At 40.5% G+C, this 71,611-nt stretch overlaps 3 protein-coding genes across 3 annotated transcripts in view; 2 read left to right on the top strand and 1 right to left on the bottom strand.

Annotated features, from left to right (window-relative positions):
- Positions 1 to 8,746, top strand: part of LOC139161700 (lysozyme C-like) — a 32,631-nt gene extending 23,885 nt beyond the window's left edge. The window contains exons 2-5 of the mRNA XM_070741179.1: positions 797 to 997; positions 5,432 to 5,590; positions 7,570 to 7,648; positions 8,547 to 8,746. Of these exons, the coding sequence (XP_070597280.1) occupies positions 856 to 997; positions 5,432 to 5,590; positions 7,570 to 7,648; positions 8,547 to 8,613 (447 nt within the window). The 5' untranslated portion in view covers positions 797 to 855 and the 3' untranslated portion in view covers positions 8,614 to 8,746. The remainder of the gene's footprint in view (positions 1 to 796; positions 998 to 5,431; positions 5,591 to 7,569; positions 7,649 to 8,546) is intronic.
- Positions 8,747 to 13,080: 4,334 nt separating this feature from the next.
- LOC139159490 (uncharacterized) lies at positions 13,081 to 63,509 on the top strand. The gene is made up of 10 exons (XM_070736806.1): positions 13,081 to 13,222; positions 15,417 to 15,575; positions 19,736 to 19,814; positions 29,079 to 29,186; positions 46,786 to 46,993; positions 50,514 to 50,629; positions 52,471 to 52,688; positions 57,043 to 57,201; positions 58,140 to 58,218; positions 63,299 to 63,509. Exons 1-10 carry the CDS (start codon positions 13,081 to 13,083, stop codon positions 63,363 to 63,365), a joined length of 1,335 nt encoding a protein of 444 aa, XP_070592907.1. The 3' UTR covers positions 63,366 to 63,509.
- Positions 24,351 to 32,350, bottom strand: LOC139161699 (immunoglobulin lambda-1 light chain-like). Its single transcript, XM_070741178.1, has 3 exons — positions 32,245 to 32,350; positions 27,750 to 28,112; positions 24,351 to 24,804 (listed from the first exon to the last, which is right to left on the bottom strand). The coding sequence occupies exons 1-3, from the start codon at positions 32,291 to 32,293 to the stop codon at positions 24,482 to 24,484; spliced, it is 735 nt and encodes a 244-aa protein (XP_070597279.1). The 5' UTR covers positions 32,294 to 32,350; the 3' UTR covers positions 24,351 to 24,481.
- Positions 63,510 to 71,611: the final 8,102 nt, after the last annotated feature.

Here is a 71,611-nt window from a genome sequence, read left to right as displayed (position 1 = left end):
GGACAAGCCGTTCGCTGGCGCTGCTCGCTCGTGCTTCCCAGCTGAGTCCTGAAGCCAATTCGCTTCAGGACTCAGCTGGGAAGCGGCGAGAATGAACGGTGTGGGCGGGCGATGCGCGAGCGGGTGGCGGACAAGCCGTTCGCTCGCGCTCGCTCTCGCCGCTTCCCAGCTGAGTCCTGAAGCGAATTCGCTTCAGGACTCAGCTGGGAAGCGGCGAGAATGAACGGCGTGGGCGGGCGAAGGGCGGGCGGCAGCGAGGAGTTTGCGTGGGCGGTGGGGAAACTCCTCGCTGATGCCCGCCGCTCGCCCTCCCGCCAGCAAGAGGGGGAAGACCTAGGGAAGCCGCCCAGCAGCTGATCTGCCCGGCGCCATCTACGCATGCGTGCCCATAGAAAAAAGGGCGTGCATGCGCAGATGGTGTTTTTACTTCCGGGTTGCAAAATCGCCATATAGCCATTTCGCAATGATCGGGGTCGCAATACCCGGGGGATCACTGTACTGTATGTATGTATACACACACATACATATCGGTCTCATCTCAGACGGGATCCGCTACCAGCTGCCTGGGCTGCTGGCGGGTCAAAACAACTTGAGCCTCTTCTCTATATATGTATCTCTTAAATAAATACTTTGAAGTGTTTTATGAGCTGACCAGTTTTGCCCTAATCCACAAGTCAACTCTGGACATTTGGCTATGCCATCTGAGGTTCCATCTTTTTTGCCTATGCACTGCACTCTTGCTCTCCATTGTACAAGAACAACTCTCCATATTAAAATGCAATTTTCTCATCAACAGATGTTTCTCTTCTCATTTTCGGGGTCCCCGAGATAGGAGAAGCACATCGTTGAGGAGCAATGAAAGGTCTCTGCCTTTGGTTAGCTCTGTTGACCTGCCTCGTGGTGAAAATCTATGGCAAGATCTTCAGCCGTTGTGAACTGGCATCGATACTGCGACGCTGGGGATTGGAGGGGCACGAGGGCTACAGTTTGGATGACTGTGAGTAGCCTCCACGGAGTGTGTTCCTGACTGTTCTTTTTAAAAATCCTGATCACAGCTTTCTATCTGAAAGGGTGACAAAAAAGAACATACTGGTTTTGCTGAACCTGCTCATAGCACTTGTTTTAGAACAGACTGTAGAAAGCCTGAGGCAAGAGGATACATGGCTCTGAATCCTGCATTCTTCCAGCTCTTTGCAAGTGCTGTGTTTGATTCTGGAACTTTTTCACGTGCCCACACTGTGCAGGAGTCAGCTAGTGCAACGCTCATTTATATAGAGCTGTCTCGATGAGATGGGTGATGGAAGTTTAATAATTTTATTTTTATTTTTATTTTATTTATTTTGTCCAATACAAATTGAAAGTTAAAGAGAATAAAAACATGTAGTCGTAAATATCAGGGAAAGGATAGAAGAAAAGATATGAGAATAGAATACAGTGGTACCTCGAGATACGAGTTTAATTCGTTCCGGACCTGGGCTCTTAAGTCGAGCAGCTCTTATCTCGAACGACTTTTCCCCATAGGAATTAAGGTAAATAATTTTAATTGGTTCCAGCCCTCAAAAAACTCACAAAGTTAGTCTAAATTATGCAGAAAGACATGTTTTTAATGAAGAAATGTACATGTACATATAAATGAATAATGAAGTTTCTTTCACTTAACTTGTAAACTTTCTTAAACTTTTAAATTTACATATGTTCAACTTCTCTGCCACCCAATCCTGTAGGACAGAGGTCCCCAACCCTTTTTGCACCAGGGACCGGCTTTAAGCGATCAAGAGAGGAATGGGTGAATGAATGGACGGAGGGTGGGAAGGAAGGAAGGAAAGAGGGAAGGGACAGGAACAGAGGAAGGAAGCAAGGAAACTTATGAAAGGGGAGAGTAAGAGAGGAATGAGTGAAGGGAGGGAGGGAGGGAGGGAAGAAGGTGGGAAGGAGAAAGAAAAGAAGAAATAGAGGAAGGGAAGGTAAAAGAGAAAGAAAAAGAGCAAGAAAGAAAGCAAGAAAGAAAGAAAGCAAGAAAGAAAGAAAGGGGGAAGGGACAGGAACAGAGGAAGGAAGCAAGGAAACTTATGAAAGGGGAGAGTAAGAGAGGAATGAGTGAAAGGAGGGAGGGAGGGAAGAAGGTGGGAAGGAGAAAGAAAAGAAGAAATAGAGGAAGGGAAGGTAAAAGAGAGAAAGAAAAAGAGCAAGAAAGAAAGCTGCAAGCACCCCCCCGAGCCACCCAGGCAGGCTGCAACCTTTTAAAACACGCGCGCCGCTTCGCAGCTGTCTCCTGAAGCCGAACGCGGAAGTTAGCGTTTGGCTTCAGGAGACAGCTCCTTGGCGCTTGTATCTCGAATTTGGGCTTGTAAGTAGAACAAAAATATCTCTCCCCTCCCAGCTCTTATCTCGAGTTGCTCTTAAGTAGAGCAGCTCTTATGTCGGGGTTCCACTGTACATCAATGAAGAGTAGAGGAAAGGATATACGTTCGGAAACTTCAGATCGTGCAGAATGCGGCCGCCAGAGCTATCGTGGGGCTTCCTAGATTCGCCCACGTTTCTACAACACTCCGTGGCTTGCACTGGCTGCCGATCGGTTTCCGGTCACAATTCAAAGTGTTGGTAATGACCTTTAAAGCCCTTCATGGCATTGGACCAGAATACCTCCGGAACTGCCTTCTACCGCACGAATCCCAGCAGCCGATAAGGTCCCATAGAGTTGGCCTTCTCCGGGTCCTGTCGACCAAACAATGTCGTTTGGTGGGGCTCAGGGGAAGAGCCTTCTCTGTGGCGGCCCCGGCCCTCTGGAATCAACTCCCCCCGGAGATTAGAACGGCCCCCACCCTCCTTGTCTTTTGCAAGTTACTCAAGACCCACCTATATCGCCAGGCATGGGGGAATTAAGACATCTGCCCCAGGCTTTCTTATATTTTATGTTTGGTATGTATGTGTTGTATGGTTTTTAAAATGTTGGTTTTTTTTAATGTAATTTTATTATTAGATTTGTCCCATTGTTATACTGTTTTTATTGTTGTTGTGAGCCGCCCCGAGTCTTTGGAGAGGGGCGACATACAAATCTAATAAATTGAATTGAATTGAATTGAATATATGAATGGGAGAAAAGATATATAAAATATAGGAGAGACAATTGGACAGGGGACAGAAGGCACACTAGTGCACTTATGCTCGCCCCTTACTGACCTCTAAGGAATCTGGAGAGGTCAACGGTGGAAAGTCTAAGGGAAAAATGTTGGGGGTTGACACCATAGAGTCTGGTAATGAGTTCCATGCTTCAACAACTCGATTGCTAAAGTCATATTTTTTACAGTCAAGTTTGGAGCGGTTGATATTAAGTTTGAACCTGTTACGTGCTCTTGTGTTATTGCGGTTGAAGCTGAAGTAGTCGTTGACAGGCAGGATGTTGCAGCATATGATCTTGTGGGCAATATTTAAATCATGTTTAAGACGTTGTAGTTCTAAGCTTTCTAGATCCAGGATTGTAAGTCTAGTTTCGTAGGGTATTCTGTTTCGAGTGGTGGAGTGAAGGGCTCTTCTGGTGAAGTATCGTTGGACATTTTCTAGGGTGTTGATGTCCAAAATGTGGCATGGGTTCCAGACAGGTGAGCTGTATTCGAGGATGGGTCTGGCGAAAGTTTTGTAAGCTCTGGTGAGTAGTGTGAGATTGCCGGAGCAGAAGCTACGTAGGATCAGGTTGACAATTTTAGAAGCCTTTTTGGCGATTTTTAATTTTTTTAAAAATAAAAATAGAATGTTATAAATAATTGGTTGGGGCACCTTAGGTACCTTTTGCCAATCCGCAGTAGAAGTGTGGGGCTTAGGTTATCACTTTATGGTGTTACATATTAACAATCCCTTCTTAAAATGTTCATATGGAATTCTTATACCTCAGTTGGCTTAGACATTCAGATGACAAACTATAGGTAATATGCTTTTATAGGTAATATGCTTTTCTCGCAAACAGCCCTGAGGTTAGTTGGGGGAAAGATTAGAAGTAATGTGAGAAAATATTATTTTACTGAAAGAGTAGTAGATGCTTGGAACAAACTTCCAGCAGACGTGGTCGGTAAATCCATAGTAACTGAATTTAAACATGCCTGGGATAAACATATATCCATACTAAGGTAAAATACAAGAAATAGTATAAGGGCAGACTAGATGGACCGTGAGGTCTTTTTCTGCCGTCAATCTTCTATGTTTCTATGTTTCTAACTAATTGCCAATGGTCTTTATATTTTAATAACAGTGGAAATAATCTACTGGGATTTGATGTAACTATGAACCAAATTGTTAGTGTTCTGGACCAGCCCTGGACATTTGGCAAGCCTCTTTCTAGCCTCAAGATTACATTATCTTTGCATCTGATAACACTTATTATGTCCCTAAGGAAAGTTGATTGGACCCATTCATAGGTGAAGGTAGATCCAATTGTATTCTATACATCATTTGTGCTATTGGTTTGGCTTGAAATAGTTTAATTGTTGCCAGATCAAATTTCCCTCCTTGTGTTCTATAGAAATTTACACTGGCTGTGGCCCTGCTGTTTGCCTTTGAGGCAGCAAAAATAATTTGAGCCTTTAATTAGAATAGCCTTACAACAAGATAGGCAGCAAATCAATTTAACACATAAACAAATATTAAAATCCATATTGTTTGAAAAATAACCTTTACATACTTATACTGATTTACCTCTCTGTGTATATATTTATTAATACACTGCCCCCCCAAAATAAAGGGAACACTTAAACAACACAATATAACTCCAAGTAAATCAAACTTCTGTGAAATCAAACTGTCCACTTAGGAAGCAACACTGATTGACAATCAATTTCACATGCTGTTGTGCACATTCAACTTTGTACAGAACAAAGTATTCAATGAGAATTTTTATTTTATTTTATTTATTTAATTTTAATTTAATTTAATTTAATTTAATTTAATTTAATTTTATTATTTTATTTTATTATTTTATTTTATTATTTTATTTTATTTTTATTTTATTTTATTTTATTTTATTTTATTATTTTATTTTATTTTATTTTATTTTACTTTACTTTACTTTACTTTACTTTACTTTACTTTACTTTACTTTATTTTATTTATTCATTCAGATTTAGGATGTGTTCTTTGAATGTTCCCTTTATTTATTTATTGATCAGAATACATCATTTGTGCATTAGTCTTCCAGAACTAATTTCTGTATTTTACTACAAGCATACAAGCAGGCACATATCTTCACATATATGCCACCAGCTACCCTGTGTGCCATTGTCATTCAAACCTGAGGAAAACTGGATTCATCATGTAATGCTTATAATCTGCCTGTAAATAATCTGCCGGTCTTATTTCTGGCATGATCTTATTTCTTATTTGCTGCTTTTCTCAGCAAAACATCCACACGGATGTCAATCTATATATTACTTTCTCCCTTCAGGGGTCTGCTTGGCATATTATGCAAGTGGTTTCAAGACTGGTAAGGTGACCAAGAACATTGATGGCACTTCAGAATATGGAATTTTCCAGATCAACAGTCGCTCCTGGTGTGTTGACCACCACACCACTTCAAGGAACCTCTGCAGCTTACCTTGTCGTGGTAAATATTACTTCTAAAATATTTGTGTTACAAGTCCAATTTATAAAGAGAGAACGTTGGATCCAGGTCTGGATTTCTTTTAATTTCTCATTTTTGTTAATTGGTCAAAGTTTTTCATTAAAGAGAATAGAGAATAGAATAGAGTAGAATAGAATAGAATTCTTTATTGGCCAACTGCGATTGGACACACAAGGAATTTGTCTTGGTGCATATGCTCTCAGTGTACATAAAAGAAAGTATACATTTGTCAAGAATCATGAGGTACAACACTTAATGATTGTCATAGGGTTCAAATAAGCAATTAGGAAACAATCAATATTAATATAAATCGTAAGGATACAAACAGTAAGTTACAGTCGTACAATCATAAGTGGGAGGAGATGGGTAATGGGATCCGTGGTGGTTTTCAAGTGGGATATCACTAGCCTTTCAAAGGTTTTCATAACTACAGATGTTAGAGCAACTGGTCTGTAGTCATTCAGTTCCTTTTTTTGAAAAAACGGTTTTTATTTTTATTCTCATATAGACTTTTTCACATATTTCTCATCTCTTTTCTCATTTCATTCTTTTACAAAATCTTTATACATGTATTCTATATTTATATTGTTGCTTTGTTAGTTCAAGGTTGCTTTTTTTAACCATCTTTCTTTCCCATCTCATTTTATCTTGTGATATTCTTGTAAATCTTCTTCCAATCTTTTATATTCTTCTTCCATCTCTTTTTGTTTTTGTATCTTTTGTTTCTTCTGTTTTCCTATGTACGGTATGTCATTACTAGTCCTCTAGCACAGTGTTTCCCAACCTTGGCAACTTGAAGATATTTGGACTTCAACTCCCAGAATTCCCCATCAGCAAATGCTTCTCCTTATCAACTTTTAAGAACATAAGAACATAAGACGAGCCATGTTGAATCAGGGCAAAGCCCATCGAGTCCAGCATTGTGTGTCACACAGTGGCCCACCAATTGTCCATGGGGATCTTGATCAGAAAGAGAAAGCAAAACCCTCCTTTCCCTTGACACCCAACAAATGGTACCCAAGGGAATCCTGTCTGCTTCAACCAACATAGAGGCGGCACATGGACATCCATGAATCTGTCTAATCCTGCCTTGAAGCTATCCAGGCTGACAGATGTCACAACCTCTTCTGGAAGTGAATTCCATAAACTAATGACCCTCTGGGTGAAGAAATATTTCCCTTTATTTCTCCTCATTTTCTTACCTATAAGCTTTAGGGAGTGCCCCCTCATCTAGTATTGTGTGATAGAGAAAATATTTTTTCTCTATCGACCTTTTCTATCCCATGCATGATTTTATACACCTCGATCAAGTCACCCCTTAAATGACGTCTTTCAAGGCTGAAGAGACCAAGGCATTGCAACCTGGTTTCGTAATGGAGATGCTCCATTTCCTTGATCATTCTTTTCCTTCAATCTTGTTGAGGAACTGCCCATGCAAAGCTTTATTGCGCCACCTGTCGGCTCTGGTTTGCATTGAAGTTTTCTTTATCTGCCGTGTGTCTTCTTCTTCTTCTTCTTCTTCTTCTTCTTCTTCTTCTTCTTCTTCTTCTTCTTCTTCTTCTTCTTTTTCCTCCTCCTCCTCTTCTTCCTCCTCCTCCTGTTGGTGTTGTTGTTGTTGTTGTTATTATTATTATTATTATTATTATTATTATTATTATTATTATTATTATTTCTAGACTGCCCTTCTCCAGGGGACTCAGGGCAGCTTACAGCATAATTAATCATCCAATTAAAGAAGGTGTGCATTTTAATTTTTTATTGCCATGCTAAAAGTCCCATCTTCAATCCAGGGCATCTCCAATTTAACAGCACCTCCCTTACTGGAGAAGTTTTGTATTCTAATCTCCTAAAAAGCAGCGGTTGACTAGCTCAGTATGAAGAATTGTTAGGTCCTTTGGCTGTTTTATTCGAATATGTCCCATTCTACTCCACGCCACAATTATTTCCTGTTGACTCACTAGATTTGGTGACCGATAATATCATTGATGATATAATGTGTGTCAAGAGAGCTGCAGCAGGTCCAGATGGTTTGGAAGCCTGGTAAGAAGTTACATTTATCTTCCATCGGTTTTGCCTATCTCCTTCACCCAGCCATTCAATCAAACAAACAAACATCGAGTACAATTTGAACATTTCCCCATTTACACCCAATGCCCCTGCAGCACCTTTTTCTGCTGAGACCTCATCATAATGCCTTCATCTTGTTCCCAGTCTGACGGGGTGGGAGGGAGAGGGAGAGAGAGAGAGGGAAAGAGAAGGATAGGCTATATCAGTGATGGCGAGCCTATGGCACGCTTGCCACAGGTGGCACACGGAGCCATATCTACTGGCACACAAGCTGTTGCCCTAGTTCAGCTTCAAAGTACATGTGCATGCCATCCAGCTAATTTTTGGCTCACCTGGAGGCTGTGGGAGGGCATTTTTAGCTTCCAGAGGGTCTCCAGGGAAGCCTCTCTAGCCTGGGGAATGTGAAAATAACAGGCCTACCGAGCCCACCAGAAGTTAGGAAACAGGCCATTTCCAGCCTCCAGAGGGCCTCCGCCTGTGGGCCGGGGAGGCCATTTTCACCTTCCCCAAGCATTGAATTATGGGTGGGGGCACTCGCACATGCACGATAGCACATGCACACATGCTTTCAGCACCCGAGGGGAAAAAGGTTTGCCATCACTGGGCTGTATTTCAAAGGAAAGTCAGGGGACAGGCTGTGATTTGAAACACAACCAGGAGAGGGATTCATAATGGAGACAGCATGTTTCATGGTGGAATATTCTCTGTTGATTCAGAGACGGGTAGGGAGCACTCTAAGTTTATACAGTATGGAAGAAAGACCATGGGTTACTTTACAGTTATCTACTTCTGTTGTCATTTCACTGCCTTTTGTTTTTAATTTCCACATAGCTGTATTTTCCTTTCCTTTTTCTTAATTTTGTCCTTCTAGGAATGGCTGGCGAAATCATTGCCGTGGAAAAAACCTGCATTACTGGACAGCTACTTGTAAACTATGAATTCATTGTACCACCAACCGGAATTTATCAACTGCTAATCAGCTTCTTTATCTGCTTGTGCTCTTCAGTTGCGATCACAGAGTACAATCTGATCAAAGGCATTTTGCAGAATAAATCCTTTTTGAGATAATAAGTTTCATGTGGTTGTTTGATCAAGAATGGCTGTGGCAAAAAGTGGGGGTGTGGATAATGGTGATTGTGTTGAACTGTTGGATCAAAACTTAGGATGCCAGACTTTTCAACTTTTTCTCTCCGAAACGTTTTGGAACATCAACATCTGTACCCCAACTTTGGATTAGTGACAGAGTTGCTGCCACTACCTGTATTCCAGTGGCACCTCATCTGGCACCCTTCTAATCCCAGTATGTGAGAGATATAAGATTCTCACTACCTATGCTGCCTTTTGTAACAATAAAAAGGTTTAAAATGGAGGAAAAGACAAAGAATTCACATAGAGTAAAGTAGAAATGAACAGAACAGAACAGAATTCTTTATTGGCCCAGTGTGATTGGACACACAAGGAATTTGTCTTTGGTGCATATGCTCTCAGTGTACATAAAAGAAAAGATATGTTGGTCAAGAATGACTACAACCTTGTAGCATAGATGCATAGAGGGGTAGATAAATTTAATAAGAGATCAACAAAATGAAATTTTATATCAAAAAAGATTGTGTGTGTATGTAGGATATACCTACCTGCATTTTAAAAGCAATTCGTGAAAATACATACAATGTTCCAGGCAGACCACAAGATGGTGCTGAGAGATAAGAAAGCACACCTAGATTATGCTTCAGCTCAAAAAAACCCCAAAACTACACTTCAGCCCAGTTTGTTATAGCAATAAGAAAGCTCAGGTTAGACAGAATAAGGAAGAATCATATTTATATCTTTCTTTTATTTTTTAAAAAAGTTTATACATACAAATACATTATACGAATAAATGATAAAACAGACCAACAGATAAACAAATAAACAAAACAGTAGATAGAACAAAACATGTAAGTGCAATATTTGGGAAAAGGTAATGGGAATGATGAGTAGACCAATAGTAATAGTAATTCAGCCTTAGTGAATAGTTTCACAGTAGTAAGGGAATTATTTGTTTAGCAGAGTGATTTCATTATTCTTTCACCATTGAGCATTCCTAAGGAAGCATTTTAGCAAAATGTTTAGCAGCACCCCAATTGTATCCTGCAGAATTTCACCTGTTCCCCTTTACAGGCTGCAGAGAACAAGCAGCCTGGTTCATATCAAGGCCTGATTTAAATGTACTCCCAGACAATTGCTGCAGTTCTAGAATCCCCCAGATGTTCTCAAGATGCCTGGTATCCCAGGGCAGCTATAGCTTCTAGGACAAAGCAAGGGTGCCTGTGTTTCCTCCCAGTTTCAGTGCCACCTATTGGCCTAAGGAGCCTTCTCTTCTTACAGATGGTGAGCTCGGTGGGTTGGTTGGGTGAGACCCTCAAGTACCTGAGGTTGGAGGGGGGGGGGGGTTTTGGGGGGGGTATAAAATTTTCTTTATTTTTCCTCGAACATACAATAAAACAACATGAGCAGTAAAAAAACACAGAGTCAATGCCTAAAATAATTAATGATATTTCTTGATACGTTAAACTTTCAGAGAAAAAAAATGCTAATAATGCTTTTAATATGCACTATTTATCCTCTTCTTTGCTAAGTTAATTAAAATTAACTACACATGTCTCAGGTACATGAGTTGCCTTATCCTGTGCTGCTTCATCATTGAAAGGAAAGAAGATAATAAAGAGGGTGGGGGGAGAATACACGCACCTGATATGCCTTAACATTTCATAACAGATGCTTTTATTTATTTATTTTTAATAAGTTTTATTGAATTTTATACATTAAAAAAACCCTCACAAACACAACATTTAAACAAACCTCAACCCAAATGCAAATCCAGCTATTTTTCAAGTAAGTTAACATCCAATTAATTTCTTTATATTCATATGCTATAAAATTATATGTCTACACCTATGCCTATATTCTAATATTGTACACGTTTTTTATTATATAACAGATGCTTTTAATATCCTTTCCTTATTTATTTGTCAAACAAGTATAGTATTATACTACATATTAACATAGCATAGCATAGCACAACACAACACAACACAACATAATATAGCATAGCATAACATAAGTAGAACATAACAGAAAGGATAATAAGACAGTAGGACAGGGACCTTAGGCACAAAAGTGCACTTATGCACACCCCTTACAGGCCTCTTAGAAAAGGAGAGAGGTCGATTGTAGATAACGTAAGGTTGAAGATTTGGGGGTTGGGGGGAAGCAACAACAGACTTTTTCACTGGCTTTAGGGATCAACTTCACACAGATGGTAACCAGTATTGGGTTGCTACCCGGTATGGGCCACACTGTGCACTGGTAACTAAAATGTGCATGTGTGCACCCCAGTGAGATTTTGCTTCTCCTTCTGCGCATGCACAGAAGCAAAACCCGTGAGAGGATGCATGTGCGCAACATGCATTTTGGCAATTTTTTGCTTCTGCACATGCATGGAAGCAAAGAAATCACCAAAATCTCATGCACACACGCATCCTCTCAAAATATTTTGCTTCCTGTGTATGTGCAGAAGCAAAATCTGGCTGGGATGCACACATGTGCATGCTGGCGACCCAAAGTTGCGCACGCATCGCAGCGGTAGCGGCGCTAAGTAGCAATCCCCACCTACATGAAATATGAACATTGTAGTACAAGTTCTGGGCTCTGTTTTTCTCCTGGAGCATTTTACAGGTTGCTGGAATGAAGGAATTCCCCAGCAAAGCAGCTTTGATGGCTATAGAAATTGGAAATTATTTCACACTTGATTTCCAACCATTTAAAAATCATTACATATTAAATAACTTCCTACATCTAAAAAAATTTGCTGTGTCTTTGGATCACTTGCCTTGTATTCTTGTGGCTAGTGCTTCTAATTTTGGGGAAAATATTTTTCTGCAAAATAATAATAATAATAATAATAATAATAATAATAATAATAATAATAATAATAGATTTGTATGCCCCCCCAGCCTTTAAAGGCAAGGGTGTCAAACTCAATTTCATCAGGGTTGCCTTTGACATCAAGGGGCCAGGGTGAGGATGGCCAGCTCAGCATCACTTGTGTCCAGGGGTGGACAGCAGGCAGGACGGGGTGGAACACAGTTCCACAAGTGGAAATGAAGCTGCATGCACAGCTGCAGCTGACCGGCAGCAGTAACTTTCTGGATTACCTGTCTCAGCTCGGCTCTCCTTTTTCCCCCTGCCGCTGCTGCTGTGCGCTCCTTGCTTTTCTCTTCTTTCCTCCTTCCTGGCCTCAGAAGAGCTTCCCTCTCTCCTGCCCGGCTCCCTTCCAGCCTCATGCGGCCACCTTCCAAGGCCAGGAGAGCCGTGCCGTGCCAAAGCAGTCTGGGCTGTGGCTTTTTCCCCTCATGAAGCCCTCACTCTACCCACAGCTGAGATGAAAAGGCATCGTGTGGCAATAACAGTTCACTTGAACGATGATGATCATTCAGGCCACTCCCACCTGGTCACATGACCGGCAAGCCACTCCCACCCAGTCACGACCATCAAACCACACCCACAAAATAAGCCACACCCATAGTGTGGCAGTAAAACTTTTGGCTGCCCATTACTGCTTGCGTCAGGGGCATCTGTGGTGGCCCAGCCAGAACTGGGGGATCCATTGTCTCTAGTGGAGGAAGGCGAGACCAGGGAGAGCTGTATTTTGGGGCCTTGTTTTCGACTGTGAGGGTTTCCTGCAGCCCTCTGCCAGTGAAAACAGAGCTCTCGAGCTCCATTTTCACTGGCAGTGGCACCGCAGGCCAGTGCTTCACTGATTCCAGGGTGGTCCTGTGGGCCAGATCTAAGCACCCGGTAGGCCGGATGTGGCCCACAGGCCTTGAGTTTGACACCTCTGCTTTAAGGCATTGTCACGCTTTCTCTTAAAAGTGTAGCTCTCAAATTCAATAAAAGACCGCCCAAATGAACCATTTGCTAAATGAAGATCACTTGTACTTTACAGCAATAGGTTTATCTCTACATATACTTTACATGAAGTTATCTGTTATTGAACATTCATCAACGTGGAACATACCCATCTGTACAATAGTTAGGAAATTTCTTCAGGAAATGACATTGATCCATAACTATTTATTAGTAATACCACTAATGATGGCTAGGGAGTACTTCTACAGTTCTTTGGTTCATACTTGTGTTGCAAAATATTTTCATATTCTAATCTAGAGAGAGAAAATATTCTATTTTTGGAGGGTAGGTAGAAAAGGTATTTTCTGTTCTGTTTGTTGCTTTTGAAATATTATTTCAATAAATCTATATACCCATTTTTCTGTCTCCTCTCCCCAAAGAATGATCTTCCAACACTGCAGAATTTGCTCTGATTTAAGGATCAGCTGCCTCCCATCATACATCCCAGGCTCAAGATGATGACATTCTTCCTACAGATGTTTCTTCTAGCTTGCTTCGTAGCTACTATACAGACCAAGATCTATAGACGCTGTGAGCTGGCTCATGTGTTCAAGAAGAATGGGCTGGATGGATATGAAGGTTACAGCCTAGCCAGTTGTGAGTGCAGTTCTTTACTGGATAACATATTGCTCAAGTACTGAAAGTTGAACTAATGGCCTACACTCATGATTGCAAACCTATGGCACATGTGCCACAGATGGCATGCAGAGACATATTAGGGGGCATGCAAGACGTTACCCTATCTCAGCTCCAGCATGCATGCGTGTGCTGGCTAGCTTATTTTCAGCTGTGAGAAAGGCCGTTTCGCCCTCCGGATGCTTCAGGGAATCTTCCCTGAAGCCTTGTAGTGCAAAAAGCAGCACCCAATGGACAAACTGGAAGTTCAGAAAAGGCACTTCCAGTTTGCTTGTTGTGCTATTTTTTGCATTCCGGAGGGTTCAGGGAAGCTTCCTGAATCTCCAGAGAACAAAAAACAGCCCAATGAACAAACCAGAAGTTTGTAAAAATGCACTTGCAGTGTGCTCATTGGGCTCTTTTTTGCACTCTGGAGGGTTCAGGAAGCTTCCCTGAACCTTTTGGAGTGTAAAAAACAGACCAACAGACAAACTGGAAGAGCATTTTTATAACCTTCCTGTTTGCCCGTTGGCCCGGTTTTTTTCATGTCCCAAGTTTCAGTGAGATCTCTGCACATATGCGGGGAAATTGTGCGCATAAACGGAGGCTGCATGGGGGGGAGGGAAGGGGTGTGGGCACATGCACATGGGCTCTACCATACCCACGCACCCCTTTTTGGTGCATGAACCAAAATGATTCGATTCGCCATCACTGGTATAGGGTTTCCTGTTTGAGCAGGAGGTTGAAGTAGTAGGCCTTCAAGATCTTATTCTATTCTATTCTATTCTATTCTACTCTACCCTACCCTATCCTACCCTATCCTATCCTATCCTACTCTACTCTACTCTATTTTATTCTATTCTATTCTATTCTAGCCAGCAGTCAGATCTGGCTAAACCAATTTGCAACTTCCTAGAGATTTTACGAGCATAACCGGAGATGGGTTATAACCTGTTAGCTTCAAGTTCAGATCCAGGAAAACAGAGACATTAATCATGTGAACTTGTGGGAAGAGATCTAATAAGAAACAAGCTGGAGCAAGTTCCAGTCCAAATAAAGCAGTACCTGCTTATGGAGAGAGAAAAAAGGAGGTGCTGCTTAATAAAAGTTACATTGGGAATATTTAGTGTAGGCCAGTCGAAAATAAGTCAGTAAGTGTTGTATTGCCTCTGTACAAGTCAATGGTGAGACCACACTTGGAGTACTGTGTAAGGTTCTGGTCACCACACCTCAAGAAGGATATAATGGAACTGGAAAAGGTGCAAAAAAGGGCAAATAAGTATGATCAAGGAAATGGAGCACCTCCCTTAGAAAACCAGGTTGCAACGCCTTGGTCTATTCAGCCTTGAAAGACTGTGTTTAAGGGGTGACTTGATCGAAGTGTATAAAATCATGCATGGGAGAGAAAACATGGATAGAGAAAAATTGTGGGATAGAAAAATTCTTTTCTCTATCCCACAATACTAGGACGAGGGGGCACTCCCTAAAGTTCATAGGTAAGAAAGTGAGGACGAATAAAGGGAAATATTTCTTCACCCAGAGGGTTGTTGGTTTATGGAATTCACTTCCAGAAGCGGTTGTGACAGCTGTCAGCCTTGATAGCTTCAAGGCAGGATTAGACAGATTCATGGATGCCAAGTGTATCGGTGGTTACTGAAACGGATGTCCCAGTGCCACCTCTATGTTGGTTGAGGCAGGCAGGATTCCCTTGGGTACCATTTGTTGGGGGTCAAAGGAAAGGGAGGGTTTTGCCTTTCTGCTCAAGATCCCCATGTACAATTGGTGAGCCACTGTGTGACACAGAATGCTGGACTCGATGGGCTTTGGCCTGATTCAGCATGGCTCTTCTTATGTTCTTATGTTGATGTTGCTTCCCATATAACCCTTTGATATTACACCTCTCTGCCCTTTGTTTTTAAATAACACACCTACAGTTTTTCAAAGGAGGGAAGAGCTGCTTGTCTCAGAATGTCTAGTGGGAAGATTAAAAATAAATTTAGAGTCAACATGGAAAGGAGGGTTTTCTTAAAAGCTTTTCCCACAAAGGGACCTTGTATATAGGCCTTAGGCTGGATCTTGCCTCTTGGTTACATTTTGGAATGTTGAAAAAGTCAAAATGATTGGAAGAATGTAAAATGAACTCCTGAGGAACTTCTCTGATTTCTCTTCTTTGTAGGGATCTGCATGGCATTTTATGAAACTGGTTTTGACACCAAGACCATTGATCGGCACAAAGGTGGTACCAAAGACTATGGCATCTTCCATATCAACAGTGGTTTGTGGTGTAAAGAGAACGACAGCTTATCAAAGGTCCTTTGTGATATAGCTTGCTCAGGTCAGTTTCCATTCCTCCCCATGCACACGGTGGATTTGTGCCCTAAGACTAGAAAAAATAAAATAATCAAAAAGAAAAAAGAAAAAGAAAAGGAAGATGGGTGGATTTTTTAACAATGTTCTGGAAAGTAAATAATCTTGATAATTGAATAGGATGTTAATGATTAAATGGCAACTTTTCAAATTTTCACATCAAAACAGTAAACATCTTCATATATTGACATACTTCAAGTTACTAAGAGCCATTATTAAGAACTATGGTAGCGCAGTGGTTAGAGTGCAGTATGTCTGCTGCCTGTCAACTGCCTGAAGTTTGGCAGTTCGAATCTCAGCAGGCTCAAGGTTGACTCAGCCTTCCATCCTTCCGAGGTGGGTAAAATGAGCACCCAGATTGTTGGGGCCAATATGCGGACTCTGAAAACCGTTTAGAGAAGGCTGTAAAACACTGTGAAGCGATATATAAGTCTAAGTTTATGAATGCATTTTTATATTGTATTGTTGGAAACTATTAGAGCCAATCATAACAAGGCTATGCAAAACCGAAGTTTAATTTAGATTTAGATCCAGAATGCCAGTAAAGAGACCTGAATCCATAGCAAAAAGAATCCTACAAATTACAATGCGAGTTCACGAGTACAATACGAGTTCACGGAGAGGGGCGGCATACAAATCCAATAAAAAACAAACAAACAAACAAACAAACAAACAAACAAATAAATATTTGGTTACTTGCATCCCCCCTCCGCAAGATCCTGGTTCATGATAAATCTTTATTTAACCCTAATATAGCAAGCAGGAAAAATATTGTTTGCTTGCTTTTCTTAATTTTTCTGCACATCACTATTTGTAATGGTAATTCCTAACCAACACCCTGCCCCTTCAAAACAATTGTACCACTGAAGAAGTATTGAAAGATCGCCACCTGCTGTCTATTCAAATTACAGATTGGAGTGTATGTGTGTGTCAAATATGAGAAAAAGATAACTAAAGGCACTCTGGGATTTGCTTGTTTTTTTAAGACCATCATTCTCGTCAGCCCATTCTAGTATGTTTAATGGGAAAGGAGTATGGGGACTCTCTAGTATGTATCTGTTGGCCTTCGCCTGATTTGTATTTGGTAGTGCTATCAGGCATACAAATCACTTCAGAGATGTAGAATAGAACAGAACAGAATTCTTTATTGGCCAAGTGTGATTGGACACACAAGGAATTTGACTTTGGTGCATATGCTCTCAGTGTACATAAAAGTGTACATTTGTCAAGAATCATGAGGTACAACACTTAACGATTGTCATAGCAATCAGGAAACAATCAATATCAATATAAATCTAGTTCTAATGTATTTAGGAAAGATAACCATAAATATTATCTTTGCCCTGTACAAACTGAATTACAGGTTCAGAGTAATTGGGTTGACTAACTGGGGTCTCTAATTTCAGATTGCAGGTGAGTTCTCTCCATTTAAAACTAACCTTCCTTTAACATAGTACATAAAATTGTTAAAATATCTTGGCTGGATTTAAAGCAGCCCAGCTTTGATTCTGCAAAAGTAGTTAGGCTTGGAACTAGTGCAGTGGCTTTCTAAAGTCTTTGGAGAGGGGCAGCATATAAATTTAATAAATAAATAAATAAATAAATAAATAAATAAATAAATAAATAAATAAATAATAAATAAATAAATAAATAAATAAACAAACAACAACAACAATAATAAAAAATATGGAGAATGATATGTCCTTTCCCTTTGGGAAATTACTTACAGAGGCATTCTAACTTCTGAAAATCTATAGCTCAACTTTACTGCATAACAATCTATGCATGTATATAGATCAGTGTTTCCCAACCTTGGCAACTTGAAGATATTTGGACTTCAACTTCCAGAATTCCCCAGCCAGCATTCGCTGGGTGGGCAATTCTGGGAGTTGAAGTCCAAATATCTTCAAGTTGCCAAGGTTGGGAAACACTGATATAGATTGCCTCTGTTTGTGGGCATGAAAACTTGAACTGAACATTTCCAGTTTCACTGACCTGCTCAGGAATTGTAGAAACATGTACAGATAGCTAGGCTTGTACCTATGGAGAAAAGCATAAATTAAAATTTGGGGACTGAGAGGAAGCAGTGCTGCTTAATTGGACTTATAATCATGTCTCATATAAATTGGTATAGTTTCAATAGATGGCTTCCTCTTTCAATTGGGAGGTTCTAGCCCTCATAAGTTTGAGCATCTCAAGGAGTATAAGGAATTCATTTTTAAATATTAATCTTCTAGTTCATCTTCTGGCAAGAACAGTTATTGGTCATCAGTGACAAATGGGACTCCAACTGATAAGCCAGCTTTTGGGCTCTCAATCTAAGATACTTAAATGTCTACTAAATGCTTGTTTGTTTGTTTGTTTGTTTGTTTATTTATTTATTTATCAAATTCATTTCTACACATCTTGTGGTTCAGGCAAAAGGATTGAGAGGCATATTGCAACCTAGATATATATCTACCTGTCTAATTCAATCGACCAAACCATACCCCCGAGCTTGAGATAAGGAGAGACAATTGGACAGGAGACGGAAGGCACACTGGTGCACTTATGCACACCCCTTACTGACCTCTAAGGAACCTGGAGAGGTCAATCGTGGATAGTCTAAGGAAAAAATGTTGGGGGTTAGGGGTTGACACTACTGAGTCAGGTAATGAGTTCCATGCTTCGACAACTCGGTTGCTGAAGTCATATTTTTTACAGTCAAGTTTGGGGCGGTTAATATTAAATTTGAATCTGTTGCGTGCTCTTGTGTTGTTGTGGTTGAAGCTGAAGTAGTCATTGACAGGTAGAACGTTGCAGCTTCAAAAGAAATGCTTTCATTATTCCTTATCCTGAAGTTGCCTTGAGAATCCATCTCCTCCTAGACACAATTCAGACTGCTGATTACAATTTATAGAGTCTTGAATAAGACTGAATTATTTGAAACCCTTGGGGATTCAAAGCTATAGGAGTGGGTGTCTTCTCAGGGTCATCACCATCATCATAAGCGTATTTAAAAAATGAAAGCTCTTCACCAAGGTTGCTGCTAGGATCACACCTTTGCCAGGAGAGATCACATTCAAGACCTGCTGCTGGCAACTTTTATGGGGTGGATAGAATCTGGTGCATGTCGGAACTGATGGTGAACTCAGTTGTTGATGGGCCTCCTGTGTGAGATTTGGGGAAGGGCACCAGGATAAAATCCTTGTCACTCTTCACTCCACTCCTATGGAATCATTTTCCTTTGGAGATCTGGAGCGTACCTTCCCTGATAGACTTTGGGAAGGCAAGCAAAGAGAGAACGGTTTTGCCAAACATTTCATATTTAATGAGATTGTACACTGAAGGAGGGTTGAGCTTTGTGTGGTGTAAATGAAGCTTGACTAGAGCTAGACTATTTTATAAACCCAACTGAAGTCTACATCAGGGGTGAAATCCAGCAGGTTCTGACTGGTAGCAGAAATTTTGAGTAGTTCCGAGAACCAGCAAATACCTCCTCTGGCTGGGCGCAGAGTGGAGAAGGAATGGGGATTTTGCGGTAGCCTTCCCCTGCCACGCCCACCAAGCCACACCCACCACACCATGCCACACCCACCACACCACGCCCAAGGAACTGGTAGTAAAAAAAATTAGATTTCGTGGAATCAGCATTTTTTTAAAATCCTGAAATAAATAAGTACAGGTAGTCCTTGACTTACAACCACAATTGAGCCCAAAATGCTAAACAAGACAGTAAGGTTTGCCCCACTTTGTGACCATTCTTGCCACAGTTGTTAAGTGAATCACTGCAGTGGTTGGTAACATAGTTGTTAAGTTTCCCCATTGAAAGTTGCAAAGGTGATCACATGACCCCCCACCCACCCTCATAGATATGAAACAGTTGCCAAGCATTTTAATTTCGATCATATGATCATGGAAATGCTGCAATGGTCATAAGGGGGGGGGGGAAGGGTCATAAATCACTTTTTCCAGTGCTGTTGTAACTTTGAAGAGTCACTAAATGAACTGTTGTAAATCGAGGACTGCCTGTAGTCTTTTTCTCTGCCTCAAAGAGCTTCTTCCAGCTTTGTGTCTGCTGACTTTGTTCACACATTTCTGTCCTCTTCCTCTGTTGCTTGTGCTCTCTCTCTCTCTCTCCCTCTTAAGATTTGCTGAATCCTGATCTTGAAGATGACATCACCTGTGCCAAAAAGATGGTGCAAGAATCTTCTACCATGGCTGTCTGGTAGGGGAACAAATGGCTGCTTCTGTCTAATGATAAGTAGACACCTCTCTATAATTTTTGTAGACTGTGACAATCTCACTTACTCACAAATGGGCAATCTGGCGCTGCCTGAACACATTAAATCAGTTTTTTAAAAAATCTGGGTTCATAAGCTTTGTTCTAGGTTGTGGGTTGCACTCCAAATACTGAAAAACATCTGGCTGTCTATCTCAACCTATATGTGACAGAACAGAACAGAATAGAATTCTTTATGGGCCAAGTGTGATTGGACACACAAGGAATTTGTCTTTCGTGCATATGATCTCAGTGTGCATAAAAGAAAAGATAAATTTGTCAAGAATCATGAGGTACAAGACTAAATGATTGTCATAGGGGTCAAATAAGCAATCAGGAAACAATATTAATATAAATTGTAAGGATACAATCAACAAGTTACAGTTGTGTAGTCATAAGTGGGAAGAGATGGGTGATAGCAATGATGAGAGGACTAATAGTAATGCAGTCTTACTGAATAGTTTGACAGTGGTGAGGGAATTATTTATTTAGCAGAGTGATGGTGTTCGAGGGGAAAAACTGTTCTTGTGTCTAGTTGTCTTGGTGTGCAGTGCTCTATAGCAGTGTTTCCCAACCTTGGCAACTTGAAGATATCTGGATTTCAACTCCCAGAATTCCCCAGCCAGCATTTGCTGGCTGGGGAATTCTGGGAGTTGAAGTCCAAATATCTTCAAGTTGCCAAGGTTGGGAAACACTGCTCTATAGTGTTGTTTTGAGGGTAGGAGTTGAAACAATTTATGTCCAGGATGCGAGGGGTCAGTAAATATTTTCCCCGCCCTCTTTTTGACTTGTGCAGTATACAGGTCCTCAATGGAAGGCAGGTTGGCAGCAATTGTTTTTTCTGCAGTTCTGATTATCTTCTGAAGTCTGTGTCGGTCTTGTTGGGTTGCAGAACCAGAACAGACAGTTATAGAGGTGCAGATGACAGACTCAATGATTCCTCTGTAGAACTGTATCAGCAGCTCCTTGGGCAGTTTGAGCTTCCTGAGTTGGCGCAGAAAGAACATTCTTTGTTGTGCTTTTTGATGATATTATAGCTTAAAAGTAAAATTATTGTTTAAAGGAATGTAGGATGATATAACAAAATGGAGTAAATATATCTCTAGAGCAGTGTTTCCCAACCTTGGCAACTTGAAGATATCTGGACTTCAACTCCCAGAATTCCCCAGCCAGCATTTGCTGGCTGGGGAATTCTGGGAATTGAAGTCCAAATATCTTCAAGTTGCCAAGGTTGGGAAACACTGCTCTAGAGCATCAATGGATGTAAGTCAATGTATATAATGTATGAAGGAATAGATAGATATAAGAATGTTTATATAAATGTTTATATAAGCCGCCCCGAGTCTGCAGAGAGGGGCGGCATACAAATCCAATAAATAATAATAATAATAATAATAATAATAACAACAACAACAATAATAATAATAATAAAACAATAGGCCTTAAGATGGAAAATGTGGAATTAAGTAAGAATGCCAATATCAGAAAGCTTGAATTAGTGGAATTATGTTTTTAATTGTAGAAATTTTTCAATAAAAAGTATTTTAAAAAACATTGCAGCTGAAGCCACTAACCAGTTTCGAAAACCCATCTGATACAATTGTTTTCATCATCCTGCAGAAGGCTAGTAGTAAAAGGTGTGGAAGGAATGAACTGGGAGAAAAGCATTGGCATTTTTTTTAATTGATGTTGTGCTTTGTGTGAAAATAGTACATGTGCATGTGCAGTTTATTACCTGATTCATTTTCTCTCCGTACAGGCACCAGTGGAAAAAGCACTGTGAAAACCATGATATGACAAAGTGGTTAAGGGGGTGTAAGCTTTGAAAAGGGAGCTCGTTGCAGTCTGTTTCATCTTTCGTGTATCAAAGAAATTTTTTTTTAAAAAAAATACCTCACCTTCTTTGTTCTTTCATTGGTTCATTCAGTTTCCGCTTACTGACAGAAAACACATTATTTCGTTTTGTCCAGTTGCGGCCCTATCTGGACCGGGAGTCACTGCTCACAGTCACTCATGCCTTCATCACCTCGAGGCTCGACTACTGTAATGCTCTCTACATGGGGCTACCTTTGAAAAGTGTTTGGAAACTTCAGATCGTGCAGAATGCAGCTGCGAGAGCAATCATGGGCTTCCCTAAATATGCCCATGTCACACCAACACTCTGCAGTCTGCATTGGTTGCCGATCAGTTTCCGGTCACAATTCAAAGTGTTGGTTATGACCTATAAAGCCCTTCATGGCATCGGACCAGACTATCTCCGGGACCGCCTTCTGCCGCACGAATCCCAGCGACCAGTTAGGTCCCACAGAGTGGGCCTTCTCTGGGTCCCGTCGACTAAACAATGTTGTTTGGCAGGACCCAGGGGAAGAGCCTTCTCTGTGGCGGCCCCGACCCTCTGGAACCAACTGCCCCCCCCAGAGGTCAGAATTGCCCCCACCCTCCTCGCCTTTCGTAAGCTCCTTAAAACCCACCTTTGTCATCAGGCATGGGGGAACTGAGATATTCCCTTCCCCCTAGCCCTATACAGTTTATGCATGGTATGCTTGTGTGTATGTTTGGTTTTTTTAAATAAGAGTTTTAAAAATTATTTTAAATATTAGATTTGTTACATGTTGTTTCATTGCTGTTGTTAGCTGCCCCGAGTCTACGGAGAGGGGCGGCATAAAAATCAAAGAAAGAAAGAAATAAAGAAATAAAGAAATAAAGAAATAAAGAAATAAAGAAAGAAAGAAAGAAAGAAAGAAAGAAAGTGCACCAAAGTTTGGGGTAGCAGACTCTACAGTGAAACTCCTTCTGTGTGGGACACACTGTGATGGAGAGATGTCTAACGAAGAGCTCTGGTGCAACATTGATTGCTTATAAGGTGGAGCAGAGGTCTCCAAACCTGGCAACTTTAAGACTTGTGGACTTCAACTCCCAGAATTCCCCAGCCAGCATAGCTCCTCTACTCTGAGGTAGAGCAACATGGCGGGCAAAAAACAAAAAGTCATTGCGAATGGGTTGAGAGCAAAATTTGGAAAGGGGTTGACAAAGGGAAAGCGTGGATCAGCAAAAAATGTTGTGGAAAGACTTTCAGAGAAGTGAGTCTTTCTCCCATCACACTTAACCAAATGAGAGACAGTGCTGCTGAATATACAGAGAACGCAACATGGATGTCTTCGTACAACAGGCTTATTAACTTAATAAGTTCCCATAAAGGGGGTGAGGAGGGGCAATGGAGGAAAAAAGGGCATTTTGACATCGTTACTCAAATCAGGAGACTTAACAACTTGCATGCAACATAAGGATGCATGGACATAACTTTTAAGGGGGGTTGAATGTTCAGTTAATAGTAATCGTGACTAATGGGGATGGGGCTTAGCAAGTAATATAGGTTCAGGCCAGTGGATGAATTTATGATGAAATGGCTTGTGCCAAACCCATAACCAGTGATGGGCTCCTACGGCTACGGTCAGGTACGCAGAAAAATTTGAATTTTTTTTTCTTTTTTTCCCTTTTGAGCTCTGGGTATATTTTTCCTATTGCAGGAAATTAGATTGAATGTGTATAATTTTAGAAGAGCTGTGCATGCGTGTGTGTGTAGATACACATACAGTTTATATAGTAGATATTGTATTTTTTTGTGTGCCTGTGTGTAATATGTATGTATAGTGATCCCTCGTTTTTCGCTGGGGATGCGTTCAAAGACCACCCGCAAAAAATAAATTTCCCTGAAGTAGGGGAAATATATTTTTTAATGTATTTAACAAGTTTGGACTTTTAAAACACACCCTTTCCATTAAACACTCATTCTATAATGTTTCTCAGCTGGAACTACATGTGATATCCTACCAGTTTATTTAATACAGTAGTACTGTAGAAGAATTTTATGAATTTTTAATGGATTTTAAATTTTTAATGGATTTAATGGATTTAAGCCCCCTTTGAAAACCCGTGAAGTAGCCAATCTGTGAAAGATGAACCGCGAAGTAGCGAGTGATTACTGTACACATATGGCATATATACATAGAATTAAATAATATATTTTGGATGTTCAGTAATAGTAAATAGATAGGAAAATTGTATCTCTTTGAGGCAAGGAGAGACCAGGCACCCTAACCCTTGAGCTGAGTGACGTCAAGTTGGCCACCTTTAAGCCAGTCACATGACCTTTAAGCTACCCCTGGTCACATGCTTGTCAAGCCACTCCCACCTGGTCACATGGCCGCCAAACCACACCTACAGAATAAGACAAGCCCATGGTGTGGTAGTAAATTTTTTTGCAGCCCTTCGCTGCTCATAACGTGTTTAAATGTGATGCCCATGTAAGCGCAATGGCTTCATCAGAGATAAGTCTTTCAACATGGAAGCTGCATGAATTCAAGGCAGTGCTGGAATTCAAAGGGAAGCAGCTACTAACCAAGCCTCATTCAAATCCCAAGAGGTTGCCCAACTTCCTTCCATGCGCGTCCTAAATAAATAAACAAACAAACCAGACAGCAGTAAGGAGTGTACATATTTTTACTGAGGGATGAAGCCAAAACATGGATCAGGGCACACTTTGCAGAGAGCTAAAGGGGAAAGAGAAGAGAAGCATAGAAAGAAGGGAAGTGTTGAGGTGGAACCATTCACTTCTACACGCACCATTCCAGGTTGCGTTCAGTCTTGGTCCCAGAAGATTCATGACTCACAGAGCACCGAATAGGGCTGACGGAGTTAAAGAAATCGCGCGATAGGTTCAGGATGCTGGAGGTGGTGTAGGTGCCTTTCTTATTCAAGATCACTTGTCCAGAGGTCACTCCCTCCGTTATATCCTTCCCAGCTGCACTCCACTTGATCTCTGCTAAGCCTGGGTAGAAGTCTTCAACTACACATAAGGCATGGACCTCGGAAGATCCTGGGTTGTGGGAAACGTCAGACAATACGATGACCGAAGATGGTCCTTTTGCTGATTGCCCTGGGGGAAAACAAGAATAGTTGAGTTTTGCCATCCTCCCAAACTGCCATAATAATGTTCTTTTGGAACCATACACCTACAATATAGAGACAGCCCTTGCTCTTGGAGATCTGGTCTAAAAGTCTGCTGGATTGGCTGATTAGCTGCAACAGCACCCACTCAACACTGTGATCTGTAAAGGTGTGGTTTGTGCAATGCACAGTGTGAAATCTTTAGATGCTGCCCGATGAATCTGAGCCTTTTCATTTACTCTACGGAGGATTTTTGCTATTTATTAGCCACCTTTCCACAACTTTATTCTGAATCAAGGAGAGGGTAATATATCATGAGATTCTTTTTTTAAAGGATTAACTTCAAACTGATCCAGTCAGTTGTAAGGTGGGAACATCAAAACCAGAGGTGAGCAGCAGGCAGGACAGAGTGGAATGCATTTCCACCGGCGGAAATGAAGACCCACGTGCAGCTCCAGCTGATCAGCGGCTATCCCTTCCTGGATTACTGGTCTCAGCTTGGCTCTCTTTCCCCCCCTGCTGTTGCTGCTGCACCTGCGTTCCTTGCTTTTTTCCTCTTTCCTTCTTTTTGGCCTCAGACGAGTTTCCCTCTCCCCTACAGCCTCACGCAGCCACCTTCCACCTGAGCTGGGTAGAAGCGGTGCTGACAGCAAAGAACCCTCTGCACATCGTAGAAGCTTCTGTTCATGCGCAGAGGGTCATCTGCATGATGTGATTGGGCATGTGCAGGAGTGAAGCATGCCTGTGCGTGTGCAAAATGCACACTTCTATTACGATACAAACCAGTAGGGAAGGTTAGCAGAACCCACCTCTAACCTGCAACCTTTTGGTAACCAGGGACCCATTCTATGGAGAGAGGGGTGTGTGTGATTTCATGTGCTGCTTTCATCCCTTGGATGGGGCTTCCCTTATTTGCACGGACAGGTTTGTGGCACGCCACGGATTGGTGCCAGTCCATGAACTGGGGGTGGAGGATCCCTGCACTAAAACCTCAAGGCAGCCCAGGTTTTCATAACATTTAAAATTGTTAGATTGTTTAGGGAAAAATATATCCACAAAACAACTTTGAGACAGAGTAAGGTGTGAGTAGTGACAGCAATGGACTGTTCAGGCAAACAAACCAGTACAGAATACAGTGATCCCCCGATCATTGCGAGGGTTCCGTTCCAGGACCCCTAGCAATGATCGGGTTTTCGCGAAGTAGCGCTGCGGAAGTAAAAACACCATCTGCGCATGCGCAGATGGTGTTTTTACTTCTGCAGCGCTAGCGAGGAGCCGAAGATTGGGGTTTCCCCGCCGCCCACGCAAACTCCTTGCTGCTGCCGCGCCCGCCGCTTGTCCGCCGCCTGCCCGCGCGCCCGCCCTTCGCCCAGCCACCCGCCGTTCGCTCGCTGCTCGCCCGGCCACCCGGGTTCGTTTGGCTTCGGGACATGCCGGCGGCGACGTTTTAAAACAGCCACGCGGCTTCCCAACTGAGTCCCGAAGTCAAAGGCGAACTTCCGCGTTTGGCTTCGGGACTCAGTTCGGAAGCCGCGCGGCTGTTTTAAAACATCGCCGCCGGCATGTCCCGAAGCCAAACGAACCCGGGTGGCCGGGCGAGCAGCGAGCGAACGGCGGGTGGCCGGGCGAAGGGCGGGCGAGCAGCGAGCGAAGGGCGGGTGGCCGGGCGAAGGGCGGGCGAGCAGCGAGCGAAGGGCGGGTGGCCGGGCGAAGGGCGGGCGAGCGGCGAAGGGCGGGTGAGCAGCGAGAGAACGGCGGGTGGCCGGGCGAAGGGCGGGCGAGCAGCGAGCGAAGGGCGGGTGGCCGGGCGAAGGGCGGGCGAGCGGCGAAGGGCGGGCGAGCCGGGCGAACGGCGGGCGAGCGGGTGCTGGGGGGGCTTCTCGCCCTCCCGCCAGCAAGAGGAGACCCAGGGAAGCCGCCCAGCAGCTGATCTGCCCGGCGCCATCTACACATGCGTGCCCATAGAAAAAAGGGCGCGCATGCGCAGATGGTGTTTTTACTTCCGGGTTGCAAAATCGCCATATAGCCGTTTCGCAATGATCGGGGTCGCAATACCCGGGGGATCACTGTATATCTATTATATACAGATACAAAGTAGAATAATCTCTAAACCCTTCACATCACAAATACAATCTCAATATCTAATACAAGCCAGAGAACATCAGCACACAGCTCTAACCATACAACCAGAAATTCTGAACTCTGTTAGCTCCCTCAGGCACACTTCTCTTAAAGATATATCCCATAAACATACTGTCAGGCCCAAAGTCATTATGTGAAGTTAGAGGTTTTGGCCTAACACAGTTAGCAGCGATAGGGAAACGGGAGGGATGAGAGGGAGAGAGAGAGAGAGAGAAATTAATACCACCACACATTCATCTGTCATCTGTTATGCGGCATACAAATCTAATAAATAATAATAATAATAATAACAACATTCCTCTACACAGAGTCCAAGGTCAACTAAATTAATGAAGAAGCCAGTGAATCCCTGCACAGGATTGGCCCACATGATTGCACTTGTGGGTGTGGGGATGTGAAATGAACTTTAACCTGAACTGAAGAGAAATTCAGTGTTGGAATGACAGCCACGAATCCAAAATGGCCATGTTAATAAATCGAACCTTGTGTGAGAGCACAGGAGTGGGATGTGATTTATTTCTCAGATGCTATTTGGTTCGCTGACACATACATTCATAGTTTATATGTATTGTAACCCAACATAGTAGCATACATGGTACTGACAAAAAATGCTAGAGACGGTCCTCATCTTTGACAGATGCAAAGCATTCAATTATTTTGCTCCAGGATTGAGACTGTTTCAGAGTGTCTGGCTCCAGAGAATATCTAATCACACCCCCCCCCCCCCGGTTCATATATCCTACCAGCTTTTGTAAAGACCCAGAGAAAGAAAGTGCCTTTACTCCGGCTTACCTCCTGTGATGCTGAGCCGTGTTCCACCCCCTGAGACCGCGATCTGGAAATAATTTGCCTCTGCTAGACAGAAGTAGGTGGCACTTTCCTCTGTTCGCACATTCTGGATCTGCAAGATGTAGGCATTGGCGTTGGCGTCCCGGATGGGCACGAAACGCGCATCGAAGGAAGAGGATTGTTCTATCTGCCCATTGATGGCATGCTTCAGGATGCCGACTGGGCTGTTGCTTGGCTTTTGCTGGAACCAGAAGACGTGGTAGTCCTGAATCTTGCCACTTTGCAAAGGGCACTGCAGGATGGCGGTAGAGCCCTCGGCATATAAGGCCTGAGGTGGCTGGATAGGCACAGGTTGCAAGGCACCTCCTGAAGAAGGAAGGAAAGGAGCGGAGGTTTACCCTGAGATTTACTAGAGGTGAAAGCTGGAAACGCCTTGATCCATTTTTCTTTCCAAAGAATCTGCTCATCCCTGCATGCTGAGATCAGTGTGGAGAACTTCCCTTTCCAGAGAAGGAAAATTGGTTGTGCCCATTAAATGAAGCATTTTTATTTGGTTTTGCAAATACATTAATTAAATTAGTTCAAGACAGAGCAACTGTAATTGGCAGAATATCCTAAACGTGGTCTAATAACAGCAACAACAATAATAACAGCAACAACAGAGTTGGAAGGGACCTTGGAGGTCTTCTAGTCCAACCCCCTGCTTAGGCAGGAAACCCTACAGCACTTCAGGCAGATGGCTATCCAACATCTGCTTAAACCCTTCCAATGTTGGGGCATTCCCAACTTCTGGAGGCAAGCTGTTCTATGGATTAACTGTTCTGACTGTCAGGAAATTTCTCCTTATTTTTTAAGTTACTTCTCTCCTTGTTTAGTTTCCACCGGTTGCTTCTTTTTCTACCCTTTCATTTTCTACCCTTTCAACCGCTTGCCTCCAGATGTTTGTTTTAGCTTTGGCTATTTAGTTGTCTGAATCTTGACCAATCAATTAGCTCAGGTTTTAATATACTCTGCAGTACCACTGGCATCCTCTCCTTCCCCCTGAAAAGGGAATTCATAGCCATACTGGGCTGTAGTGACGCAGTGGTTAGGATGCAGTATTGCAGGCTAACTCTGTATTCCCACTGCCAGCAGTTCAATCCTGATGGGGCTCAAGGTTGACTTAGTTTTTCATCTTTCCAAGGTTGGCCAAATGAGGATCCAGATAGTTGGGGACAGTATGCTGACTCTGTAAACCACTTAGAGAGGGCTGGAAAGCACCATGAAGAGATAGATAATCTAAGTGCTATTGCTAGTGCTAAATGATATCTTAAGTTTATTCTGTTTCTGCAGCTTTTCTATCATGGCCCAAAAGCTCTTGAATTTTTTCCCCAGATGCCTAGTGGTCTGCCAAAGTGAACAAAAGCTTATGCTTTTGAAAGGGATTTTCAAGATTCACAAGTGAGACTCATAGATAGTCTGTTTTAATAATATTACATAGCCCTTAATTAGCAGTAATTTGAGGCTGTGCCTTTTGGGTTTGGGGAAAGAATCTCTTTTGCTACTTTGCAAGCTACATTAAGATGACCCAAAAGACAGAGAAAAACATTGCAATAATATTGTTAAAACAACCTTTCATTGTAAACCTGCGGGGAAATGTTGTTTAGAACATTATTCAACAATGACAGATATCATGGACATGATAGCAGTATACAGGTCCTTGAGGGGTTGCCACATAGAGGAGGGAGTCACACTATTTTCCAGAGCACCAGTAGGCCAGACCAGGAGCAACGGATGGAAACTGACCAAGGAGAGATTCAATCTGGAAATAAGGAAGAACTTTCTGACGGTGAGGGTGATCAACCAGTGGAATGGCCTGCCAGCGGAGGTTGTGAACACCCCAACACTTGACATATTCAAGAAGAGATTGGACTGCCATCTGACTGGGGTGGTGTAGGGTCTCCTGCTTAGAAGGGGGTTGGACTAGATGACCTGCAAGGTCCCTTTCAACGTAAGTAAGTAAGTAAGTAAGTAAGTAAGTAAGTAAGTAAGCAAGTACATACGTACATACGTAAGTAAGTAAGTAAGTAAGTAAGTAAGCAAGTAAGTAAGTAAGTAAGTAAGTCCCGTCGACTAAACAATGTCGTCTGGCGGGCCCCAGGGGAAGAGCCTTCTCTGTGGCGGCCCTGGCCCTCTGGAACCAACTCCCCCCGGAGATTAGAATTGCTCCCACCCTCCTTGTCTTCCGTAAACTACTTAAGACCCACCTATACCGCCAGGCATGGGGGATTTGAGACACCTTTCCCCCAGGCTTATTATAATTTATGTTTGGTATCTATGTGCTGTTTGGTTTTTAATTATGATAGGGTTTTTAGTTTTTTTTAATATTAGATTTGTGCCAGTATAATATTGTTTTTATCGTTGTTGTGAGCTGCCCCGAGTCTTCGGAGAGGGGCGGCATACAAATCTAATAAATTATTATTATTATTATTATTATTATTATTAATAATAATAATAAATAAATAAATAAATAAATAAATATCCTCTCAGCCACTCACAGAAGCATAGGACAGTTGGTTGACTTCCATACTAAACCTAAGTGTGCCTAGTTAGACAGAGGTTTCGATGATAATTTGTCCCTTACATATGGATGCCCCAGAAAAGATAACAAAAAATCATTCTGTTGAGTGTATCATAAATGGTAACATCTTATGTTTGTCGGAATCACATTATACATTTAAACAGATCATAAGTTCAATACCCCACAACAGCCCCACTTCAGTATTTATGCATTCAATGTACGGTCTGATAACATAACTAAAAAAATATACTGTACTGCTAGGAGAATTTACATGCTGCTAGTTCAGTATTGGTTAAAGAATGGCCAGATCCTTGCTTGGTGGCAAAATCTAGCTAATCTTGGTTGAACAAAAATAATCTAATTATAGGAACTAATTAGCAGTTAGATGGAAGACAAAGGGAAAATTTAGAGCTGTAAGCTAAACTCCAAGAAGTCAAGCACCATTTGAAAGAGGTTTTAATGATTGGAAAGATGGAAGCTGGGTAATACAATGTTTTCTGTTCTTGTTTAGTTTCTATTCTATTCACTGTGCAAGAGTTTACGGAGAGGGGCGGCATACAAATCTAATAAATGAATGAATGAATGAATGAATGAATGAATGAATGAATGAATGAATAAATAAATAAATAAATGGTTAGAGTGCAGTACTACAGGCTACTTCTGCTGATCACCAGCAGATAGGAAATTTAACACTGGTTTTGTTCTCTCTCCTTTCTGGTGGTCTCCCAGATGCTACCGTTCTTTCTAAGGTCAAAAGATCTTATTCTGAAACATCTGCAAAGTTCTTGCAGTGGTGCATATTGGAAATAAGGCTAAGGAACCCAAGCTCTCTCTCCTTTGTCACATAGCCAAATGCCAGTTTTGAGATCTGCTTCTCACTCTGCGCTTTCCTTCTCACTGTGATTTTTTAAAAAAAATAGCAATAGCATTTAGACCACCATTTCACAATGTTTTACAGCCCCCTCTAAGCAGTTTACAGAGTCAGCATATTACTCCCAACAATCTGGGTCCTCATTTTACCCACCTCAGAAGGAGGGAAGGCTAAATCAACCTTGAGCCTGGTGAGATTCGTTCTTTGCAGTTTGAAAAAGAGGAGAGAAGGTGATATATTCTATGGCTCTTGAGGTGTTGCCCCACAGACCACTAGATGGCACTTTGAGCATTATTTGCTCATGGTACAGTATGGCAATAATAGAAACAATTATCTACTTGTTATTCAGATTCCTGCTTAGTCTATGCTCCTGAAAAAAATGGAAACTATCTATTATCCATCCATCTACCTACCTACATACCTATCATCTGCCTGCGTACCTGCCTGCCTGCCCCCACCTCTCTCTCTCTCTCCCTACCTACCTACTTACCTACCTACCTACCTATCTATCTATCATCCGTCCATCCGTCCGTCCGTCCGTCCTCCGTCTGTCTTCTGTCTGTCTGTCTGTCTATCTATCTATCTATCTATCTATCTATCTATCTATCTATCTATCTATCTATCTATCATCCGTCTATCTATCTATCTATCTATCTATCTCTATCTATCTACCATATCTATCTATCATCCATCCATCCATCCGTCTGTCTGTCTTCTGTCTATCTATCTATCTATCTATCTATCTATCTATCTATCTATCTATCTATCTATCTACCTACCTACCTACCTACCTACCTACCTACCTACCTATCTACCTACCAACTACCTACCTACCTATCTATAACTAGAAAGACATATTTATTGTACTCTTCAATTTCCTGGATGTGCATCAACATTTATATGACTTCATTATCTCTGCTGTGTTCCTTAATTAAATTCCCATGGAGGACTACAGATGTCTAGAGTTTACCAGCCCCTCATGCTTACTCTTTGTCTTAGCACAAGTCCTAGACTTCTCCTTTCTCACTGGAAGTACTTGGTCCCCTTTAGTTGGCATATGTACTCACCCTGGATGGAGAGAGCCAATGAGAGGCACAGCAAGATCTTAGAGCTCATCCTTCTCTGCTCAGGGTTAAGGCTCTGGAGTGAAGCCGATTTTCAGATCTTCACCGTAGAGAACATGGGTCGCACATGGTATTTTATGGATCTCAAACTCATTTGCAAGCATTTGCTTACAAAACTGGTTTCTTTCCATAGAGCTTAGTGACGAGCATAAGGCAACAGAGCATAAAACTGATTATAACTGTACTGGGGGATTTCCATGGGGGGTTTCTTCAATATTTGAATGTACGCATGTTCTATTTCTTCCAAAAGTTAGTCCTACTAAATTGGGATAAACTGAAGTGATCCTAACAATTTGATTTATTTCATTACAAAAAATTATTTACATCCGGGCAGAAAAGAGCAAACATTTATGAATAAGTCTTTTATCTAAAGCAGATTTTCAGAGCACAAGAACAAAAAAGCAGGGTGGTGCTCCTAATTGTTAGATCTTTAATGATTAAAACAAAAGTCTTGGAATTTTAAAAAATGTAATATTTCACCTAGTTAATTATACTCCATCCATTCTTACAATCTTCTGAGGATGACTTAGCTGGTCTCTACTGGAAATATTGAACTAGACTTCCCACCTTTTAACATTCCTTTAAAGTGTCCTTTAGCATTTATCTTGTTATGCAGGAGTCTGTATAACTGCAGAGAGTAATTATTTTCCCAGGATGGTTTAGATCTTAAATACTGAATGTTCTGATCGTTTTCTTAAAAGTGCCATCTGATTTAAAAGTGCTCTTTAAGTTTGATTTCTAACACACATTAAGATTTGGAAAGTTCTGTAACCTTACTCGGTAAATAATTTAAAATTTTGCATTGAAATTTAATGTTTAATTAATATTTAATAATTTTAATATTTATTTAAAATTTAATAAAGTTAATAATTAATATTTAATTTAATAAATTTTATTTAAAAGGGCCCTTTATGACTGAGATTTCTACCTCAGTTCTGAGCAGTACACAGAATCTAATCTGTAAAGGAAAAAAAAATAGTCTACAAATACACAAAAAATCGGCAACCGACAAAATGCCTAAATGTTTGTTAAATCCCTTTTCTACACAACACTCTTCTCTCAAAAGATGGGGAAACATCCTTATGATTAAGCATGCCTCTCTTCAATCCCTGAAAGTTCTATGAAAAAATAAATCTAACCACTTTTCAAAATGTTTTGGGGAATAGAGCCAACCTCACTCCAGGGACAAATTTCCCAAAGGAAGGGTGTCCTAACAGAGTCTTCTTATTTCCAGGGCCCTTCCTCTTATCCAGGGGTATTCCTACTGGAATAAAGACGGGGGAAATGGCAGGAATGGTGCCACAATTGAAGTCCTGTCTCTTTCCTTTTTCATGTGCATACAGACAGGCATGGCCTGGAATGGGATGTAGTGTCAGCTATCTAGCAGATTGTGTCGCCTGTTTGCACATATGCCTGTGCTGTCTTATTTCTCAATGAGTGAGACCTTGTAAAAAATGGAAACTATCTATTATCCAACCATCTACCTACCTACCTACCTATCATCTGCCTGCGTACCTGCCTGCCTGCCCCCACCTCTCTCTCTCTCTCTCCCTATCTACCTACCTACTTAATCTATCTATCTATCTATCTATCTATCTATCTATCTATCTATCTATCTATCTATCTATCTATCTATCTATCATTATTTATTTATTTATTTTATTTATTACTTGGATTTGTATGCCGCCCCTCTCCGAAGACTCGGGGCGGCTCACAACATGTAGAAACAAATCATAAGTATCTATCAACAAATCTATCTATCTATCTATCTATCTATCTATCTATCTATCTATCTATCTATCTATCTATCTATCTATCTATCTATCTATCTACCGTACCTTGTAATGGTCTGTGGCAATGACCTTGGGAGACAGGAGGAAGAGTCCCATCCTAGACAACCATCATGCAAATGGTATCTCAGGGCAGAGAAGGAAAAGAAGTGAACAAAGCATCTCACAAAGGATGCTTTTCTGCCTCACCCCTGTAGTTCTCTGAGAAGTAAAGTCAAGGCAGGGGGCAAGTGCAGTATTTGTACATTAAGATCCTGTTTGCTGTAAACTTGCAATGCACATAATGTTGGCACTCATGATTTGTACTTCCTGTTTGGACATGTCTTGCCTTGTTGAAAGGAAGGGTCTGGCATCTATTGACCTTCCTGGGAGCATCTGCTATTGGGCAGGCAGAGTCTACCTGGAACAGACCCTTGTGTACTTGGGAGGAGCAATCTATGTTTTTCCTCTGTGTGTTGTTTCTATTAGAGACCACACATAATAAATACAACAAAAGGAAATCCAGGAGTGAAATGCTCCTGGTTCACTCGTCCTGTCTGAAATAAATGAGCCTCAGACGCGCGAGGGTAACCAATTTATTCTTCAAGGTTAAGCAATAACAGTTAAAGCCCTGCATGGCATTGGACCAGAGTACCTCTGGAACCGCTTGCTACCGCACGAATCCCAGCGACCAATAAGGTCCCACAGAGTTGGCCTTCTCCGGGTCCCGTCGACCAAACAATGTCATTTGGCGGGCCCCATGGGAAGAGCCTTCTCTGTGGCGGCCCCGGCCCTCTGGAATCAACTCCCCCCGGAGATTAGAACTGCCCCCACACTCCTTGTCTTTCGTAAATTACTCAAGACCCATCTATACCGCCAGGCATGGGGGAGTTGAGACACCTTTCCCCCAGGCTTTTTTATATTTATGTTTGGGTATGTATATGTTGTTTGCTTTTTTAAATATGGTAAGGTTTTATGTGCTTTTTAATATTAGATTTGTTTTCGCTGGAATATTGTTTTTATTATTGTTGTGAGCCACTCCGAGTCTTCGGAGAGGGGCGGCATACAAATCTAATAAATTGAATTGAATTGAATTGTCTCCAAGCCGCTAATAAGTATTCAGGTGGGAACTGCCTGTATTTATACTCTTTTTCCCCCGCTCAAAACAAGGTTGACAGTTAAACAATTCTCCCGCCCAAACGGAGCAACCAATCAATTTCAAACATTCAAATTCAAACTATTCATATTCAACACTGTCAGTCATTGGAGAGCCACTCCACCCACCTGCTTGGATGTTGCCATTTGGGTTCTTTTACCCTCTGCACATGCGCAAAGCTTTCTGTGCATGCACAGAGAGTAAAAGAACCCAAATGGTAGCATCCGGGCAGATGGGTGGAGCCTTGCGCTCCCTTTGTGACCAGCTCTCCGACAACAGAGTTCGTCTCCTCCGGGTCCCGTCAACTAAACCATGTCGTTTGGCGGGACCCAGAGGAAGAGCCTTCTCTATGGTGGCTCCGACCCTCTGGAATCAGCTCTCTCCAGAGATTAGAACTGCCCCCACCCTCCTTGCCTTTCGTAAACTCCTTAAAACCCACCTCTGTCGTCAAGCGTGGGGGAACTGAAACATCTCCCCCTGCCTATGTAGTTTTTTGTGTATGATATGACTGTATGTATGTTTTTATATATTGGGGTTTCCTTTCTTTTTTTTTTAGACTTTTTAAATGTATTATTGTTATTTTAGATTCTAACTATTAGATTTATTATTATATATTGTTTTTATCATTGCTGTAATCCGCCCCAAGTCTACGGAGAGGGGCGGCATACAAATCTAATAATAAATAATAATAACCAACAGGCATGAGTGAACCAAGAGGAGTTCATCCCTGAGCAAATCCCTCTGTAATCTCTTCCCTTCATTTAGGCATCTCAAATAAGGACTATCTATTTTTCAGACTTGCAAAATCTTTCCTTTTGTTTCCATTATGTTATTTTTATGACCACCAACTAGATTCAGTTATAAAAATATACATTTTGGTGCCTTGTTGCTGATAAAATTTTAAGAATTGCATCATTTATTGATTGTACTTTGCAGCTGTCTTCAGTTTTTTAATTAATCTTTTCATGTCTGATTTCATTAAAGTTTGTACAAATCTATTCTTTATAATATATACGTGGAAGATCTAAATAATATTGTAAATCGATGGCTATTAAAACCATGATATATTTGTGCTTTAATACACTCTGAAACTACTAAGAAGATGACTGTGCACTACCGAAAAAGATGTTGCATTGAAACCATTTTCTTTCTTTAAAAAAAAATATTTTCATCATCAAAGGGGATTTTCACTAGAAACTTTTCCAGATAGGAAAATAATTTATATATAATTAGTAAAAAACAAGAACATTTGAAATGAGGTTTTTGAGAGAAAGCTTTAAAAATACTATATTTTGAATACATTCTCAAGATTCTCATGTTTCAATCTAAACTGATCGAAATATTCTCACCTAACATGCTGTATAATTACATTTATTTGAAATCATATTGCCAATATGGTAGAAAATAGCATTGAGCAAATTCCATGCAATATGTGTTTGTTCTTTTTGGCAATTGATGCTTGTGATTCTACCAAAGGTGAAACTACATAAGAAGCATACATTGAATGTGAGATCCATGTACAAACTAGAAACTATCAATTAAAGAGTGAATTGTTACATTTGAGTTGATTCTGAAACATATTAGCTTAATGGCACTGTCTTTCAAGGTAATTTAAAAAGTGCTAAGATGTGAACAAGACGCTTTTTAGAAAAACATGATGAATGTGCCAACTTCAAAATTGGAGATAATGACAGGAACAGGAGCGATATTTCATTAAATGGGGACCCCTGACCATTCCTAGCAGACATAGCATGCTATGATGGGATCTCTGAGGACCCAAGTATCAGCAGATACATCTGCTCCTAACAACTGACACGTCAGCATCTGATTGGTGAAGAAAGAGCAACCTGATGGACAAAGAGGCCTAGTCTTGCAAATTCAGCTATTTTTCAGTTCCATTAGTCAAATGAATTGAGATCAATCTGGAATACATCTGAGCTAATTATAGGCTAGGGATGGATGATTCTGGCACACCTGGTCATTGTTTTTCTCAACTTGTTTTCTTAAAAGGCTTAAAAATACTTTACCGCAAACCACTCGCGCGCTCCAGAGCGTGTCTGCAAGGCTTCCAAAAAACCAGCCAATAGAAATGTATGAAATAGTTTCCAATCATTAAATATGGGACTAGGTCTCCACCCAGAGGGACCATGCCCTTGTGACTCTGGACATGTTGCAAAATCAACAGCACATGTACTCTGTGTTTCAGAGACATTTGTACTTGCCTCATCTCACCATTATTGTGCATGGCACAATGCAGGCAGCCCCATGTAGAGGGCCCATGCTCTCTACATGGGGATGCCTTTGAAGAGTGTTCGGAGACTGCAAATTGTGCTAAATGCAGCCGCGCGAGCTATTGTGGGACTCCCAAGACCTGCCCACATCTCAACAACACTCCATGAGCTGCATTGGTTGCCAATTGGTCTCCGGGCACAATTCAAAGTGCTGGTTATGACCTGCAAAGCCTTATATGGCTTAGGACCAGACTACCTACGAGACCATCTTCTGCCTCATCGATCCCAGCGGCCGGTTAGGTCCCACAGAGTTGGTCTTTTCCAGGTCCCAACGGCCAGACAATGTCATTTGGTGGGGGTAGGGAAGAGTCTTCTCTGTGGTGGCCCCGTCCCTCTGGGATGAACTCCCTCTGGAGATATGTACCACCCCTCCCTCCAGTCTTTCATAAAGCTCTGAAGACCTACTTCTGCCGGCGGGCATGGGGGCCATGAGCGACAAGATTGTCTCCAGCCAATGTTGTGAATGATTGAATTGGATGAATATGGAGGACAGTACATGGGGTTTTTAGAATCTTTATTAATTTTGTATATGTCTTTTAAAAAAATAATTAGATTTCTTCACATATATTGTCTGCATTTACAATATTATATGCTGCCCTGAGTCACTTCGAGAAGGGCAGCATAGAAGTCAAACAAACAAATGATCATCCATCATGTTCAAAGAGGACCTTGACCTCTAATAGGTTGTAGGTTGTACGCCATGGGTTCGTAGGTGGCTAGTAAGGCCTATACGGGCACAAAATATTTTGCCACATGTTGGGTAGACATGTGTGGGCACCATTGTTTCATCACAATATTATTTATTTATTTATTTATCTATCTATCTATCTATCTATCTATCTATCTATCTATCTATCTATCTATCTACCTATTAGATTTGTATGCCGCCCCTCTCCGCAGACTCGGGACGGCTACATGTCTAATAGCGCTACAACATATAATATTGCTAGGTTCTGCACAACAGCACTTAAAAATCCATCAGATAATAGATGACTGGTGCCTCAAGCAGCTAAGAGAGCCTTACATTGTGTTAGACTTAATTAGCCATACACCAACTTTTCCCCTTTAGCCATTTAATATTTTTACACCTTCCTTTAAATTCTTGTACATTCCTTCCTTCCATGCATAATGCATACATGCATACATACATATATTAAATAAATTATAAATACATGTTAATAGATTTAAAATGTATTTTTGGGCTTCCTAACCTTGTGTATCTTTTAGATTTTTAAAAATTATTGTTTGTAACCCAGTCTGTTTACACTCTTCTCTGACCCTAATCAAGATTTGTTTGTTTCTTTGGCTAAGTGTCCAGCTGTTCTAGTATTTATTTCATTGGAGTGTATATGGTTGGATTCCTAGCTAGGATTTCAGATCAGATAACGTCCACAAAACTTTTTGATATCTTGAAATCTTCCTCTGACCTGACATCTGTGATCTGGATTACATCCACACTTCACCCCTCTTAATCCTCTCTCTGTCCATCAATGCTTGTGAGGGAGAGCAATGGAAAAATAAGAAACTAGATGGAAATAGGGAATGAGAAAGAGAACCCAGAGTTATATCCATTTCAATTCAGCAGCATTTTTATAAATTAATTAAAACTTCAGGTTGCAATCCGTTTAATTATAAAAACAGCTACATTCTACTTAAGTATGAACTTCAATGCTGCATAAAATAAAGTATAATGCTAATTTTTACCTAATGCATCACCAGAGCTTAATTATGAGGAACAGTATATTAAAATTTCAGATTAGAATACTTGTTCATTTAATTCTTGATGGGAAGACTGTATCACTTCACATAAGAGTAGCCTTTAATGCACTGATTTTTTAAAAAACCTGGTGTGATGGATTTCAAAATCTTTCATTGGCAACTCTAATGGTTTACTTAACATTTTTTTAAAAAGTGAAGTGACCAATGGACTAGTGAATAAAATGGGGGAATATAGGTTCAAATTTCATTTGGATTTAAAAAAAGAAAAAGAAAATATAATCTTTATTGAAGATAAATAGGGAGGGGATACATAAATCAAAAAGACTATGCAAATATTGGTACAAATGTATATGAATTTAGAGTATAAAGTTATAAATCAAAATACACACTTACATATATAGAAGAAAATAAGGCTAAAGAGAGAGAAAGAAAAAAAGAGGAAAGGGAGAAGAAAAGAGAAGAGGAAAAATTAAAAATTAAAAAGAAGAAGAAAGAAAGAAGAGATAAATTCATATCTATAAATTTATCAGATGTCGTAAATTGTGTCAACTTATCTGTTGACCCAATTACTATCAATATAGATGAAAGTTTTAGGTTTCTAAACTTGAGTTAGAGTTTAAGTTTTGTCATTTTGAATTTGTTCATACTTTTATCAATCATTCATAATGTTATTTTATAGGTTTGTGGGATAATTGTTTGGGTGAAGGGTAAAAGGATCATGATGGAGTTGTATGTTGTCTTTTATTCAGCCAGATGTACTATTTATTCCATGCTTTATAGAACTCTGATTCCTCTTTGTCCTGTAGTTCAAGGGTCATTTTCGTCAGCTCCGCAGATTTATGAGTTTTGTTAATGAAATTTAGGGTAGATGAGGTGTGATCCAATTTCCAAGATTGGGCGAATGTTATTCTTGCAGTAGTTAAAATGTTTACCAGTAGGTATCTATCGTCTTTGTTTTTGGGTTTTATATGGTGTAGAAATGTTACATTAAAAAGATAATGCAAACATTTGTTTTCTTAAGGGAAGACACATTCTCTACAAAAATGCACTGAATGTCATTTATTTTGTGAAATAAAATCTGTGTTTAAAAATGTAGTATCTAGTGTTATTGTTAGATTTAATGTAACATTGTTGTCCATGTTATTTGGTCATTTACTCTCACAGCTAAATAGGCTAATTCTTTCCTAACTCTCACTGAAGAATTGTTATCTAACTCTACACATGAATCTTACAGAAAGATGCAGAGTAGATTATTTATTCAATTTAAATTTACGTGCTTCACATTGAAAAAAAACCCCAAGCATCACAAGGTGCTTTATCCTTATTTTTGGAGGCTCTTGAGCTACTGAGTTACTTCAGGAACTGGGTTACTTGTTAGCTATTTATTTGTTTAAAATTCAGTTCAGAAATGACTAAAAAAGGATGCTTCATAAGATATTAGACCTTAAGGCCGGATATAAGCTCCTTAATCTCACAGTAACTCCAGTTTTATTTGGGACACTATAGACATCTTAGAGTAAGCCAGATCCAAAAGTAGAAGGGAATTTATAGATGCCCAGAATTCTGATGAATCAGTCAATAAAAGACACTTTGAGATAAGCTACATCTTCACACCATTCCAGAAAGGAAGCAAGATCAAGGAAAGTGGCAAACACCTACATGGATCTTTCTTTAGCACATCTATTTACCAACACCCAGATAAGCAGGTACCAGCTGGATAAGCAAGAGCAATCAAAGAACAAAGAATGCCCCCCTTCAAATTAAGAAGAAACAATACCCCAATCAAAGCTGGTAAGAGAAGCTACCACAAATAAACAGCCAGCAAACTAAGTTCTCTCTTGCATTAATAATGTTACCTTAACTTGTAAGGGAAGATCTGAAGTGAAAGATACAAGCTCAAAGATCCCCCAAAACTCAACAACTATACCCCTACCCACATATGGTTTCCTTTAAGGCAATTTCACGACACTAGAATTAAATGCAAGAGATATTGTAAAGAGCTTTATGCATTCCAGTAAATAATATTTAAGCTCTTATTCTGTTGTCATTCAATCTAAATATTTATTGCTGCCAGCTTTGTATATGCAAACTCTATACTGTATTTTTAAAAGGGAAAATACATCAAATTGTTACTCAGACTTTTTTAGGTAAAAGTCTGAATAAAGATGTTGGCTACTTATATTGCTGTTTGCACCCAGAAAAAAAAGTTATGGTTGGGATGGATTTAAAAACGTATCGAAATGCAAAAATGAGATGGACCTGAAAGTGGGGGATGAATTCAGTCCTTCCAGTTAAAGCCAAATTTCTTCTCCTGTTTGCTACCACCCTATAGTTAGATACTGAATTGCTGTCACTCTAACAGAAATGGGGGGAGAGAACTCTGAAGAACTCAAGACACAGGCATGATTTTCAATAATTGTACCAAGAGTTTTCATAGAGGAAAAAAAATTAAGGCAAAATATGAGTAGCAGCTCACCAAGGCATGCATAAGTGCACCAGAGTCCTTTTCGTCCCGTCCTAATTTTTCTCTTTTACTAGTATCATGTATATAAATATTGTTATATCTTTGTATACCACCAAAAGTACTTGACAAAACAAACAAATAAAAAAATAAAATAAATAAGTAAGAACAATTAGAAAAGGAGGAGGCTGGTGTGAATAAAGCAAAACTATGCTGTCCAGTTAGCCGCCACCTCCACCCCCCAAACGCTTTTATTCTGGAGAAATAAAAGAAGACTTAACACATGTGTACTTTGCACATCAGAGCGATCAACTCAGCTTCAAATTTAAATGTCAACTGACAGCACCATGGTTCACTAGGCACGATTTACATCAGTTAGTGGAGAGTGGAAATAAACAAACCGATAATAATCAAACCTCTTTTCCAATCCAGATTGGTCTAAGCACACATGATGTTAAAGTGTTTTGAGTTATTAAAAGAGCAAATTATAACAGTTTTTAAAACATAAATCATAAAGCTTTGATACTCACCGAGCCCTGAGGAAGACATTTTCTTCAGGTTTTTGTACTAACTGGTTGTTTATTTAATACTTTCCTTAGTTTCTGCTTTTCACTTTAAATGTCAAGGTTTTAAACCAAGATGTCAAGGTTTAAAATGTTAAAAATAAAAAAGAGAGAGAACTCCAAGATTGTAAGAATGTATGGATTTCCTTTTGTATCCAAACAAATCTGCCAAGTTGGGATTTGTTCTGTCGAGCTCTCTGGTAGAATCCTCCCAAAAATGCACAGATACAATTTTAGACACACACACGTTTGAAAATTCAAAACAATGTTCTTTATAATGAAAATTCACTTAAATCAAGCCCTCTTTTGGTATAGCAAAAAGCACCGGTCTCCAAACAAACTGGTAATTTGTACCAGTCCCTTATCAGTTCTGTGATACTTAGCTTGCAGGTGTGAGGCAATTCACAGTCCTTCTTTTTTCACAAAGTGAAACACACTTTGCTCTGGTTTAGTTTCAAAGCGGGGAAAAATCAGCACACAAAAGATCAAAGTCAGTAAAGCAGTCAGGAAACACAATGATCAGATAATCCTCCACAATGGCCAAACCCACAGGCTGCTATTTATAGCAGCCTCACTAATTACCACAGCCCCACCCAACCACAGGTGGCCTCATTTTCTTTGATAATAATCTCTCAGTTGTTTTTGCCTATGCATTGCTCTCCGCATGTGTGGCTGTATCATTAACTCTTGTTCTGAATCCAAGGAGGAGCTAGATAATTGATCTCCTTCTGAGCTGTCTGCCCCACTTTCCTCCTCCCTGTCACTCATGTCTTCTTGGTCAGAGGAGCCTTCATCAGCAGATTCCACCGGGGGCAAAACAGGCCTGCAGCATGTGGATGTCTCCCCCACATCTACAGTCCTTGGGGCAGGAGTTGGGCCAGAGTTAACCACAACAGGATTTCTTCTCCATGTTAGACTTTTTGCCAACAGGCAACCTGGCCTTTCTTTTCAGATATCCTTAGCATGTTTCTTTTATTATATTGAGATTTAGCATCCCAGTATTTCACAATTAAAACATTGGAATGACAATTATGAAATAAATGTAAGGTAAATCTTGAATGAAAACACTGAAACATGGTTAGGAACAAGCACGCTGAACTCAGCTACCTGGCAAGAGCTATTCAGCAGAGTTCACTTTCAATTAAGAATTTAGAAGACAAAGAAGATACTTTTTTAAATGATCGAGTAATTCTGCAGAGCAAATTTCATTAGGAATAGGGGTGGGTTCTAACTTACCTCGCTGCCGATTGCCAAAAAGTCACATTTTTTTTTTAAAAAGCTGGAAACAAGACTTCACACTGCATGCAGAGTGCCAGAAACATGTCTTCTGCACATGCACAGAAGAATTAAAAAAAAAAAAAAAAAACACCTCTCTCCCCCCTCCAAAATTAAAGAAAAATGATGGTGGAGGTTTGCTACTGGTTTGGGCAAACTACTCCAAACTGGGAGGAACCCACCTCTGATTAGGAACATTCTCAGTGTCAATAACAGTGGCATTTTGTTTTAAATGTAGCTGAGACTCCAGGAAGCTAATGTGATAGAAACATAGAAACATAGAAGACTGACGGCAGAAAAAGACCTCATGATCCATCTAGTTTGCCCTTATACTATTTTCTGTATTTTATCTTAGGATGGATATATGTTTATCCCAGGCATGTTTAAGTTCAGTTACTGTGGATTTACAAACCACGTCTGCTGGAAGTTTGTTCCAAGGATCTACTACTCTTTCAGTGAAATAATATTTTCTCATGTTGCTTTTGATCTTTCCCCCAACTAACTTCAGATTGTGTCCCCTTGTTCTTGTGTTCACTTTCTTATTAAAAACACTTCCCTCCTGAACCTTATTTAAGCCTTTGACATATTTAAATGTTTTGATCGTGTCCCCCCTTTTCCTTCTCCAGACTATACAGATTGAGTTCATGAAGTCTTTCCTGATACGTTTTATGCTTAATACCTTCCACCATTCTTGTAGCCCGTCTTTGGACCCATTCAATTTTGTCAATATCTTTTTGTAGGTGATAATTCAGTACAAAGTGTTTAGCACACATCACATCACTTGGTGCTCCCTGAATTCGCTTATTTTCTTGCCAATGTTTCATTGCCCTAACTATGTAACATGAGCCGTGCTAGTACTAGTACTGATGATGTTACCTAGTGGGGTAACGAAACGTTTGCAAGAAAACAACCAAACTCAGAGAGCACCAAGGACCCCTTCATTTCAATCCTGAGCTACAAATATTCTCCTTTATGGGTAACACATCACCATTTCTCAAGGTAAACTGCTGCCAACTCGATTGCAGAAAGTACAACTTCAAGTGGTCAGTGCCTGGAATGCACTACCTGACTCTGTCATTACATTCTCAAATCCCCATAGCTTTAACCTTAAACTGAATACCGTGGACTTCATCCCTTTCCTAAGAGGTCTGTAAGCAGGGGTGGGCAGTAGGCAGGACGGGGTGGAGTGCAGTTCCACTGGTGGAAATGAAGCTGCATGCACAGCTCCAGCTGACCGGCAGCAATAACTTCCTGGATTACCGGTCTCAGCTCGGCTCTCCTTTTCCCCCCTGCTGCTGCTGCTGCTGCTGCTGTTGCTGTGTGCTCCTCACTTTTCTCCTCTTTCCTCCTTCCTGGCCTCGGACAAGCTTCCCTCTCTCCTGCCTGGCTCCCCTCCAGCCTCATATGGCTACCTCCCAAAGCCAGGTGTGCCACGCCACACTGAAGCAGTCTGGGCTACGGTCTTTTTCCCCTCATGAAGCCCTCACTCTGTCCACAGCTGACAGGAAAAGGCATCATGCGGCAATAAGTTTACTTGAATGATGATGATCATTCAAGCCACTCCCACCTGGTCACATGGCCAGCAAGCCACTCCCAGCCAGTGAAAGTGGTCCCAGTGGTACTTGGCACGCTGGGCGCAGTGCCAAAGGATCTCAGCGGACATTTGAAAACCATTGGAATTGACAAAATCTCCATCTGTCAATTGCAAAAGGCCGCTTTACTGGGATCAGAAAACATAATTCGCCGCTACATCACGTAGTCCTAGGTGCTTGGGAAGTGCCCGACTGGTGATGAAATACGAAATACAACATAGTGATCTCGTTTGTTGAGTTGTATTGACATAATAATAATAATAATAATAATAATAATAATAATAATAATAATAATATCATTCAGAATTAAATCCCCAAATAAAAAAACTTACAAATAGAACAACCGTGGCAAAAGAAAGCAAAAACAGTACCCATATAGGAAATAGGCACCTTGGATGCAATTGCAAAACAACTGGAGCACCACTTGAACACTATCAGCATTGTCAAAATCACCATCGGTCAATTGCAAAGACAGTTTAATCTGAAACAATTTACATCCTATGATGTATCTTTAACACCATGAAACAACATCTGCCTATTTCAGATCCTGGAAAATGATTCAGTAGGTGGATAAATATACCAAATCCAGTCTAAACAGTTGGCTGACTGTGTGATAAACCATAATAATTTGTTATAATAAAGGATCTGGGACTGGTGTGGAGACCCCAAAAGACTGACCCTAATTTACTTTTTCATTATTTATCAATCACCTCTTGACTCCAAAATATTTACTGTCCAACCTCCCCCCCCATTTGCTCTCCAGCCATTTATCAATTCCATGGATAGATCCCTTGTTAGACCCTGGGGAGTCAAGATGGACCAGTGCTTTATATCATATACTGTACTTTATATTATATTTGTCTTATAAAATATTGGCAATTGAGTGATAGATATTTATGGTCCAATAGAATACTCTTAGCTAAATGTAGTCTTAATTAGAGTTGCCTTATCAAGACCTATAGCAGCTATAGAACTGAAACTACTGCACATAGAGAGATAGCCCATAACAAGGCATAACAAATTAGAACATGCAGAACTGGAACCACACAAAGTTCAGCAACAGAATGCTGCATTGACACCAAATTACTTTGCAATTTTAGCCCTTGTCCAAAAGATACTGGACTTGCCTCAAGCCAGAGTCTAGGTGGGTTTATCCTCCTGTTTTCTGCGCTGCAAGACACAGAATTTCCAGATTAGGTGTTATTATATCGAGTCTTCAGAGAGGGGTGGCATACAAATCTATTAAATTAAATTAAATTAAATTAAATTAAATTAAATTAAATTAAATTAAATTAAATTAAATTAAATTAAATTAAATTAAATTAAATTAAATTAAATTAAATTAAATTAAATTAAATTAAATTAAATTAAATTAAATTAAATTAAATTAAATTAAATTAAATTAAATTAAATTAAATTAAATTAAATTAAATTAAATTAAATTAAATTAAATTAAATTAAATTAAATTAAATTAAATTAAATTAAATTAAATTAAATTAAATTAAATTAAATTAAATTAAATTAAATTAAATTAAATTAAATTAAATTAAATTAAATTAAATTAAATTAAATTAAATTAAATTAAATTAAATTAAATTAAATTAAATTAAATTAAATTAAATTAAATTATTAAATATCAACAGTTGTGTCTAACCAGACTTGAAATTCTGGGCTTAGAAAACATAGAGCTACGTCACCTTCAATCTGATCTAAATGTAGTTCATAAAATCATCGACCACAATGTCGTACTAGTCAATGAATACATCAGCTTCAACCGCAACATCACACGGGCACAAAATAGATTCAATCTCAATGTAAGCTGCTTGAAACTCAACTGCAAAAAATTTAACCTTGGACCAGTGATGGTAAATCTGTGGCACAGGTGCCACAGGTGGCACAAGGAGCCATAAATGCTGGCACGTGAGCCTTTGCCCTAGCTCAGCTCCAATGTGCATGTGTGTCCTGCCCAGCTAATTTTTGGCTCACACAGAGGCTCTGGGAGGGCATTATGGCTTCCAGAGAGCCTCCAGGGGGATGAGGGAAGGCGTTTTTATCCTCCCCCAACTACAGGGAAACATCAAAACATAGAAGACTGATGGCAGAAAAAGACCTCATGGTCCATCTAGGTTAGGTTTAGGTTTAGGTTTATTGGATTTATATGCCGCCCCTCTCCGCAAACTCGGGGCGGCTCACAACAATAATAAAAAACAGTACAGTGAGTACACAATACCAAATCCAATGCCCACCCATCCAGTTCCAATTTAAATTAATAATCTCTAGTCTGCCCTTATACTATTTCCTGTATTTTATCTTAGGATGGATATATGTTTATCCCAAGCATGTTTAAATTCAGTTACTGTGGATTTACCAACCACGTCTGCTGGAAGTTTGTTCCAAGGATCTACTACTCTTTCAGTAAAATATTTTCTCACGTTGCTTTTGATCTTTCCCCCAACTAACTTCAGATTGTGTCCCCTTGTTCTTGTGTTCACTTTCCTATTAAAAACACTTCTCTCCTGAACCTTATTTAACTCTTTAATATGTTTAAATGTTTCGATCATGTCCCCCCTTTTCCTTCTGTCCTCCAGACTATACAGATTGAGATCATTAAGTCTTTCCTGATAACACCTTTAGAGCCTTTAGAGCCTTGAGAGGGCGAAACACGAGCCTACTGGGCCCACCAGAAGTTGGGAAACAGGCTATTTCCGGCCACCAGGGGGCCTCTGGAGCATAGGGGAAGGTGTTTTTACCCTCCACAGGCATTGAATTATGGGTGTGGGCACTCACACATGCGTGATAGCGCACAAGCATGCTCTTTTGGCACCCGAGGAAAAAAAGGTTCGCCATCACTACCTTAGACTATGCCTTCAGTTGACCTCACCTCATTCCTAAGAGGCCTGTGAGAGGCGTGCATAAGTGCACCATCGTGCCTACTGTCCCTATCCTACTGTCCTATTGGCCAAATTTACCTATACCTACTTGCTTTTGTTTATGTTTATACCATACCTATTATCTTGTATACATTTTGACAAATAAATAAACAAAATAACAAATAAATGAAATAAGGAAAGGCCAGAGGATGTGAGTTGCCGCAAGAATCCAGACAAAAGCAAAGGAATGTTGAAGTCAACTCAGAGCAATGTCACAGAAGTCTGGTGGGTTCTCTTCTAGAACCTGTCACTTAGAACCCCACCACCTCCAATTCCAGAGAGAATCAGACTGTTCTTCTAACTTATTCAATGATTGTTCAGTAAGTGGATCTCAGCAAGGGCAGGTTGGGTGTGAATTCTTTAGACGGACTCTTATCTGCTGCTCTGGGATGGACATGTGGTTTTCTGAGACAAACAGAAGGGCAGAGGGGCATGAAGCTAGATTCCTAAATTGCATCGTTTTCTGCAAAGAGAAACAGGGCTTAGGGCCTAGGCCTTTTGTATGTGTTTAATGTGCTATAGGATGATAAGGATCTGTCGTCAACTCTCTAAAGAAAATTGACTTGCGTATATTGTCCCCCCAAACTTCTGAAAGGTGAGGAACATTTGGGGGGGGAGGGAGGATGTCTATGGAGATCCTCAATCTGAGTATTGCATTGGCAGTTCTGTGTTAGCAAAAACTTCAGAAGAGAAGGATTTAGGGTAGTGATTTCTGACAGTCTCAAAATGGGTGAGCAGTGTGGTCGGGCAGTAGGAAAAGCAAGTAGGATGCTTGGCTGCATAGCTAGAGGTATAACAAGCAGGAAGAGGGAGGTTGTGATCCCCTTATGTAAAGTGCTGGTGAGACCACATTTGGAATACTGTGTTCAGTTCTGGAGACCTCACCCACAAAAAGATATTGACAAAATTGAACGGGTCCAAAGACGGGCTACAAGAATGGTGGAAGGTCTTAAGCATAAAACGTATCAGGAAAGACTTAATGACCTCAATCTGTATAATCTGTAGGACAGAAGGAAACGGGGGGACATGATTGAAACATTTAAATATGTTAAAGGGTTAAATAAGGTTCAGGAGGGAAGTGTTTTTAATAGGAAAGTGAACACAAGAACAAGGGGACACAATCTGAAGTTAGTTGGGGGAAAGATCAAAAGCAACGTGAGAAAATATTATTTCACTGAAAGAGTAGTAGATCCTTGGAACAAACTTCCAGCAGACGTGGTTGGTAAATCCACAGTAACTGAATTTAAACATGCCTGGGATAAACATATATCCATTGTAAGATAAAATACAGGAATTAGTATAAGGGCAGACTAGATGGACCATGAGGTCTTTTTCTGCCGTCAGACTTCTATGTTTCTATGTTTCTATTCTTAGTCCCCCAGGTTGTGTTTTCAAAAGGCAACTGGATATTGTTCTTCCTTGAAGACATTTTGCTTCTCATCATAGAGATGTGATTTGAAATTTTATTATGCAAAATGAAACTGTATTGGATCTGTAAAAACAGTTATATGAATTATCCTTGTTTTTTAACAATAAAAGTTTAAATAATTTTTTTTAGAAAAGAAACTTCTTCAGTTCTGAATTGGGAATGGATTTCTGCTTTCCTTTTTTGGGTGTTAAATTGGAGGCAAGCTTCATCTGATAGCACTTTGGAGATGGAGGCTGGAAGGGGCAGAACTGAAAAAGTGGGAGATTTTAGGAAGTTTTGGTTTTTTAATTTGCCTTTCAATGAATTGGTGCCATCGCTGACTTTGGGAGGGGGGGGAGGGGACGGGGGGGAACCTCTGACATAAATCTCTCCTTGTTTTGTAGCTTGAGGCTTCCTATAATCTTGCACCAGCAGTGGTGCAATTAGAGCTGCGCCATAGGTTGGCTTGAAGTCTTATAGCCTAGGATCCCCCCCCCCAATAACCAGTCTGAGAGGGAAGGGGATGAAAACAGCAACTACCATGGGAAATTAGTGCTCATGGGGACAGTGTATTTTGATTCCCTCCCTCTGTTTTAAATTTTTTACATTTAGGTGGGTTTTTTTTTACTTTTACAAATGCATACATATTTGTAATTGATAATGTTATTGTTTGCATGTTAAAGGCTACAACAGAAAAGTAAATGCATCAGGCAGCAGAAAGAAATGCCTGTTATTTCAGGGGTCAGGAAATAAAAATGATATAATGACTGAAGTTGTTTAAAATAAGAAACTGCATTTGAACTGACCCTCCTCCCTCCCTCCCTCCCTCCCTCCTTTCTTTCTTTCTTTCTTTCTATCTTTGTTTCTTTCTTTCTTTCTTTCTCTCTCTCTCTCTCTCTCTCTTTCTTTCTTTCTCTCTTTGTTTCTTTTTTCTTTGTTTGTTTGTTTGTTTGTTTGTTTTTTTCTTTCTTTCTTTCTTTCTCTCTTTCTCTCTCTCTGTTTTCCTCCCTCCCTCCCTTCCTTTTCTTCTTTTCTTTTTGCTGTAAGGCTGAGTTTTACAACCCCAACAGCTTTAAGATTTATGAACTTCAACTCCCAGAATACTCCAGAATGCTTGCTGGAGAATTCTGGGAGCTGTTACGGTTGGGATGCATTGCTCCAAGGTAACAGGAACATACTGTAGAAGTCATTACATGGAGGAACTCTGGCAGGGGAGAAGGGAAGCGTTAGTTTTATCATGGATTGCAACTGAAGTAATATGTGTAGCCAGCTAAAGAGGACCTCAATACTGGCAATTAAGGCCAGTAGTGACCAGTGTTCCCTCTAATTTTTTTGGGGGGTGGGTGGAAAAGTATAGGGTCTGAGCGGCAGTCCCTTCGGGACTGGGCAGCACAGAAATAATAAATAAATAAATAAATGAATGAACGAACGAACGAACGAACAAACAAACAAACAAACAAACAAACAAACAAAGAACCCACCCTGTTTTGCCTCAGAGAATTTCAAAATAAAGTACTGTACTGTGTGTCTATAACAGTGAGCTCATAATAGGGCAACTCTATCAATATCAAAATGCCACTTAAATAGTTGAGCTAGTTTCAAACTAGATTTTGATTTTCTTTCTCTCTTCCTTACTCCCATTCTTTTTCTTTCTCTTTTCCTTCCTCTCTTTTTTCTATCCGTTTCTCTCTCTTCCTCTCTTCCTCTCTCTCTCCTTCCCTCTCACTCTTTCCCTCTCGGCTTCTGGGCAGGTTTGGAAAAATCTGAGTTGATGATGATTTTTAAGTGAGCGATTGCTCACTGCTCAGCTTAGAGGGAACTATGGTAGTGACCTATCTGCACCACTAGAGAGTGCTGGAGCTAGGTTTCTTTTGGACATAAGATTAATACAGTACATTGGGTAGGCTATCTGTGACCTGTAGATGTACTTGAACACGCCCCACTGTAATAGCAAGCCCTAAGGGAAAAATGCTAAGAATTACAGTTCAATAAAATATTGGGGCGAAAGGGTGTCCTCAAAGGTCAAAGGTATGGGGGGGAATAGATTTCCATCTGTGAACCACAGCAGTGTTTCTCTACCTTGGTGACCTGAATATTTATCTATCTATCTATCTATCTATCTATCTATCTATCTATCTATCTATCTATCTATCTATCATTTATTTATTTATTTATTTATTTATTCGATTTTTATGCCGCCCATCTCCTTAGACTCAGGGCGGCTTACAACATGTTAGCAATAGCACTTTCTAACAGAGCCAAGCATATTGCCCCCACAATCCGGGTCCTCATTTTACCCACCTCGGAAGGATGGAAGGCTGAGTCAACCTTGAGCCGGTGATGAGATTTGAACCGCTGACCTTCAGATCTACAAGTCAGCTTCAGTGGCCTGCGGTACAGCACTCTACCTGCTGCGCCACCCCTGCTCATGTTGGACTTCAACTCCCAGAATTCCCCAGCCAGCAAATGGGAATTCTGGGAGTTGGCGTCCAGATATCTTCAAGTTGCCAAGGTTGGGAAACACTGAAATAGAGAAATAAAATGCTATTCATTGAGATTTTGGTTTTCCAGACATTTTTTGTCATGTTTGATGTCTTACATATGCCATGGTTGAGCAATTATGGGTAGAGTGACAATGTTCATTAAATTCTGTCCAAAATTAGACCTGCGGGAGTTTAGGAGAATGTGATCCTGTAGAATGAGCAATTGTATGGAAAACTGCACATTTTCTACAGCTACCTGCCCTTTCCAAAGAAAAATAAATTAAAAGGTGAAAACAGTCAAATTGAAGCATGAACACAGGGGTTTTTTTTTTTTTTTTTAAATTCTGACTATAACATTTCAAATGTTCAGTGCCAGGAAAGCAGTGCCAGGAGTTTGAGAGGAAGAAGGGAAAGATGAATGAATGAATGAATGAATGAATGGGTGGATAGAATGAGTGGTCTGGCTGCTTGAATCTCTAACTGTTTGTGAAACTCCTCAATGCATTTTTCTTTCCCGATAGGTCACCCTGGAATCTCCTGCCTTCACCTTACCAGCCCTTCACTTGGGATAGTGTTTCTTCTACTCAATGTTTTTTAGGGATGAAGTATCTTTTGCTTCTCTCTCTCCTCATATGCCTTTCATTTAGTGTTGGGGGAAAGATCTTTGGACGCTGTGAATTGGCCCAAGTGTTGAAGAAAGCTGGCTTGGAGGGATATCGTGGATACACTCTGGGTGATTGTGAGTCCTTCATCCTCTCTTTGCCATCCCCCCCCCCCCCCAGGTGTGAGCGATCCTTGTGTCCAGAGCCGAACCCATTATTTAGAAATGTACTGTAATTCTGTTGGCTAGACTGATACATTTTGACATTAACATTTGAGCAGAAAAAAAGTCACAGTCCAAACTATTATGAGCTAATCTTCCAAAGAAAAGGACAAAAAACAGATTCTCTTTTTAAAAAAAATATTTTTATTAATTTTCTACTTCTAAAAAGAAAACACAATAGTAAGTACAGAAGGAAATCAAAGAAAATTAAATTAATAATAGTATATAGAGATATTAGCATTATATTAGCACTAAAGTCACTATATTTATATTACATTAATTATACACTAGACCAGCGTTTCCCAACCGGTGTGCCGCGGCACACTAGTGTGCTGCGAGACACGGTCAGATGTGCCGCGAAGCTCCTAAGGAAGCTCCAGCTGGGCGGGGTGCTGCTGGTGCCTCCGACCTGGAGCTCCCACTCGCAGCTGTCCCCCGGCTCCTGCCCGATGGGGCTCAGCACGTTTTTTTAACCCTGCCCAGGAGCCAATCGCCTACCTTTTGCAAAAGCCTACCTTTGGCGATTGGCTCCTGGGCAGGGTTTAAAAACTGAAAGACGCAGCTAAGTGTGCCATGGCTAAGTGCGCGTGGGGGGAATTTCCCTGGCGGCGGCAGCAGTGGCACCAGGAATAGCCGCCTCACAGCTGACCACCTTACCCCTGCTACCGCCGGCAACCCTCCCTCCCTCCGGGCCCCAAAGCTCACACCCTGCCGCCGCCAGGGAAGCTGCAGCCGGGCGGAGCGCACCGTATAAAACATGAAGAAAAGGTCCCCCGGAAAGGCGGGGTGGGGGGGGGGTGCCGCCTCACAGCTGACCTTTTCTTCTTGTTTTACGGTGCACTCTGCCTGGCTGGAGCTTCCCTGGCGGCGGCAGGGTGTGAGAAAACGGCTCCGGCAGCAGGTAAAAGTCGGCCTGGCTACCGGGAGGCAGAGCGTGGCCGGGTGCCGCCTGGGAGGGCGAGGGGGTTGATGGCTGCTGCCTCTTAGCTGCAGAGCCGGGCGGAGGCGAAGACAACGGCGCTCTCCGGCTTGAGCTCTCTTTTTCTCTCTGTTGCCGGCAAGTCATCTCCCACCTCGAAGGGGGAGGCGGCTGCAGTCCCACGATGCCCTCCCACAGGAGCAACAATAAATACCTGGGTGGGCTATGTTTCAAGCCCCCCTTTTGCCCCTTGCCAGCTCCTCTGCAATTCTGCCCCTTCTTGGCTGAATCCCCAGCATTTGCTCCGATGGTTTTAAACACTGAGTCCGTGCTTAGGGCTGGTTGGTTCCCCTCTGAAGAAGCCCCGGTTAGGTTGCAGATCTTCCTGCTGCGTTTCGTTCTTGGAGAGCCGCTGGAATGAAGTTGTGATGTGTTTCAACGGCGTGGTGAAAGAAAGAGAGAGAGAGAAAAAGGAGGGGGAGAGAGAATGAGAGAGAAAGAAAGCAAGAGAAAAAGAGAGGGAAAGAAAGCAAAAGAGAGAGAAAGAGGGCGGAAGGAGGGACAGGGAAAGACATAGAGGGAGGGAAGGAGGGAGAGAGAAAGAGAGCAAAAAAGAGAGGAAGAAAGAAAGAAAGAGGGATGGAGAGAAAGAAGGGAAGGAAGGGAGAGAGAGAAAGAGGGAGGGAGAAATAGAGCGAAATGGAGGAATAGATTTTTTTTGTCCAAACTTTTCTTTAGCGCCCCCCCCCCCCGTTCAGTGTTCCCCAGGATTTTGAAAATATGAATAATGTGCCGCGGCTCAAAAAAGGTTGGGAAACACTGCACTAGACTATAATTTGTCTCAAGTATATAAATTAGTACATGCTTTTTCTACTAACAAAATTATTTCATATATACTTCAATGATTTATATTCCCCCCTCCCAAATTATAAAGTCTAGATTTTAATTATTACATACTTTGAAATATTTAAGAAAGTAAAAATAATAAACAAATTAACAAAAACCAGATTCTCATGTCACCCTTCAACTATTGGGATCCAGCTTCCATCAGCTCCAGGCAATACGACCAACAAACAAGATGATGGAAGTCATAGTTTAAGAACAGCTGGTGACTTCTCTCCATGAAAAGTTGAGCCAAAACCATTACAATTAGCAAGAGTCTATGTTCAGAAATGCTTAATAAATAAGTGTACCTCTTCCAAGTGCCAATGTCAAGCTTTTCCTAGATCAGTGATGGTGAACCTTTTTCTCCTCTGGTGCCGAAAGAACATGCATGCATGCTATCGCACATGTGTGAGTGCCCACACCCATAATTCAATGCCTGGGGAGGGTGAAAAGAAGCTTCCCCCACCCCCTGGAGGCCCTCTGTGGGCCAGAAATGACCTGCTTCCCAACTTCTGGTGGGCCAATTAGGCTCATGTTTCGCCCTCCCCAGGCTCCAAAGGCTTCTCTGGAGCTGGGGGAGGGAAAAAATGCCCTCCCACATCCCCCTGGAGGCTCTCTGGAAGCCAAAAACACCCTCCCAGACCCCAAAATCAGCTGGCAGGCACACACATGTATGTCAGAGCTGATTTAGGACAGTGGCTCACATGCCAGCAGATATGGCTCTGTGTGCCATCTGTGGCACCCGTGCCATAGGTTTGCCATCACTGCCCTAGATCCAATAGTGGTATTCAGCTGCTTCACACCGGTTTGTGTGAACCGTTGGTGGAAATTTGGCCAAGATCACAGAACCGGTAGCGATGGTTGGCTGGCCATGCCCCCAAATCAGTCTCCTAGTCAACGCTCATTTGCCCCACCCACTATATTGATCACCGCCATGTTCTTTCTGCAATAATAATAATAATAATAATAATAATAATAATTTATTAGATTTGTATGCCGCCCCTCTCCGAAGACTCGGGGCCGCTCACAAAAATAGTAAAACAATATTACAATGAAACAATGGAACAAATCTAATATTAAAAATATACAAAACACATCCCATTCCTTGCAAGTCCAATGGGTTGCACATACGCGAAGAACATGGAAACAATGGTATGGCAGCTGCTTTTTCCATGATCTCTGGTATTTTTTGGTGACTGGCGGTCAGAGGCTAGTCACTTCAGCCACAAAGCTTCTTTGCCAGATGCTTTCCAGCAGTGGCAGCTGGCTGGGGGCCGCTAAAAACACTGGCCAGCTTGCCTTCTGGATTCTGGACCAGTCGCAACGGAAGTTAAGGAACCCAAACAAAGAGATGGTGGAGGAGGAAGCAGGGCTTGGACTGGGGCCACTAAAGGAGGGGAAATGGGGGCGACTGGTAAAGGGAGGGCGGGCATAGATAGGTGGACATTCCCAAATTTTTCCTAACTTTTCCTGTTGTCATGGCTAGGTGGGAGGGTCATGTGACTGAGTGGATGTGGGTGAAAGTGATGTCATGTTGTCCACGCCCACTCAGTCAAATGCCACTCCTAGTCACACCCTCCAAAGCGTTAACAAAAATTGTTTGAAATCCACCACTGATCCAAGGTTGGTAAAATGAGGACCCAGATTGTTGGGGGCAATATGTTTATTCTCTGTAAACTGTTTAGAGAGGGCTGTGAAGCACAGTAAAGTGGTATATAAGTCAACCTGTGTTGTCTGGTTTTAATATGATAGGGTTTTAGTTATTTCTTTTAATATTAGATTTGTGCCACTATAATATTGTTTTTATCATTGTTGTGAGCCGCCCCGAGTCTTCGGAGAGGGGTGGCATACAATAAATAATAATAATAATAATAATAATAATAATAATAATAATAATAATAATTATTATTATTATTACCTACAGGACCGCCTCTTGCCACATACCTCCCAGAGACCAATTAGAGCATACAGAGTTGGCCTCCTCCAGGTCCCGTCATCCAAGCAATGTAGATTGGTGGGACCTCGGGGGAGGGCCTTCTCTGTTGCTGCCCCGGCTCTTTGGAATCAACTCTCCCCCAATGTCCATACTGCTCCCACCCTGCTGGCTTTTCGTAAGGCCATGAAGACCTGGCTATGCCGGCAGGCCTGGGGGCCTTAAATCAACAACTAGTTTGACCACCTGTATGAATCTGATTCTGTATGACGTGTGTTGTTGAGTTATTCTACTACGAGTTTTAATTAGGGTTTTAGAATTTTGATTGTTTTTTTTCTTGACTTCTGTTTGTAATTTTATATCATAATTTTATATTGTTATAAGCCACCCTGAATCATTCGGGATTGGGCAGCATAGAAGTCAAATTAACTAACTGAATGAATGAATTAATTAATAAATTAATAAATAAGTCCTATTGCTATTTGTTGGGAAAGAGAGTCCAATATTACCCATTTTTCTTCTCCATATTACAGGGGTCTGCTTAGCCTTCTATGAGAGCCACTTTGACTCGGCGCTTGAGGACCATGAAGCTGATGGTAGCACCAGTAATGGCATCTTTCAGATTAACAGTCACATTTGGTGCGAAGATTACAAACACAGGAAACCAAACATCTGCCAAATGCATTGCAGCGGTGAGCTCCCAAGTGGGTTGGCTTCAGTTCTATACAGTGACATTTAACTGGGCTGCCTAGCAGCCATATAACAAAAGGTCACTCCCATCTAACTCTAACTCTTACTGTAAGTATTAAGTATAAGGATTACCACTCGGTAGGTAATTCTGCCCTTATTTATTGCTATGAAACCACTGATCTGTGCATACCGGTCAGTGGGAAGACTTGAATGGCTCAAGTATATGACATGAAAAGACCTAATAGAATTATTATCTCCCATTATTAGATAAAAGTGACACTAGTAGATTGTAGAGAACTCATAAGCAATCTTTACACTTATTTTTTTTCTTGCATGCTGGTACTCTTTGCCAGAGAGGCAGGGACAGGGGTGGTGAACTCAAGGCTAAAAGACTGGATCTGACTCACAGGATGCTTAGATCTGGCCCATGGGACCACCCTGGACTGGAAACAGTGCCTCTGCCAGTGAAGGAACAGCCCACAGTGCCTCTGCCAGCAAAAATGGAGCTTGGGCAGAGCTGCAGGAGGCTGTCATGGCCAAAAAGGGGCCCACAGGGCTACACATGGCACAACCGAGCTCCATTTTTGCTGGCAGGGGGCTGCAGGAGGCCATTGTGGCCAAAGCAGAGCTCAGGTGCCTGTTTTCACTGGCAGATGCCCAGGCCACCACAGGTGCTCCGACATGAATGACCTCAAGCTGGCCACGCCCTCCCAACGTCAAACACAACCCTGATGTGGCCCTCAATGAAATCGAGTTTGACACCCCTGCTCTAGGAACTGCTGTAAGGATGATATGTGCTGGACTTTAGATTAAGCTAGAAGGTCTCCCTAAAATAGTGTCCTAAGCTGGTGCTTGAGGAAGACCACCCAGGAACTCTATATCTCTGAGGGAACAGGAGTCTAGAGTTCCGTGCCTGATACTATCTTCTCTGTTATTACAGATCTGCTGACAAGTAATATCAATGATGATATCGTCTGTGCCATGCGGATTGCACAAGGACCCAGAGGCCTGGGATCTTGGTAAAAATCATTTAGGGCGGGGCAATGATCCCTTTTAAGACAGGCAAGCAGTTGCACAAAACATGATATCTCCTAAGCAGCAATTGGGCTGGTCTGAGCATTCCTGGTTCAGGAGGCAGTGATATTTTTTTTGTGGGGTGGGGTGCACCCCATCCCCAAAATCTCTCTAAATTATTATTTTTAAAAAAATGAGAATATTTTTATTCAACTGTTTATATAATTATGCACAAATTACGTTACATCTGTGAATCATAACAATTTTAAAAAGTAACTTAAATAGGAATGCTTGAATTTAATATTGTTTTTAAATCAAATTTATCCATGATTATTTTTATTATTAGCATGACCAGCTGTTGATTCTTCTTATTAAGATGGATAGATATTTTAATAGATATAAAGAATCAAGGTCAACTTTGAATCTAAATTTTATATGTATTGGTATATGGGCAGTAAAGGGCTGCAAAAAGTTTTACTACCACACTGTGGGCGTGGCTTGCTAGCCATGTGACCAGATGGGGTGGCTTGATGATCATGTGACCAGAGGGTGGCTTAAAGTTCATGTGACTGGCTTAATGGTGGCCAATTTGACATCACTCATGTCAAAGGTTTGGATTAGGATGCCTGGCCTCTTCTCACTTCAAAGAGATACAATTTACCTCTCTTTTTATTATTACTGAACATCCAAAATATACTCTTTAATTCTATGTATATATGCCATATGTGTACTACACAAAGACACACAAAAATATACATTATCTACTACATAAACTATATGTGTATGTATACACACACATGCACGAACAGCTTTTCTAAAATTATACACATTCAACCTCATTTACTGTGATGGGAAAAACATGCCCAGAGCCCAGAAGGGAAAAAGAGGGGGGAAAAAATCAAAAATTTTCTACCGATTCTGCATACCTGACCTTACCTGTACGAGCCCATAACTGTATATGGGGAACCTGCATCTAATAATTGGAAAAGAAATATGAATTTTACATCTTTTATGGTATAGGTCACATTTAAGCAATGTTTTCAGAATGTCAATTTTCATCTTTTCCAGTATAACAAATGTGCTTTGGAAAAAATGGACTTTTTCAATATATGTATTCACACTTTAGATACAACTTTTTTGTTTGCAAAAATGTGATAATGAGCCTGACTCATAGCTGACAAATTCAGAATCTTTGCATACTTGCACACCAGATTTTGAATTTCTTCATTCACAAAAAAGGAATCTTGCTCTTAGAACATTATAAGGCATTTTAAATGCAACTCACTCATTCAGTTCACCATCCAGATAGTTACATACTTATGGTACTTAGAAATCACAGAATCACTACTCTACTGCTAGTAATGATGTTTTCGCTTTGCGGCTGACTTCCTATCCTGGCCGTAGCAAATTCCAAAGTCTCAGCTGGTGTAATGCAGCATTTCTGTCAATTCATCCAAAACAACATTTTCAACTGCAGAAGTAATGTAGGGTTTTTTTGCGGGTGTGTGTGCGTGCATGAGTGGGTTCTGTAGTAATTGGCTATTCTATATCCTTCATTGGAGACACATTTTCCCATGCATCTTTTTTTGCTTAGGATGTTGTTCTGTGAGATGTTGAATTTCATTCTTCTAACCCTCTGTATTTTCCTTACGTGACTCTTGCACCATGTTAAATGGACATTATCATCTTTTCCAGATTAGAATTAGAGAGCCAGTTTGGTGTAGGACACAAGGATATAAATAATGATATAAACAGCACTAAATAACACACGGTAACTTGAAGAAGAAGATAACCTTTAAAAAAAAATCTACGAATATCAGATTTACAGTATCTTCTTAATTAAGTACATCTCTGAATAACAGATGTGGAATTTCATACTAATGAAAACATAATAATTGCTGAAAATCACTAGATTTTTTTTTTTGGGGGGGAGGGTGTTGTTTTAAAATTTTCTCCAATCTACATAGATTAATGCTCCATATACTTGATTGACACTTATTAGTTTTCAGTCCTGGTAATAGCACTAAATACCTCTCCTAGAAAATATCTAAAAACTATAAATGGCTTACCTGTATAGAGTTGTCACCTGTTGTCAGAACTTGGGAGAGGAAAGAGTGAAGGAGCAATAAAAGTGAAAAAATGTTCCTATCTCTTGACTGCCGTCTAATGGTCTTATGGATTTTTTGCAGGTTAGATATGGAAGCCCCATACTATTGTTTTAAGAACACCAATACAATAATGGAGGAAGAGAATGTTTCCTCTGCAATATTTGAATACTATAACTTGATGTAACAACTTCGCATTTCATAACACTTGTAAAAATGTCATAGATGGTGTTTTCAACTTATGAAAATGATCTTGTCCCATTACATTACATATCTCTGCCCCCCCCCAGGTGATTTACTTTGTGTTAATTAATTAGTTATCACACAATAAGTACAGTATATACAGTACACTGTACTGTATATCCATAGTGACTACTGTATGGGCTGCCATCTAGTGGCTACTCTGAAAATGTGGAGTCATCAAATTTGCATTTCAGCACCTGAATTTGGCAACGTTTTGGCTGCTGTTATTATCCATAGGTCAGTGGTTCTCACCCTTTTCTTCACCACAGATCCCCTTTAAATATCTTTTGTGGCCATGGACCACCAAGACGTAACTCGAGATTTAAATCATAAACATTCCTTCAAGCCTTTGTGGACCCCGTTACGACAGCACAGTCTCTGCCTAGTCACTGTCATAGGCTACTTAACCATTTTATTTTATACATGCAAAGAGATTGGGATAGTAAGCATCTTCCCTTCCTGTTGTATCCTTCCAAATACCATATCTATCCTCTTAGAAAGCTGAAATACAGCTTTGATTACTGAGCACATAGCACAACCACCATAAGTAGGGATTCAAAATCAGGACTAATCCTATGTTGGAGCTACTTAACACCCTTGAAAATGTCCAAAGATACTTCACCAGAAGAGCCCTTCACTCCTCCACTTGAAACAGAATGCCCTATGAGACTAGACTTTCAATCCTGGGCCTAGAAAGCTTAGAACTAAGACGCCTTAAACAAGATCTAAGTATTGGCCACAAGATCATATCCTGCAATGTTCTGCCTGTCGGCGACTACTTCAACTTCAACCACAACAACACAAGAGCACACAACAGATTTAAACTTAATATTAACTGCTCCAAACTTGACTGTAAAAAATATTACTTCAGTAACTGAGTTGTCGAAGCGTGGAACTCATTACCTGACTCCATAGTGTCATCCCCAAACCCCCAACACTTTACCCTTAGATTATCTACGGTTGACCTATCCAGATTCCTAAGAGGTCAGTAAGGGGCGAGTACAAGTACACTAGAGTGCCTTCCCTCCCTTGTCCTATTGCTCTCCTATATCTCCTATACCTTTCTTCTATTCCTATACCTCTTCTTCTATTATTTCATTGATATATTCTATTACTATATCTTCTTTTCTATTATTTCTTAGATATATTTTACTATGAGTATCTCCTCTATAACCTTCATCATGTATTTTTCTATGTGTATGTATGTGTGTGTATATATGTATATATATATATATATATATATATATATATATATATATATATATATATACACACATACATACATACATACATACACATAGAAATATATATATATATATATATATACCCACTAAAACCTTCATTATGCATTGAACAAAATAAATAAATATAAATAAATAAAAAATACTTGCATAATTGCAACCTCACGAAGAATAGGCACTGCCAATTAGCCCCACCACATTTCACTGTGCATGGAAAGATGCCTTCCAAGGAGTTTCTTTTGTTTGTTTTTGCTTTCCAGGCCCGAAAAAGGTAAAAAATGTGAGGATTTATCACAAAATTAAATTTTCATTACTCTTGTAACAAAGTCACTAAACGGGGCAGTTGCCCCCTGAGAATGCGATTAGCTTGGGATGTAGAATGGAAATATCAAGCTAGAAATGCTGCAAATATAGAAATAAAATGTTTTATGATTCTTTAAACGAAAGGACACACATGATTACCAGAACTAACCCAAAATACCAAATTTCTTTGAGGTTTATTCTGGTAACTACTCGTGTTCTTTCATTTAATTAATCATAAAATGGTTCATCATAAACATTTTATTTCTGATGCAATCTCATTTCCAGCTTGGCATTTCCACCATCATGTATTCTCAGCAAACATTGTTGCTTGAGATAAGAAATAGCATGGAGTATTGCCACAAATGGGGATAGATACCTCAGAATATAATCATTGGACTGTGATCCAATATATGCCTACCAATATAGTTTAAGTTGAGAAATGCAGTACTGCAATGTTAGATTTGACTTTTCCTTGGTTGAGGAATGGAAGAAGCCTGTGTGGAAGTAGGTCTTATGTGTGGTCTTATCCCAAATAGTCAATTATACTGTCTTGAGTATTCCATTCACAATCCAGTGGTAAGGGCTAGTCTCTGCCATCACTCCTGTTTGCCCTGTTGGAGAAGTCCTTATAATGTGCATCCTAATTACCCCTCGGAGTCTCCATATAAAGAGAGGTTTGTTAGAAAAGTTGTGGTTTCACGTAATGGCTGCTTTGCTTAATCACCAAATTGCTGGTTCAACTTGTGTTGTTAAAGGACTACTTAATGATTAGTCTTCTTTCCTGTCTACTTAAAATTGCTTCTTACAGCAGGAATCCTGTGATCTATTTAAACAAGCTTGTGGTGAAAAGATTCATTTACAGTATTCCTTATTCTTTCCAATGTTGCTGCTAGACTGAGGGGGGTTGAATAATGTCAAACATGAGTGTGTGCTACATGTAAGGCATGGATAACTGCATGTTTTAAGCATGAATGCACATGCAGTTTCTTTTGCCTGGCCCAGCAATAATTGTGAAGCTGCAGGAAAAAAAGACTTGCCCACTTTGCATCCTTGAAGCCATTCATTTGAGCATATGCAACTGCATTGCTGTTTCTTAGACTATACAAAATGTAAACTGTACTTTCCCATTTGTTGTTTATTTAATTAGTTGAACTTGCTAAGATTCTCTTCTCCCCTTCCTCCTTCACTCTCAGGATGGGTTGGAGAGAAAATTGTGAAGGTCTACGGTTGTCAGTCTGGTTAAAAGGATGCAAACTATGAGAGATCAACAGAAAAAGAAGAAGGTACTGAAGTTTTAAGAGCCCTGGGACTGTTGCCTTCCTGAAGCTAAGCAACCCTTTAAAAAACCCTCTGGATTGTCCCTTACCAGAAGAGACTGAAGCTTGGACTCTTTTGAGAAACAGATCTTGTGGTACAAAAAAAGCTTATTCAAGCAATGATTGAAATGACATCTATTAAAAACTTGGGATTTGTGATGTTCCATGAAAGACAAAAATTGCAAATAAAACTTTAAAAAACATTTAATGACTTTCTGCAAAGAGAAAAGGAACTAAGGCAGTTATTCTTGATGTACTGAAGCAATGAGACTGTAAGGATGGACAATACCAACTTCTGCTTGGGTGATTTGAGTAATTTATGATCCATTTAATTCAGAATTTTGTTTTTTCAAGGCCATAAAACCTGGCATTTAGAAGTTCATTCTTTGAACAATTTAGTATTGTGATTCTAATGACCCATCTGAAATCAACTCCCAATTAATTTGTCTAATCCTTAGATAAGGAAGTAGCAAATCTGAAGCCTACCAATGCATTCCATTTAATTAACTAAGTTTGGTATTACAGGTGACAAATCCCAATAAATTTTGGTGGCTAATTTATAGAGGGTTATCCAAAGATATTTTTTCTTGAAAATATTTCCCATTCATGTGCTGATCTGATTCCTTATGAATCAATGAATTCTAAACTCAAAAAGCGAAAGAAAGCCTATTAAATTAGCCAATCTATAGTCTTCCTTAACCCATAGGCCACAGTAAAATTCTCATATCACTAGGAAACACCATGTAGACTATTAAATGTTGTTCAGCTTTTAAAAGGAGGTTGTTGTAATGGACTAACAATTAGAAATATGTATGGTTATGAACATTTTCCCAGCATTTCCCATTTTTTATGTAATAAGTTTTGTTATTAAGTTATAAGAATTTGGAAAGCCCTATTCTATTGTAACTCCCAACTCCAATAAGTGGAAAAACCTGAATAAGAATCCCTTCAGTTACCCCCTTGGTATCTATGAGCATTTAAGCAAACACAGGAGATAGTTTATTACAATATATCACAAAATTTTATTTATAGCTTGCAACATTATTGAACATTTTGACTTCCGGGATAGTTTTGCATGCAATACATTAATAAGCTATCATTATACATCCCAAAATATGACGAAACCCCAAATTATCAAAATTAAAGTTTTAAAAATATTAATAAAAGCACATGCTATATTATACAAGTATGCATTTGGAAAATCCTGATTTGGGAGCTACCCAAACAATGTAGCACTTACAGAGTTGCTTTTAACGTGAAAGTGCTAAAGTTTGAGCTGCACCCAGCCAGAAGATTTGTGTGTAGCCAAAGTTAAAGCTGGGATAGCTGTTGAGTGAGGCACCCAGAAACCACTTCATCACGGAGCACTTAGGGAGCACATAGGACACAGAAGAACTCCTGGTGAAGTTGCCTCCAGGGACATTTGTGTGGGAAGATCTCTCTCTCAAGATGGGGACACCAGGCAGAAAGAAAGACATTCCAAGCAACAGTCCAGTTTGGAGTCAACCTGAGCCAGAGCCTCACCCAAACAATGAAGCACTTTCTAGATTAGGAAAAAAGAAAGAAAGTGCCCACATCTGGGCAAGGCTCAGTCAGGGAGATGGCTCATGGAGACACACTTCTTTTGGGTTGAGAGTTCTGCAAGACAGGAAAAAAAGAGAATTTTAGATAACAAAAAAAGGCTACTAAAATGCCACATTTCTCCATTCCTGTTTAAGGGAAGCCAAGGTAATCAAGTAAGATGATGGGTTTTGTAGTTCTGCCAGGCCCAAACCCCACACAAACAATATAGCACTTAATTGAATTTTATTACTACAAGAAAGTGCCACTGTCTGCGTGGGCTTCGAGAGGCCTCTTTTGGGCTTTAACATTTTCACCCCTAGATTCAGCTCCTGGGGGGAAAAAGCCGACAAACGTAAGGAAATAAAATAAAAACTTATCCCAGGCGCCGTGTTTTCTCCGCAGGCCGCCCATTTGGGAGAGTGTTGCAAATAGCCGGTCCGTGCTTGACCTCAGGCCGCGGCCCAAAATTGTTATGTGAGCCTATGGCGCAAAGCAATCCTACCCATCGGTTCAGAAAAGTCACCTACACGGGAGGACAAACACGTGCGAATCCGCTGCTGCTAAATACGGAGGAAGCAAAAGTACGCGCGGCTTGGCCGTCTTAAAAAAAAAGTTGCGTAAGGCCGGGATTCCCATTTTCTACCACTAGGGGCGATACAACGAACCGTACTATTTAGTGCCTGTATAGCCAATGGACGGCGGATGGCTCAAGATACCTGGATTATAGACAAGGGCAAAAAAAATTATAAATAAGTTTTTTTAAAAAACTTCCACGGAAAGGCCCTTTTCTACGATGTGACGCAGACTGATGTCAAAACACACAACCCCCCCTCCCGACACGCAATAGAGACAACGTGACCAAGACGACGCCAATACAAGGAAGCACTTTCTTCTTACAAGATTACAAGGCAGTGCAACTATATTGGTGGCGTCGAGGCAGCGGAAAAAAGGTGGTTCAAATGCGCAGGACCGTACCGCACCCTCCCTGTTTCAAATGATTGTAAGAGTTCCTTTTCGTTTCAGATCTGCAGATTTTTGAGATGTCCGGGTGCCCAAAAACCTTTCCACCCACGCGGCACCCATCCAAGACGCCTCCTCACCCCACAAAGCTGATCCTTTGACCACTCCAGCCACGTGGTCCTCAACCCAACTTTTAGGGAAAAAAAGGGGGGGGTCGGATTTCAGTTCCCCCCACTTCCCCATATATCCCCTCCTTTCCCAGATTGCCCGCACTATTATCACCTTCCTGCCGTCGATTAAAGCCAAGCCACCATTTGCAGGAACTGGGGAGTTTGCAGACTTGGAAGTCTTGTCAACATTCAAGCGCCGGCAGGAGCGACATTAAAACGATTTGGGGGGGGAAGAGTCGGGGTTAAAAAAAGAAATGTCATCTCTGCTGGCCCGACTCTCCTCCCATTCACCAAAACCCCAAGGGTACCAATTTCCGCTTCCAAGCTTGCCTTCACTCCACCCGGCCTCATAAATAGTTTTGGAAGGTCAAAAGATATAGGTAAAGCTGGGAAGAAAAGATCTCACGTGCTCGGGAGAGATCGGAGATAAGAAGCCCAGCAGCAGATCCGTTGGGACTGTCCCTGCAACCTTCCTGGCCCCACCGCCCCAAAACTCCAAAAATGTAAGAATTCCAGGAATTTAAATTTCCCGCGTGCCTCCCCCTTCAGCCGACCCTTTCCAATTGGAAAATGAAGTCTTCCAAAGCAGCGCCCCCCAGAGCCCGCCTGTCCCTTCATGCTTACCAGCCAAGCCAGCAGCGATGTCTCTCTTCTTGGGATCCTGTGCTGTCCACCCAGTGCGCTACGCTTTATAAAGCTTGGGGCTTCTGGGGTGCCATTGGCTCGTGACTTCCCACCATTGGCTTTCCTCCTCCAATCAAGTTCAAGAGCTGGGATCCCTTCTCCACCCACATTTTCCCCTCCCCTGACCAAACCCTTGTCTGATCAAGGAATGGATTAAGGGGAAGGAGGTAAAGCAATCAAAGGGTTGATGGAGGGCAGATAGCTCAATCCATTGCTGGAGACAATGGGTCAAGCCGCCCCCATCCAGGAAGGTGGATGATACAGGAAGCCTCGGGCATGAATATTCCCGCCCATTCCATTCCATTCCAATGGGCCAGTCTTTCTTCAGCCTGTTGGTTGAGGAATGCTTTTGTTTTGCAAATATTCAGGTGATCAAGCCAAATCTCATGATTTTGTAGCACATTAAAAAGCCTGACAAAAGTATTGGGGGCAATGTTAAGGGGGAAATCCAATCTTTTTGGGGTCTTATCCATGACCTTTAAGACATTTTAACCTAAGGCCAAAAGAGTTGCCATTCTCCAGCTACAATGGATGCTTATGTACATATTTATTTATTTATTTATTGCAATATAGGTATATTCTTCCCAGATCATTCCTTAAAAACAAAGGGAACAGGCCAAAGGATATAAAATTTTAGCTCAAATAACAACATTATACTATGATGCATGAAATAAGTATGAATGACCACACTTACATGTATCTTTAATATATTTACAACATTCTTTTTGGAGGGTAAAAGTTTTTTTAAAAAAATTTCTCCTCTCATACAAACATGCAATGTCATATACCTTCAATCTTCAACACAGTACAATAATTCATATCCATTTCCATTCGGTATTCATCATCCATCAAATACTGCCTTCTTTTTGATTTTATCACCTAGATCAGATCGCTGGCTGGAGAATTCTGGGAGTTGAAGTCCAAATATCTTCAAGTGGCCAAGGTTAGGAAACACTGACCTAGATTACCAAAAAGATTGTTCTATTTCCTTATTCAAATTTAAAACGCTCTTAGCTAATACATTCTGTAAGATCACCCATCTAATATTATTTATTTATTTACTTACTTACTTACTTACTTACTTACTTACTTACTTACTTACTTACTTACTTACTTACTTACTTACTTTAGTCCAATACACAATGAGGGTTTCAGTGGGTATATCTATATCTATATCTATATACACATAGTAAAATACATGATGAAGGTTATAGAGGAGATACTCATAGTAAAATATATCTAAGAAAGAATAGAAAAGAAGATATAGTAATAGAACATATCAATGAAAGAATAGAAGAAGAGATATAGGAATAGAAGAAAGGTATAGGAGATATAGGAGAGCAATAGGACAGGGGACGGAAGGCACTCTGGTGCACTTGTATATTTAGGCCATAGCGCTTCAATCCTCAACATACATCCTTATTTGTTTGAACAGGCCATAGGAAATAGAAATTTAGCTCAAATAACAACACTATACTATGATACATGAAATTAAGCATGAATGACCACACTTATTTCACCTATCTTTAATCTAAACCATTCTTCTGATGTAGGTTTTTAGCCCTAGAAACAAGCTCAGATAATTTACAGTACAGTATATCAATTCTCCAGATGCAAAGTGAAATAGATTCTTTTCTGGAGGTCAGTTGTATAGAATTCATGGGAAACATTCTCTTCTTGAATGAATGTTTTCCCCCCCTTGTTCCTAGGTATATGCATTGGCAGTATTAATCAAGGAATATTAATGGCAGGATTGTGGCAGGATTAATCAAGGAATATTAAATAAATCAAAATTTCTTTCAGTTGTGATCACTAATTACAGAAGTTACAAAACTCTTCTGTAGCCAGGGCCTTCATTTTGTAAGGAGACTTTTTTTTTTTTTGCTAAAGAAATTTATCCAAAGAGTATCTTTGCTATTTCTTTGTTCATGTGCTGTATAGATTTTGTGACCCCTAAAAATTTCTTATTTCTTTCCACTTTAGTTCCGTTGTTTACTTTCAGATGCAGTCTATTGATAGCATATCCTCAAACTTTTGCTTCTCTCAAAATAATTTTTTGAGAGTGGCATTTTTCAAAATAATTTGATGATACAATCTTATTCCCTGTTTTGAATGAAACGGGACTGATCAATAGTACTGGAATACAGAACCCCCCTCAAAAAACTACTTGTTTCTTGCCCCTGCTTAAACCTTGTTCCAAAAAGTAAGGATAACATCATTAATAATTCTGGAGAAGTTTTTAAAATTTACAGCAATTTTCTTCATTCTGGCATCTTCCACATACGTTGCATTTCAACTTTCAGTGTTTCCTAGTAAAAACTCAACATAACTGACCAACTCGAAATAAGAAAATCCTCGTTTATGGCTTCAGTTGTTTTCTAGAGTTCCTATGGGGCATAGAAGGTAACATTTCTCTTTATTATATGAACCCCTGGAGGTTGTATGGGATGAGGGATTTATGTTTATTTATTTAATTTATATCCCACACTTAATTCTTTTATAAAATTGCTCAAGGCAGTGAAATATCCAATACGTACGTACGTACGTACGTACGTATGTATGTATGTATGTATGTATGTATGTATGTATGTATGTATTTATTTGTCAAAACATATAGAAGGTAACAGTTATTGGTATAAACATAAACAAAGTAAATACAGATAAATGAGGACAGTAGGACAGGGATTGTAGGCACACTGGTGCGCTTCCTCCCCTCATTTCTCCCCAAAACAACAGCCTTTCCTTGTTCTATGGCACTGAACTTGTGACCTAAAAGTGTTGGAGCTGGAAGTTACAGAATTGTATATCCATTAGCATCAATATTCTGCAATGCTTTTCAACTTTGACAACTTTAAAATGTGTGGACTTCAATTCCCAGAATGCCCCAGCAAGCTTAAGCTTGCCAAGGTTGACAAAGCCCTAGTCTTCTGCTGTATGAAACTCAGGGTGAGTATGAAATTCTGTTGCTCTCTGGGACAGTGTACAATTAAGAAACTCTGCAACAACAACAATAACAACAACAACATCAAAACAAAAGAACAACAACAACAAAAGAACAACAACAATAGTGATGATGATGATGATGATGATGATGATGATGATGATGATTATAACAGAGTTGGAAGGGACCTTGGAAGTCTTCTAGTCCAACCCCCTGCTTAAGCAGGAAACCTTACAGTTCTTCAGACAAATGGGTATCCAACATCTTCTTAAAAACTCCCAGGTTTGGAGCATTTACAACTTCTGGAGGCAAGCTGTTCAACTGATTAATTGTTCTAACTTTCAGGAAATTTCTCCTTAGTTCTAAGTTGCTTCTCTCCTTGCTTAGTTTCCACCCATTGCTTCTTGTTCTACCCTCAGGTGCTTTGGAGAATAGCCTGACTCCCTCTTCTTTGCGGCAACCCCTGAGATATTGGAACACTGCTATCATATCTCCCCTGGTCCTTCTTTTCATTAAACTAGCTATGCCCAGTTCCTGCAACTGTTTTTCATATGTTTTAGCCTCCAGTCTCCTAACCATCTTTTTGCTCTTCTCTGCACTCTTTCTAGAGTCTCAATATCCTTTATGCATTGTGGTGACCAACACTTAATGCAGTATTTCAAGTGTGACCTTACCAATGCCTTATAAAGTGGTAAACTGTGTTGGTTTTTTTTTGCAGCTGCTGCACACTGCTGGCTCATATTTAAATGATTGCCCACTAGGACTCCAAAATCCATGTCACAGTTACTACTGTTGAGCAATGTGCCACATATACTGTACCTGTGCATTTTGTTTTTCTTGCCTAAACGTAGAACCTTACGTTTTTTACCACTGAATTTCATTTGGTTACATAGTGTCCATTGTTCAAGTTTGTCAAGAACCATCTGTATTTTGTACTTACTTTCTGGAGTGTTGGCTATTGCTGCCAGTTTGGTGTCACCTGCAAATTTTATGAGTTCCCCATCTATCCTCTTGTCCAAGTCAGGCCACATCCAAGTGCCTTGATGGGTTCTATTTCCATGTTCCCTAATCCTCTCCCTGCCTACCACTCTTCCAAGGAAATCCATCAATCCAACTAAGCCTTCACTGATTTAAGGAACCACTGATTTAAGGAACCACTGCCTGATCAGAGGTCTTTCTTCTAATCATATAAAGAAAGCTGATATTTGCCATTTCAGTAGCATCTTGTTGATGTGGTGTATTAAAAAATGGGTAACAGATGACATCAATTTTCCTCTTTGTTAGAATAGGCAGGTTTTGAGAAGTTGGAACAAATGCTCTGTGGCAGGATTTTATTTCTTCATATTAGAAAGAATAAAACATGTCTTGGGTTATTTTTCCGTTATTTTTTTTTAATGTTTGAGAATAACATCACACCAAAATGGGTGAAATCCAGCAGGTTCTGACAGGTTCTGGAGAACTGGTGGTGGAAATTTTGAGTAGTTCCGAGAACTGCCAAATATCACCTCTGCCTGGACCCTGAATGGGGAGGGAATGGGGATTTTGCAGTATCCTTTCTCTGCTATGCTCACCAAGCCATGTCCACAGAACCGGTAGTAAAAAAAATGGATTTCACCACTGCACCGAAGATTAAGTGTGGAGCTCAGAAGGATAAGTCTTGGAGGTTCAGAAACTCAGCTACCTATAACCCCAATAGAGGGGTGGAGATGAAAGCATAGGACTCTTTAGTCTTCAAAAAATCCTATGTTATTTTAATACAGTTAACAAAAGATTGTTTACAAAACAAATCATGCATATATATGCATATACACTGCTCAAAAAATAAAGGGAACACTCAAAGAACACTTTCTGAAATAAATATTCTCATTGAAT

The sequence above is a fragment of the Erythrolamprus reginae genome, chromosome 2 (assembly GCF_031021105.1).
Source record: "Erythrolamprus reginae isolate rEryReg1 chromosome 2, rEryReg1.hap1, whole genome shotgun sequence".
Lineage (NCBI taxonomy): Eukaryota > Metazoa > Chordata > Lepidosauria > Squamata > Dipsadidae > Erythrolamprus > Erythrolamprus reginae.
This window is presented reverse-complemented; position numbering and strand designations above follow the sequence as displayed.

Bases quoted from the DNA above. Each gene is read 5' to 3' on its own strand.
- LOC139159490 (XM_070736806.1), top strand. From the start codon at position 13,081: ATGATGACATTCTTCCTACAGATGTTTCTTCTAGCTTGCTTCGTAGCT. The intron at 50,630-52,470 runs GTAACAGGAACA...CTTTCCCGATAG, and splicing joins TTGGGATGCATTGCTCCAAG to GTCACCCTGGAATCTCCTGC. The intron at 58,219-63,298 runs GTAAAAATCATT...CTTCACTCTCAG, and splicing joins CCCAGAGGCCTGGGATCTTG to GATGGGTTGGAGAGAAAATT.
- LOC139161699 (XM_070741178.1), bottom strand. From the start codon at position 32,293: ATGAGCTCTAAGATCTTGCTGTGCCTCTCATTGGCTCTCTCCATCCAG. The intron at 28,113-32,244 runs GTGAGTACATAT...TTCCTTCTTCAG, and splicing joins ATTGGCTCTCTCCATCCAGG to GAGGTGCCTTGCAACCTGTG. The intron at 24,805-27,749 runs GTAAGCCGGAGT...GTTTTCCCCCAG, and splicing joins ACGGCTCAGCATCACAGGAG to GGCAATCAGCAAAAGGACCA.